The sequence below is a fragment of the Chiloscyllium plagiosum genome, unplaced genomic scaffold, assembly GCF_037043375.1.
Source record: "Chiloscyllium plagiosum isolate Xiang-an unplaced genomic scaffold, Cpla_swu_hap1 HiC_scaffold_42, whole genome shotgun sequence".
In the NCBI taxonomy this organism is placed as follows: Eukaryota; Metazoa; Chordata; class Chondrichthyes; order Orectolobiformes; family Hemiscylliidae; genus Chiloscyllium; species Chiloscyllium plagiosum.
Window position 1 is genome coordinate 64027192 of NW_028270180.1, and position 72089 is coordinate 64099280.

Here is a 72089-nt window from a genome sequence, read left to right on the forward strand (position 1 = left end):
GAAATTGTCCCATTGGACGGACACAGCATGGGTTCATGAAGGGCAGGTCATGTTTGACAAATATTTCAGAATTCTGTGAAGACATTACGAGCAAGGTGGACAACAGGGACCCAATGGATGTGGAGTACCTGGATTTCCAAAAGATCTTCAACAAGGTGCTATGCAAGAGGCTGTTGCATGATATAAGGGTGCATGGTGTTAGGGGTAGAGTATTAGCATGGATAGAAGATTGGTTGAATAAAAGAAAGCAAAGTGTGGGGATAAATGAGTATTATTCTGGCTGGCAATCAGTGACTAGTTGTGTGCTTCTGCGATCAGTGTTGGGACTGCAAATATTTACAATTGATACAGATAATTTGGAGTTGAGGACCACATGTAGGGTGTCAAATTTTGCATATGAGACTAAGATGAGTAGCAGAACAAAGTGTGCGGAGGACTGTGAAACTTTGTAGAGGAACATAGATACATTGAGTGAGTGGGCAATGGTCTGGCAAATGGAATACAATGTTCATAAATGTAAAGTCATACTGTTTGTTTGGAGTAACATTACAAAGGAGATTATTACTTGACTTTTAAATAGTTGCACCATTTGCTATGCAGAGGCACCAGGGTATCCTTCTGCATGAGGGTTGGTCACCAGGTACAACGATCCATTCAGAATGCAAATGGAATTTTGTCCTTCATTGCTGTAGGGATTGTGTTTAAATGTAAAGATTATGTTCCAGCTGTGTTGGGTGAGGTCACACCTGGAGTACTGCATGCAGTTTTTATCTCCTTACGTGAGGGAGGACGTACTGGCTCTAGAGGGTGTGCAGAGGAGGTAAACTAGGTTGATTCTGGAGTTGAGAGGGTTGGCTTAACAGAGACTGAGTAGATTGGGATTGTGAGAAATAAAACTCACAGTATAATAAATTTCAGTCCTAGTCAAAATCTGAACCAGCGAATTTTATTGGAACCTTCTTGCAAGAAGGGGTGACCAGTGGGCACAAACATTCAGGGATTGCCTTACAATGTATACAGTTTTGATTTTCGGTATTCCCCATTTACCTCATAGGTCTTCATACCTATCAATCTCCCTTATTGCGTTCTGCCACTACCCAGGTGCGCTCTGCCATTATTACTTGCCCCTTATCCAAGCTGGCGACCCTCCCCTCTGTAAGTGCTGACATAAGGGAAATTTTGCTAAACCTCGATCTTGATGTTCTTTTCACTTTATCTGTTTGCTTGTAACATCTTCTATTGTTCATAGCTACATTCCTTTCCTTAAAATACATTTTAACAATATGTCTTTTCTTGCCTAGTTTATGCGCTTCAGCTATCTCAGCTCTTTTGCTGAAATTGTAAATTATTTAAACTATCATGATGGAAGAAATTATTTGCAAGAATAATTATGCACTAAAGTTACTCAATTATCCACAATTATATACTAAAGTTAGTAATTATTTACCTATATCCCACAATTATACACTGAAGTTAGTACTCAATTTCGCTGTTCAATGTTCGCAGGAGGACAGTAAAACACTGTTTCACCTATATCCCACAGGATTATATTCATTGTAATTCAAAAGAATGGAAACATATAAAATAATGTATGGAATGGATAAAACAAAAGTAGTGAGAATGTTTCCACTGGCAGGTGAAGCGAGGACAACATGGCATCATCTCAAGATTAGAGGCAGTAAATTTAGCACTGAATTGAGAAGGAACTTCTTAACCATTATGGAATTAACTGCACAGGAAAGTAGTTGATGCTAGTTCAATAAACGTTTTTAAAGCTAAGGTAGATTTTTATTAAAAATGAAATAATCAATTAAGGGATGTGGTGAGAACGCGGGTAAATGGTTCTGCGTCCACGAAATGATCTTGTTGAATAGCAGAGAAGGCTCGAAGGGCAGGACGGCCTTCTCCTGTTCCTAGTTCTTTTGTTCTTATATTATGCATTCCTCCCTCACTCGTGACTTGAAGGTGCTGGTTTTGGATTAGGATGGACAAAATTATAATTTAGTGAACACCACTTTAGAGTCCAACAGGTTTATTTGGAAGCACTAACTTTGCTGCTTTTTCATCAGGTGGTTGTGTGATTTTTAACATTGTCCCCTCTCGTAAGTTATGAACAGCAGCAGAAGCCACAAAGCAGTGCGCATGCTCCAACCAACAATGGGCCCCGGGTGATTGATGTCAGCAGCGGACCAATGGAAAGACAGGGGCAGAGGTGGAAGACCTGGTCCTCCAACCAATCAGAGTAAATGATTGTGGGACTAGACTATACCACGTGATTATCCTCGCCATCGGCGCGCATGTTCAGGACGTGTGGCTGGAGGGCTGTCGGTAAGGAAAGAAATAAACAGCAGGAAGCGGGAGGGTAATGGTGTTGGTATGGGCTGAGAGGTTTTACATACATTTGGTGCACATCGGAAAACACAAATTTGAAACTTACAGTCCCATTTTTGCAGCAAAGGGGAAAATGCCTCATCAAGTTATCCCGCCCGACTGAGCACCGCCATCTTTATTCGGGGCAACGACTCACTGGACACGCGCGCAGCCGCCAGCTTTGTCGGGGGCAACGTTCAGAGGGGTGTATGTGCAGCTCTCCCTGAGAGAGAGTCATGGGGCAGGATTTACACAGAGCACATTCAAACTCAGGGAAATGGGTGCTTTTTATTCTGGATATGTCTCGTCATTCATTTAAAAAATTTTGATGTGAAGAGAGGCGGTACAGATAGTAAGTTTGCAGATGACACCAAAATTGGAGGTATTGTGGACAGTGAAGAAGGATATCTCGGAGTACAATGGGATATTGATCAGATTGGTCAATGGAGTGGCAGATAGGGTTAAATTTAGATTAATGTGAGGTGATGCATCTTAGAAAAGCAAATCAGAGCAAGACACATACTGAATTGTAAGGTCTTGGAGATTCTTGCTGAACAAATAGACCTTGGAGTGCAGGTTCATAGATCCTTGAAAGTAGATAGAATAGTGAAGAAGTTGTTTAGTATGCTTTCCTTTATTGGTCACAGCATTGAGTAACGGAGCTGAACAGGACATTGGTTAGGCCACTTTTGAAATATTGTTTACAATTCTAGTCTCCCTCCTATCAGAAGGAGGAACTGAAACATGGAAGGTTTGAGAATAGATTTTCAAGGATGTTGCGAGTTGGAGGATTTGAGTCGCAGGGAGAGGCATAATAGGCTGGGTCCATTTTCCCTGGAGTGTCATAGGCTGAGGTGTGATGTTATGGAGCTTTATAAAATCATGAGGGGCATGGATAGCATAAATAGACGAGGTGTTTACCTTGGGTTCGTGGAGCCCAGAACTAGAGGATATAGGTTTAGGTTAAGAGAGGAAAATTCAAAAGGAACCTAAAGGGCAACTAAAATTGGAACACTTAAAAAGCATTTGAATAGAAGGGTTCAGAGGGATATTGGCCAAATGCTGGCAACTGGGAATAGATTAGGTTAGAATATCTGGTTGGCATAGATGGTTGGACCAAAGAGTCTGTTTCAGTGCTAGTCATCTCTGACTGTGATATCATAAAAGTGAACACTGTTCTGATTCTCCTCTGGTCTCCTTGATGTCCACTTGTTCATTATCTTGCTTCCTCAGTGTCTCGTGTGTATTTTTGCTCTGTTTAGTATTTTACTATTATGTTCACAGTCCCTTTTGTAAATGAATTGTCTACTGCTGCCCAACTCATGACCATATGCTTCTCATTATCAGGTTTTTTTTCTCACAATATCTTTGATAGTCAAGAATTCTTTTTTCCAATAAGCGAGTAAATTTTCCTTCTATTTCTAACAGCCAAATTCTGCACCATTTTCGTTCTGTATAATTCATATTGCACTCCCTGAAAAATCGTGTGTATTTCTCCTTCCACAGATACCAGTGATCAATGCCAAAGCCCTGGTGCCTGTGGAGAGGGTAATATTTGACTTCTTGTACCGCTGCAGTTTGTATGGTAAAGGTGCTCCCACAACGTGGTTGGGTAAGAGACAGAACAGATTATTCACTCAGCGATAGTGAAGAGTAGAAGATACCGGTAAAAATCAATATGTTTTTAATTTCACAAAAACATTGTTGAGAACTTTTGACAAAAGGCCAAAGATGGAGAATATTATGCCAGTGCTAGAGCAGCACTTGTCTTGGTGGGCAGCAAGTTCTGGAGCACAGCCATCAGTCTTATTGCGACAATGCTGGCAGGGCCCAGAGCCTTTACACTATTTGTCCATTTCTTGATCTGATTTGAAGTGAGTTTTCAACTAATCCAATTCACATCTGTGCCAGGGACCAATGGGGAAGCTCATTCACTTGGCACTGCTGGCTGAAGATTGCTGCAAATGCTGTTGTCGTATCTGTTACATGGATGATTGAGACCCTTCTGTCTGTAGGGATGGGGATATCTGTGATGCTTCCTGCAGTGAGTTGTTTAATTGTCCATCACCAAACCTGTGGCAGAAATGCAGAGCTCAGATCTGATCCAGTGGTTGTGGGATCACATAGTTCTATTTGGTGTTGCTTGCACTGTTTGGCGTGCAGGTTTGGTAGCTGCACCAGGTTGGCACCTCAATTTTATGTACTGGTACTGCTGCTGGCATGTCGTCCTGTGTTCTCCATTGAACCAGGGCTGATCCCCCTGGCTTGATGTTATTGGTTGAGTGGGGGATATACCAGGCGATGAGATTTCAGATTGGGCTGGAGTACAGTTCTGCTGCTGTTTTTGGCCCACAGTGAGGCAGAAGTTGCAGAGTCAAGAGGACTGACTTTGTGGTTGTACTTTCCAGTGCATTGTTAGATGTAATATGGTCCATCTAGTTTCCTTCCTTTGTTGAGACTGTGCAGTGATTAATACAGTGAGTGATTGGGTGGACCACTGTCAGGAATGCAACTTTTAAACACAGGTTTTGTGATGTTTTTTATGCATAATTTCAGTTGCATCACAATGTAAATTTTTGCTATGAATTCTGTGCCTTAGAATTGTGCCCTCCACAATCACCTGATGAAGGAGCGGCGCTCCGAAAGCTAGTGTGCTTCCAATTAAACCTGATGGACTATAACCTGGTGTTGTGTGATTCTTAACTTAGAATATGACAGCTCTACTAACAGGACTGCATGTAAACAGGCTCAATCCAGTTAATCAATACATTCGGAAGGATTTCCTCCAAGTTTGATGACTCAATACTAGTCAAAACCGTCAACTTCAACCTGCAATGTTGCTCTTAACAAAAACTTCAGGCTGACACAAAGCTCTCCACCCCACTGCAATGTGGTAACCGGGCCTGGCCCAGGAACTGGGACATTTGTGGACTGTGATCTCAAAGGAAGTTAGCAAACACCATTCTGACAGATTAGTCCTCAAAGGTGAGTAGCAAGTTTGAGACAAGGCCGGTGGTATGCCACCGTGCACTTAGCTTAATTGCATTTCTTATTTACAGTTGTGTTTTGCAAAGTATAAAGAACTGTGTTTTCCATGGTTGGGGAGTTTTATCCTAGTTGATCACAGTTGCTGCCTCTTGCTCCCCAAGTCAAATCATAGGATCTATATAAAAAAATAAACTGCAGGTGCTGGAGATCTGAACCACAGAAACAAAGTGCTGGAGAAACTCAGCAGTTCTGAGGGCATCAGTGAAGTGAAAAAAATGTTACATTTCAAGTTCACTAACTCTTCGTCTGAACGGACAAATGGTCATGAGACTTTGAACTTACAATGTTTTTTTCCCCCCTCAGAGGGGCTGCTGGACCTGCGGTTCTCCAGCACTGTGCTTTCTATAGTGAACTTTATTTACAAAACAGATCGGAAAATACTAATCTCCAAAAGTGAAAGGTTCATTGCAAACACGAGCATAGTTTCCACACTTGAGTTACACAAGCACGCCTCAGTTTTAAAAACAAGATTTAACTCAAAGTGACATTCCATCTCAAAATTAGCCGAGTTACACCAGTAATAAAGCTCATCCACCCAATGAGGCACTTCAGCACAACATCCTGCAGTGTTGCACACAGCCACCTTTACCAAAGAATGATCACATGTCACAAAATTGAAGGCCAAGAACATGTCTCTTTAAAGGAGCTGAAGTCAAACTCAATTTTTGGAAGGATTTTTATTAAACCTGATTGAACATTTAAACCTCAGAGCATAATCTTTGCTTTTTTAAACAAAATGTGTGGGAAACATCCCACATCTTGCTAAAGGCTCAGTTCAGTCTGATACATAGAGCCAAAGGTCAAACAAACATCTCACTTTCCATTCACTTCTATAAAGGGCTGACATCACATTTCTTCAGGATTTAAAGTATTTTATAAATTGTTTGTAAAATCATTTGTCACATTAAAGAACTGGACAATAAATGTCATTGTATACAATAAGAGTGAAGCCTGTGACAGCAGATTTAGCTTTGGAGGGCAGTTATGCGTTTTCTAAATTCTGGGAGCCCTTTGGGAGACTGCTCCCAGATGGTGATAGTGAGCGTATCTGGAATGCACTGTTTAGATTTGGGAATCCATGGGAAACAATCTGTGGTTTCACTAATACTTGGCTTGCGTTGTTGGTGTACAGTAAGCAATTCATAAAGTTACTTATGTATTGTTGTTGACTACCTGAATGGTATTCAAATCTTCCAGGTTGCCTTCAATAGTGTAAGTGTATCTATTGTAAATATTTGGAATATTCCAGAACTGCCCAGTGCTTGGCAAATTCAGGGGGGACAAAAAAATCACATTGAGTAATTTGAAATTAAGAATCCAAGAGGACTTAACCACTGAAGTATTCAATTCAAATAGTTAAATGGAGTGCTCACATTTAAAATACCTCTTATCCATAAGAATGGATGGACTGACAGAATTGGGACCAAATTCCTAGCTGGGGCATGTGAAATGTGCTTTGATAAAGTCACCTGCATTTACCAACAATAATTTGGCAAGCTCGGAAATTTAAAAAAACAATACGAGCTTCATTGCTGCTCCGGTCAGGTCCCAAGCCCTGTGGAAAAAATAACAATGTTCAGGTTTATTGCATACACTCTGAAACACGTGTTCCTTCTACAGATCCTGCAAGTTTCCCCAATGAGCATAGTCCATCCAAATGATGTTGCTAACTTTGGCCAACTCATTTCTTTCCTAGCCTCTGTAACCTGAAGAGTGACCAGAAGCAATTACTCCCCATATGTGGGAACATTACCAACGAGGATTATTTCCTTCAGAATTGACTTCCATATATTCAGTGCCCAGAAAAAATAAAAAGCTTGTTATCTTTTATAGAGCAATGATTCAGTGGGAGTAAAACGCTAAACTTTTCTTGCTGAACAATCAAGCTGCCTAAATTTTAAAAATGAACACTTCTTAATAGTTCTTAATAGATCTATTAAGAATGAACACTTGTAATAGATCCTAACGAAATATATTGTGCAAAACAAATCACATGATACATAGTTATTCAGATAATAAAACAAGTTTGTTCATTGAAGAACCCAGAGGAAAAGGTCATGAAATAATGTGAGTTTGATCTACCTCAATCATCATTGCAAGTGTATTCTCTGCATAAATTCTCCCTTTCCTCCTCGAAGTATTCAACTTCTTGAATAATTGAGAGAATGAAGTCACAGTTGTACAACACAAACTTAGACCCTTCAGTCCAACTTGCCCATGCTGACCAGATATCAAAACTCTAATCCCATTTGCCAGCATTTGTTCCATATCCATCTTAAACCCTTTCTACTGATTATCGGTTTATTTTACTTTATCAGCACTTGAAATACTGACTTTTTTTTCTCCCAACATTGGTTAAAGAAATCATAAGTTCATTCATCTAAGTTAATTTTGTAATCTTTCACAAAGAAACAAGTGAGAACAACATATAGCTGAGTGCAAAACAAAATACTGCAGCTGCGCGATATCTGGGAACACTCTAAAGCTGAGGCACTGATACTGCACAAGTTTGTCAGCACGGTTTCAATTACTGACAATAATTTAGTAATGTCTTAGCCTTCACATAGTTAAGGTAAATGTGAGATATCTGAATTTCATGAATTGGTTCCTATTGCACTTTGATCAACAAAAATTATTCTTGGTTTAATCTACTCAAAGGAGAAAGTGACAACCAAAGAAGCTGGACATCAGAATCGAAAAGTGTAATGCTGGAAAAGCACAGCAAGTCAGGCAGCATACGAGAAGCAGGAGAGTTGATGGTTCGAGCATAAGCCCTTTATCAGGAATCACAGGCTTCAGAAAAATAACTGGCATAAACTTATGCCAATACATACGTAGAAGGGTCAAAGCACGTTACTATCAGATTAGAGACTAATTTCAAATTTGGTACCATTCAGTGCAACATTTCAGGATGATATTTACATATGTACCTAAAAGAGAAGTTGTCTAAAATTACAAGCTCTAGAATGACTATAGAATTAAACCTGGAAATAAAGCTGGTGAACAAGAATGGCAAAGTGAAGTCCCATCAGTATCACCTTGGGCAGTGTCAAGTAAGAATTTGAGAGCAGAATTGCCACTTTGGTGTAACCTGCAGTCTGGCTAAATTGCAGCAAACATCTGTTCAATTTTATCTGCAAACTATTGAATGTAAAATCCTCCTTGCACAATAATGAGGCAGAATTTTGGGATGTCATTTTTCAATTATATTATTTTCAAAGTTACTCACAATTAAGAGTGTTCACTTGGTGCTGTCTGCATAACACAGTACGAAAAGGAATTAACAGAAAAAACATTATAACCCAAATTCAGAGTCACTAATTTATTGATATTGCATGGGTCCAGCATTGATAAGTAATCTATTTATAAAAATAAATACAGATACATTTACTAATTACATTGGAGTACAGTCAAGTTTCTTACTGAACAGTGACAAGATTGTACAGAGTCCGCATGGATTTAAGAGAGGGGAATTATCCTTAGCAAATCTACTGAAAGAATCTACAGAGTCGAATATTAAAGTAAGAAATTGCAGGACATTTAGGAAAGCTTATCATTAAACATGATAGACTGGGTTTTGTGAAAGAGAAACTATATTTGACAAATTTGCAACAGTTCATTGAGGAGATAACAAGAAGGGCTGATAAAGGGCAATCCAATGATGTTCTGTATTTGGTTTTTAAAAATGTAAATGATCAGGTGCTACATAAAAGTTAATTGCACAATTTAGGAGCTCATGGTATTGGGGTAATGTATTAGCATGGACTGAGGATTGGTTAACCACACTGGCTGTTGCTGAGTCCTCACTTGGAGTGCTGTATACAATGTTAGCTCCCATATTTAATGAAGGATAAACCAACATCGGAGACCATTCAAAAAAAGATTCACTGAGGTGCTTCAAGGATGAAAGGGTTGACCTATCAAGAATAGATAAGCAGGGGTGATCTTATGGAAACAAGATTATGATGAGCTTGACAGAGTAGATGTTGACTAGATCTTCTAGCACCAGTGAAGTCTCAAACCAGGGGACATTACTAAGGGAACATTCATTTTAAAAAACGTAAAGAATTTTTTACTCTCAGTGAATGGCTAGAATTTTCTCACCTAAACAATTGTGAAAGTTAAATGTGGGAGGGGAATGGTTGGGTTACTCTTCAGAGGGTTGTTCTGGCTTGTTGGGCTGAAGGGCCTGTTTCCACATAGTAGGGAATCTGCTGTTCTATCTCAAATTATTTTAAAAGAGGGCAGATAGATTTTTGAAATATTGAGCAGTTGAGGGCTATGCGGATCAAGCATAAAAGAGGTGTTGAGGTCTGTGTTGGCCAAGCCATGATCTGATAGAATGGGGGAACAAGCTGAAGGTGATGAATGCATTACTCCTGCTCCGATTCATTGAGTCTCCGTTTCATGTTTTTTTTGTTTCCAAAGAAGAGCGTGATACAATGTGGTGAAGATCTCAGATGTTGTGAAAATGGGGTGTTTATGTACTGATTCAGATGGCATTGAATCATCAATCACAGCTATAGAGTCATGAGTAGGAAGACAATTCCCTCCATGAATAAAGGAAATCTACTGCAGAGCTCACACAAAGGGAATTCTTACCCTCAGCAAACTCTCCCATCACATGACCCAACATAGCAGCTAAAGCAGGACACACTGCGCATGTTCTCGCCAACAAAGGGACTCCGGGTGATTGATGTCAGCACCGGACCAATGAAAGGATGGTGGGCGGGGCTGGATGACCCAGCGGGATGTTGGTCCTCCAACCAATCAACGTGAATGAAGGGCGGAGCTAAACTAAACGATGTGATCACCCTCACGCGCGGCGCGGAGTTGCTGTGATGAATGTTCGGGAAATTATGGAGAGAAAGGATACGGTAAGGAAAGAAATAAACAGGGAAACGGGAGAAAAACTGTGTTGCTATGAGCGGAGAGGTTTTACAAACAAATTGTGCACGTCGGAAAACACAAATTTGAACGTCCCAGTCCCGTGTTTGCAGTAAATGGGGAATTGCCTCAGTGCGGCTGCAGGTCTGAGTGAGAGCCGCCATCTTTATTCGGGACAACGATTCACTGGAAACCTGCGCGGCCGCCATCTTTGTAGGGGGCAAGGTGCAGCCAGGCGCATGTGCAGCCTTTCTCTGGTATAGAGTCATTGGGCTCATAGCAGCCCATACTGCTCTGATTCACCTCTGGGCTCCCTCATGACCACTTTGTCAATATCTAGCTTCCTCAGTCTCGAACCATGGGTGTATTTTTGGTCTGTTTACTACTGTATTATTATTTTTATAGACCCTTTGTAAATGAGTTTTTGACTGAGGCCCAGCCCCTGACTATGTGCTGCTCTATTATCAGATTACTTTTTTCTTTTTCATTCCCTGGAATCCATTTTGCACTCCCTGAAACATCAACTGTGTTTTTCCTTCCACAGATACCAGTGATTAATGCCAAAGCCCTGTTTCCTGTGGAGAGGGTGATGTTTGACTTTCTTGTACAGCTGCAGTTTGTGTGGTGAAGGTGCTCCCACAGTGTGGTTGGGTAAGAGACATTACAGAGTATTCATTACAGCAACAGTAAAGATCTGAAGATAATGTCCAAATCAACAACAGTTTGTAGTTTTATTATCATACTTATAATTTCATAAAAATACTATTGAGAACTTTAGATATAAGGCCAGAGATGGAGATATTAGGTCAGGTGACCAAAAGCATTGCCAAAAAGCAGGTTTTGAGGGATGTCTTAAAGGTAGAAAGCAGACCTGTGAGGTTTTTTCTGCAAATTCCAGACCATGTTGCTTTAGTAACTGTAGAATCAGCCACACAGTTGAAGTAATGAATTAACAAATCGTTGGGAGTCTCAAAGAAAATGGGTTGAGACCTCGACAAAGAATGTGTGGTGCAGGGAGCTAGGGATGATTACAGCCAGGAATCAAATCAAGAATGAGAATTTTAAATTGTTGTTGCTTATGAATAGGAGCATTTTGACTGATGAACATGTTTGGGGAGAAGTGAGCACGTGCGCGATAGACCTTTCATTTTTTTTCTTGAGATTACAGGGTGGCCAGGAGTGTGTTTGGATAATTAAGTCTGGAAATAACACATGATGGATGAGAGTTTCAGTATATGAGCTGAGATGAGGGTGGAACCAGCTAGAATGAGTGATCTTGGAGTGGGACTGGGCTGTCACTCTCACCTCACCTCTAGGATTCAGCTGGATGTCAGGTTGTGAATCAGGCGGTAACACAATCGGGAGCTGAGTGGCCCTGGTGGAGCCTAAAATGAGTGTCACTCAGCTGACTGTTGCTGAGCAGCTGCTGCTTGATAGCCCTGTTGATGACTACTTCCATCACTTTACTGCTGATCGAGTGTGGACTGACAGAGGGAAATTGCCTGGGTTGGATTGCCCTGTGTTTTTGTGTTGAACATCCCTGGGCAATGTTCCACATTGTCGGTCGATGACAGTGCTGGAGCGGTACGTAGCTTGGTGAGTGGCAAGTTCTGGAGCACAAGCTATCAGTACAAACCCATGAGATTACAGATTGTGCTGGAGTACAGTTCTGCTGTTGTTACCCCACAGTGCCTGAGAGAGATCCAGTTTGAGTTCCTACATCTGTCCCATTTAGCACGGTGATAGTACCACTCAGCACAATGGAGGTTTTTCTCAACTTTAAGGTGAGGCTTTGTCTCCAAAAAGACTGTGGGATGGTCGCTCTTACCGATACTGTCATGGACAGATGCATTTGCAGCTGGCAGATTCATACTGATAAGATCTTTTATGTTTTTCCCTCTTGCTGGTTCCGTTATCACCTGCTGCAAACCCAGTTGAGCAGCTATGTCCTTGAGGACCCGACCAGCTCAGTCAGTAATCCTGCTGCTGAGCTACTCTTGGTAGAGGACATTGAAATCCCGTACCCAGAGTAGGCTTCTCACCATTTTATTGCCTCCGTGCTTCCTCCAAGTGTTACTCAACATGGAGGAGCACTGATTCATCAGCTGTGGGAGCACGGTACGTGGTAATCAGCAGGAGCCATGAGACTTCCTGGTGTCCATGAGTACTCCCAGGCAAATGGTTCCTGTGTGTACACTACTGTGCCATCACCTCTGCCTGGTCTGTCCTGCTGGTGGGACAGGACATATCCAGAGATTTCAGGAGAAAGTGAAGACTGCAGATGCTGGAGATCAGAGTCAAGAGTCTGGTGCTCGAAAACCACAGCAGGTCAGGCTGATGAAGGGCTTAGGCTCGAAACGTCAATTCTCCTGCTCCTCGGATGCTGCCTGACCTGTTGTGCTTTTCCAACATCACACTGTCTATCGAGGGATGGTGATGGTGGTGTCTGGCCATTATCTGTAAGGGATTACTCTGTGAGTATGAGTATGTCAGGCTGTTCCTTGACGAGTCTGTGAGACAGCTCGCCACGTTTTGGCACAAAAGAAAACAGATGTTAGTGAGCAGGATGTTGCAGAGTCGAGAGGGCTGATTCTGTGGTTGTATTTCCTAATGCCTTGTTAGATGCCAAGTGGTCCATCCAGTTTCATTCCTGTGTTGAGACTTTGCAGTGATTAATACAGTGAGTAGCTTGTTGGGCGACTGTCAGGTTGTCAGGATTTTTTTCACCATTGACAATGGTTCCATGGAGATTAGGAGATTCCTAATTCCAGTTATTTTTTTCTTGAATTCAGATTCCACCATCTGCCGAGCTGGGATGCGAGCAAGGACTTCAGTTGTACATTTTAATATTCTGGATAAAAGTTAAATATATTAGGTTTGTTCACTCATTTTAAATATTACTAACCCTGGTTTTGTTTCTTTGTAAAGCCCTGTCCATCATCCTGTCTCCTTCATCCTTCCCTCCAACGACAAGAGCAAGGAGCACATTGAGTTTCTCTGTCACTAAGACTGAGACAATCCGATCAGCTGCATCTGCTGCTTCCCTCCCTCCCACTAGCCCACCGAGACAAACTGCCTCACATGGTGTTCCTGATTTTTGTCCCAAACTTACACCTTTCTCCAGTCTCTTGTCAAGCATTATCAGAGCTCACCTTGATCTTTTACTAGTCTCGCTAAACTACAGACATTCCAATTCTGTTTCCTCCTCATCACTCCCCCTCGCCAATTCACAGGTATTGTTCCTTGTTCTGTCTGTCTGTCTTTTCTGGTTATGTTCTTCTCATCCATTCTGCAAAAAAAAACTAACATTTGACCTCACCATCATTTGTAAATCCTGCTCCATCTCCACTCTCCCTTTCCTTTCTGAATTCTTGTATTTGGTGTCCCTCAAGGATCTATCCTTGGTCCCTCCTGTTTCTCACCTACGCACTGCCAGGAGGTGACATTGTCCAAAAGCACAGTGTGAGGTTTCACATGTACACTGACAATGCCCAGCTCTCCCTCCCTACCATCCCTCTCCATTGCTCCACTGTTACTCAGTTACCAAACTGCTTATCACGTTCCCACTACTCGATTGACTGCAATTTCCTCCAAAGAGACATTGTTACGGTTAAATCCATTACCCTCAGTTGCTATTACAAATTCCTTTCCCTTACTGCTGAGCCCCTCCCTCTCACTGGGTGCAGTCTGAGATAGAACTAGACTTCACAACTTTGCTGTCATATCTGTAACCCCAAGGTGACCTTCTGATCAGACATCTACGCAATCACAAACACCAGGAATTCCAAACTCTCAAATGTTGTTTGTCTCCACCTCACCCCAGCTCCATTGCTACTGAAACCCCTTACCCGTGTCGGTGTTACCTTAAACTTGATGAATCTGAAATGAACCCTTGATTTCGTGACTGACCCAGAATCTGCTAGCTTTCAGTGTTTCCTGCACAATTACCCTGGTCCCTTTGTGGTGCAGCTTTCTACAGTTTCCACCATTTAAATAGCACTCTGTTCTTTTATTATCCCCTCCAAAATGACCAACTTCCCATTTTCCCAAATTATACTCCATCTGGCAACTTGTTGCCCCCTTCTCCTGTGCATCTCTCTCTCTTCACAATCCTCTTAGAACTTTACAGTTATGCCTTTTCCAGGAGTTCCCCTCCCCCCTTCTAAACATTTACTGGGAGTACTGGGCTGTGTGAAGCATGCAGAGTTGCTCTGTATTTAGAGATACTCTATGGGAGGAGCTTGCTGCCCATTGGTCAGAGTGGAGGCAACGTGCCCACCCCCCATGTCTTATTGATGAGGCACAGCGGCAGCACAGAAGGAAAAAAAAAGAAGCAAATCCTGCTCTCCACATCTCACTGACTCTTGGAATATTCTGCCCTGTTCAATCACATGAAATTCCAAGGTGGAAACTCCCAGAAACCCACATAGATTTCAACCTGAACTGACTGCTGACCTCCACAAGGGGTAATGTGTCCAGTCATCCTGGGCCAGGAGGAGGGGATGGTGCGAGTTTCTAACCTGAACTGACAGTGATGGATTTTATAAACTTGTATTACAGGATACTACAGGTGGGTATTCAGATGGTAATCTCAGTCATTGTAACACCTAACTCTGATTGAATTAGTCAATTCATCAGGACCTGGATATTCGCATTGTGTGTGAGTATTGTATTCCATCCGAATCCCATTTGCTGCATAAAAGTTCTCCTTTGAATCTTCCCAAACCTTTAATGTGTGTCCTGTAATCCTTGTATAATGAGCTGTTGGGTATAAGGTTTATTATTATAACGTGTAACTTTTCTAAACCCCTCTGTCACAGCTCCTCTCAATTGCCTTTGCTCCAAGGAGAACACCTCAGTTTCCACAAACCCCTGATTCCCCAATATCTGTTTTCTGTCTATAAGGTACACATCAGGATTGTGTTGGAACATTCGCCACTTGCCTGCATCAGTGCACCCCCCCAACACTATTAAAGAAAGTGAACATCCTCCAGGACAAAGCACTGTGCCTGAGTGGTGTCCCATCCACCACCTTCAGCATTCCCTCTCCCCATCCCAGAGACACAGTGGCATCACTGTGTAAAAGGTAAAGGCAGCATTGCCCTACCCGACCATAGGGCTGCTCTCTCATTAGGGAGGAAACTGGAGCCCCTGGAAGAAACCCATGCAGACACTGGGAGAATGTGCAAGTCCCACAGAGACAGTTGTCCAAAGCTGGAATCGAACCTGGGGTCCTGGCAGCAGTGCTAATCACTGACCCACTGTGCCACCCTAAAATTGTAATTTGATTCACAACTACCACTTCCTCTGATAGTTCATTCCACACACAAACCATTATCTGAACAAAAATTAAAAAAAAATTCCCGAACGCCTTTTTAAAGCCGTTCTGCTGTCACCTTAAAAGGTATGTACCCAGTCTTGAATCGTGTCCCTTCCTGTAAAGGACAGCTGCTGTTCACATTACTGATACCACCCCTCCATGATTTGAGAAACGTCTAATAAGGTCACTCCTCAGCCCCCTGCGCGCCAGTGAAAGAAGTCGCAGCCTATCCAGCCTCTGCTTATAATTCAAACTATCCATTCCCATCAAATCCTGGTAAATCTCTTCTGAATCCGCTCCAACTACATAATGTCCTCCAGATATCAGCATGACCAGAACTGGACACAGAATTCCAGAAAAGGCGTCCCCAACATCCAAAATAACGTCCCAACTCTTGTACTCAAAGGTCTGAGCAATGAAGGCAAGTGTGCCAAGCACCTTCTTAACCACCCTGTCTACATGTGACAGACTTGAAAGACCCGAACCCCTCGGCCTCTTTGTTCCATGTCACTATCGAGGCCCTGTTTTTAATTAGTGTCAGTCTGCCCTCGTTTGTTTTATCAAGATGTAATATTTTGCATTTATTCCAATCCAAAAATCCCCAAAAACCCTGAGCATTAAAGACAGTAGGAGTATACTTAAGAGGGAAATCAGGAGGGCAAAAAGGGGACATGAGATAGCTTTGGCAAATAGGGATATGAATAATCCCAAGGGTGTTTATAAATACATTAAGAACAAAAGGGTAACTCGAGAGAGAATAGGGCTCCTCAAAGATCTTAAAGGTAGTCTATGCATGGAGCCGCAGGAGATGGGAGAGATACTAACTGAATGTTTTGCATCAGTGTGTACTGTGGAGAAGGACATGGGCAATATAGAATGTGGGGAAATAGATGTCGACATGTTGAATATGTCCACCTTACAGAGGAGGACGTGCTGGGTGTCTTGTAACCCGTAAAGCTTGGTTAATCCCCAGCACCTGATCAGGTGAACCCTAGAACCCTGGGAAGCTGGGAATGTGATTGCTGGGCCTCTTGTGGAGATATTTGTATCAACGATTATCACAGGTGAAATGCCGAAAGACTAGAGGTTGGTTAACGTGGTGCCGCTATTTAAGAAAGGTGGTAAGGACAAGCCAGGGAACTATCGACCGGTCAGCCTGACATTGATGCTGGGCAAGTTGTTGGAGGGAATCCTGAGGAACACGATGCGCGTGTATTCTGAAAAGCAAGGACTGATTAGTGATAGTCAGCATGACTATGTGCGTGGGAAATCATGTCTCACAAACTTGATTAAGTTATTTGAAGATGTATCAAAGAGGATTGATGAGGGCTGAGAGGTGGACATGATCTATGGAATTCAGTAAGGCGCTCGACAAGCTTCCCCATGGTAGACTGGTTAGCAAGGTTAGATCTCATGGAATGCAGGGAGAACAAGCCGTTTGGGTACAGAACTGGCTCAAATGTAGAAGGCAGGGTGGTGGTGGAGGGTTGTTTTTTCGGATTGGAGGCATGTGACCAGTGGAGTCTCACAAGGATCAGTGCTGGGTCCACCACTTTTCGTCGTTTATATATGATTTAAATATGAGCATAGGAGGTATAGTTAGTAAGTTTGCAGATGACACCAAAATTGGAGGTGTAGTGGACAGCAAAGAGGGTTACCTCAGATTACAATAAGGAGGTTGTTCAGATGGGTGAGAAGTGGCAGATGGAATTTAATTCAGATAAATGTGACGTGCTGCATTTTGGAAAAGCAAATCTTAACAGGACTGATACACTTAGTGGCAAATTCCTAGATAGTGTTGATGAACAAAGATATCTTGCAGTGCAGGTTCATATTTCCTTGAACGTAGAGTTGCAGGTAGATAGGATATTGAAGAAAGTGTTTGGAATACATTCCTTTATTGATCAGAGCATTGAGTATAGACGTTGGAAGGTCATGTACAGGACATTGGTGAGGCCACTTTTGGAATATTGTGTGCAAATATTCTCCGTCAATCTGAAGGATGTTGTGAAACTTGAAAGGGTTCAAAAAAGATTTACAAGGATATTGCCAGGGTTTGAGCTGCAGGAAGAGAGCAAAAAGGCTGTGGCTTTCTTTCCCTGGAGCATCAGAGACTGAGGAGTGACCTCCGTCGAGGTTTATAAAATCAGTAGTAGCATGGATAGGGTAAACAGACAAGGTCTTTTCCCTGAGTAGGAGAGTCCAGAAATAGAGAGCATAGGTTGAGGGTGGGAGGGGAAAGATATAAAAGGGAACTAAGGAGCAACTTTTTCAAGCAGAGAGTGGTGCGTGTATGGAATAAGCTTCCAGAAGAAGTGGTGGAGGCTGACAGTTATAGCATTTTAAAGGCATTTGGATACTTGACATGAATAGGAAAGATTTAGAGGGATATGGCTCAGGTGCTGGCAAGAGGGATAAGATTAGGTTCGGATATCTGGTCGACATGGATAAATTTGAGCGAAGGTTCTGTTTAGTGCTGTTCATCTGTGACTCACAGCTCAGTGGGTTTCGGTCTCTTCAAAGATAAATATTAGTCTGTTTTATTTTAGTAAAGTTACAACATTCAGTAGGGTGATGGTTTATTTCTTTAAATCCACATCTTATGATACTTTGATTAAGTTTTTTAATATTATTGGTACTAATTTATTCTAGAGTAGTGTTTTGTAAAGCTATAAGACTGTGTGCCTTTTTCTGGGTCTGTGGTCTGTTAAGGTGCAGAGATGGCCATTCGTACAGTGATGTGCTCTTCCTGTTGGATATAGGAGATTAAGGAATGTTTCAGTGATCCTGATTGTCTGCAGGAAGTGAGGATGCAAATCCTGTAGGATTTCATGGATCAGATGGAGCGATGGTTAAAGGTAATGAAGAACTTACTGGAGCCGGGGGGTGTGATAGGTGGCAGTTTCAGAAAGGTAGGAAAACTGCCGATCCAGTCAGGTAGATGGGTTTCCTCTCGGAAAGGGAGAAGTGGAGGGCAAGTAGTGCAGGAGTCTCCTGTGGTTATTTCCATCTCAAACAAGTATATTGTTTTGGAAAGCGTCGGGGGGTCACAGACTCTCAGGGGACTATCGCATTGACAGCCAAGTTCCTAGTGTAATAGATCTAGTGTAATGTGAGGTATATCCAGTTCCACGCGATCGATGGTGATAGGGGGCTCTCTCGTCTGCAGCACAGACTGCAGTTTCCATAGCTAACAGTGAGACATCAGAATGGGGTGGTGTCTCCCTACTGTCTGGGTGAAGGATGGCTCTGAGGGTGCAGAGTATTCTGAAAGGGGAGAATGATCAGTGGGAGGTCGCTGTACATTGGTACTAATGACATAAGAGAGAAGGATGAAGTCCTGAAGAGAGAATATAGCAAAGTGTGGGCGGCACGGTGGCAGAGTGGTTAGCACTGCTGCCTCACAGCGCCTGAGACCCGGGTTCAATTCCGGGTGTGGAGTTTGCGCATTCTCCCCGTGTCTGCGTGGGTTTCCTCCGGGTGCTCCAGTTTCCTCCCACAATCCAAAGATGTGCAGGTCAGGTGAATTGGCCATGCTAAATTACACCGTAGTGTTAGGTAAGGGGTAAATGTAGGGGTATGGGTGGGTTGCGCTTCGGCGGGTCGGTGTGGATTTATTGGGCCGAAGGGCCTGTTTCCACACTGTAATGTAATCTAATCTAATCAAATTAGCCTGTAGGATAATAAGCAGGTCCTTGTCGGTAGTAATATCTGGATTACTCCCGGTACCACATGCTAGTGAGAATAGGACTAGCAGGGTACGGCAGATGAATGCGTGGCCAAGGATCTGATACAGGGGAGAACGATTCACATTTTTGGATCATTGGAATCTCTGCATAAGAAAGATGGATTAGACCTGAATTGGAAGGTGTCTAATATCCAAGCAGGAAGATTTGCTAGTGCTACACGGGAGGAACTAAACCAGTGAGAGAGTGGGGGGTAAACCTAAAGAGGTAGTGAGAAAGGAGGTAAGTCTGAGACTGGTACAGTTGAGAAGTTAGACAGGCAAGGCAGGCAAGGGCAAGGCACAGAATGAGGTAGGACTGACAAGGTACAATAGACAATAGGTGCGGGAATCGGCCATGCTGCCCTTTGAGTCAGCACCACCATTCATTATGATCATGGCTGATCATCCACAATCCGTATCCTGTTCCTGTCTTATTTCTGTAACACTTGATTCCATTATCTTTAACAGCTCTATCCATCTCTTTCTTGAAAGTATCCAGAGACTTGGCCTCCACTGCCTTCTGGATCAGAGCATTCCATGTGGCCACTACTCTCTGGGTGAAGACGTTTCTCCTCAACTCTGTTCTAAATGGCCTCTCCCTTATTTTTAAACTGTGTCCTCTGGTTCTGGAAACATGCTTCCTGTCCCCAGAGTGTCCAACCCTTTAATAATCTTGGAGGTCTCAATCAGATCCCCTCTCATTCTCCTAAACTCAAGTGTATACAAGCTCAGTCGCTCCAATCTTTCAACATGTGATCATTCCGCCATTCCGGGAATTGACCTCATGAACCTACCCAACACTCCCTCAATAGCCACAATGCTCTTCCTCAAATGTGGAGACTAAAACTGCACACAATACTCCAGGTGCGGTCTTACCAGGGCCCTGTACAGCTGCAGAAGGACCTCGTTGCTCCTATACTCAATTCCTCTTGTTATGAGGGCCAGCATGCAGTGAGCTTTCTTCACTACCTGCTGTACCTGCATGCTTGCTTTCATTGACTGATGTACAAGGATACCTAGATCACGTTGTACTTCCCCTTTACCAAACTTGACTCCTTTTCGATAGTAATCTGCCTTCCTGTTCTTACCTCCAAAGTGGATAACCACACAGTTATCCACATTAAACTGCATCTGCTATGCATCCGTCCACTCACCTAGCCTGTCCAAGTTAACCTGTATTCTCATAACATCCTCCTCACATTTTACCCTGCCACCCAGCTTTGTGTCATCAGCAAATTTGCTAATATTACTTTTAATATGTTCATTTATATTATTAATGTATATTGTAAACAGCACCGAACCTTGTGGTACCCCACTAGTCACTGCCTGCCATTCCAAAAGGAAGCGTTTATCACTACTGTTTGCTTCCTGTCAGCCAGCCAATTTTCAATCCAAGTCAGTAAATTCCCCTTTGTAAATCCATGCTGACTCTGACGAATCCTATTACTGCTTTCCAAATGAGCTGTAACTTCATCTTTTATAATTGACTCCAGCATCTTTCTCACCACTGACATCAGGCTAACCGGTCTATAATTCCTTGTTTTCTCTCTCCCACCTTTCTTGAAAAGTGGGACAACATTAGGGCGGCACAGTGGTTAGCACTGCTGCCTCACAGCGCCAGAGATCCGGGTTCAAATCCCGCCTCAGGCAACTGATTGTGTGGAGTTTGCACATTCTCCCTGTATCTGCGTGGGTTTTCTCCGGATGCTCCGGTTTCCTCCCACAGTCCAAAAAAATGTGCAGGTCAGTCGAATTGGCCATGCTAAATTGCCCGTAGTGTTAGGTCTGGGTGGGTGCGCTTCGGCGGGTCGGTGTGGACTTGTTGGCCCGAAGGGCCTGTTTCCACACTGTAAGTAATCTAATCTAATCATTAGCCACCCTCCAATCTGACTCTACATCTCCTGATTCTGTGTCTTCCCCTTCGCAAGGGACTGAACGTCATCCCTCACCAACAGGGCCATCTTATCCACTCTGCCCATCAGTCTGTCCTTTTGATAGCACTGCACTGCATTTATTTCAATGCAAGAGGTTTGACAGGGAAAGCAGATAAGTTTAAGATATGGTTTTGAACATGGGACTGGGATATAGTGGGTATTACAGAAACGTGGCTTAGATTGGACAGGACAGGTCGCTTAATGTTCCAGGGAATAGATGTAAGAGGAAGGATAGAAAGGGGGAATAAGAGAGAAGGTGGAATGGTGTTTTTGATTAGGGATAACATTATTGTTGTGCTTAGGGAGGATATTCATGGGAGTTCGCCCGGTGAACTTACTTGGGTGGAACTGGGAAATAGGAACAGGATGATCACCTTATTGAGGTTGTCTGTGTGGGTTTCGTCCGGGTGCTCTGATTTCCTCCTACAGTCCAAAGATGTGCACGTTGTGTGGATAATCCAGGCTGAATTGCCCATATTGTTCAGGGATGTGCAGGGTTGGGGGGATTGGCCATGGGAAATGCAGCGTTACAGGGGTAAGATAGGAGGCTCAGAGGGTCAGTCTGGATGTGATGGGCCGAATGGCCTGCTTCCACACTTGGGATTCTCTGACGATAATTCTACTACTTTTAAAATAGTTGCAGAAAATAATAGACCAGATCTAAAAGTTGGTGTTCGAAGTTGGACAAAGGTGAATTTTGACGGTACAAGGCGAGAACTTTCAATATTTCTTTGCAACCCCCAGGTAAAGGGACGGCTGGAAAGTGGGAACATAAGAACAGAAGGAATAGGAGCAGGAGTAGGCCATCTGGTCCCTCACGCCTGCACTGCCATTCAATAAGGTCAGGGCTGAGCTTATCATGGCCTCAGCTCCACTTTCCTGCTCCCTCACCATTACCCTTAATTCATTTCCTGTTGGCAAATCTACATTTTGCCTTAAAGGCATTCGAGTTGATAATGTCAACTACTGCACTCAGCAGGGAATTCCACAGATTCATAACCCTTTAGCTGAAGAAGTTCCTCCTCAACTCTGTCCTAAATCAGATACCCCCTTATTTTGACGCTATGCTCTCTCGGCTGACCCCCCCACCCCTCCAGTGGAAATAACCTCCCTGCTTCTGTCTTATCTATTCACTTCTTAATTTTATTTTTTTCCAATACAACCTCCCATTCTTCTAAATCCCAACAAGTATAGTCCCAGTCTATACAATCTTTCCACATACACCAACCTTCTCAAATCCTGACTCAAACTAGTGACCCTCCTCTGTATCCCCTCCAGTGTCAGTACATCCTTGCTGAAGTAAGGAGATCAAACCTGTACATAGTACTCCAGGTGTGGCCTCACCAGCACCCTGTACAGCTGCAGCATAACCATCCCTCTAGCAAGGAAGGTCAATAGACCCTTCACCATCTCTTTTAGTCCCCTGGGATGCATTCCATCATGGCCAGGAGAGCCATGTACTTTTGGGCTGTTATCTTTCACAACACTACCTCTTTACTGAGAATGACTCTTTCCATGTCCTCATCTGCCATTGCCTCCATAGGCCTGTGAAAATGAGACAACAAGAGAACATAGACAGTATGTTCCTGTTATTGCCAAGTCTGGTAGGTGTAGAGAATGCTGTGTGTCTAGAGAAATTGAGGGTCTGGTCAAAAAGATGAAGGAGGGATATGGCAGGTACAGACAGCTGGGTTTGAGTGAATCCCTCGGAGTTTTGGGGCAGTAGGAGTACACTTGAGGGAAAACAGGAGGGCAAAAAACATGCATGAGATAGCTTTGGGGGGAAAGAGGTTTAAGGACAATCCAAAGAGATTCTACAAAACACGAAGGACAAAAGAGTAACCAGGCAGAGAATATGGACCCTCAAAGATCAACAAGGCTGTCTGTGGAACCACAGAAGGTGGGAGATATACTATCTGAGGATTTCATGTCAGCTTTTACTGGAAGAGGATATGGAAGCTAGAGACTTTGGAGAAATAAATAGTGATAACTTGACAACTGTCCATATTACAGAGGAGGTTGTACTGGATGTCTTACACATAAAGCTGAGTAAATCTGTGGGACCTGATCAGGTGTATCCCAAATCTTTGTGGGAAGTTAGGGAAGTGATTGCCAGGCCCTCACTGAGATATTTCTATCACTGATAGCCACAGGTGAGGTGTTGCGAGAAAGGTGATGAGGAAAGGCCAGGGAACAATAAACTGGGGAGTCTGAAGTTAGTGGCAGACAAGGTGTTGGAAGGAATTCTGAAGGACAGGTTTATATGTAATTGGAAAGGCAAGAAGTGATTAGGGATAGTCAGCATGCCTTTGTACATAAATCACTAACTTGGACTTCAGAAAGACATTCAAAAAGGTTCCACATGACAGACTGGTTAGCGAGTTAGCCACTTTGGGATACGGAGAGAACCAGCTATTTGGATACAAATTGGCTGCAAGGTTGGAGACGGAGGGTAGTGTTTTTCGGACTGGAGGCCTGTGATGAGCAATATGGTGTAAGGATCGGTGCTGGGTCCACTGCTTTTCATCATTTATATCAGTGATTTCTATGTGAATAAATGAGGTATAGTTAGTGGGTTTACAGTAAACATCAAAATTGGAGGTGCACTGGACAGCGAAGAAGGTTACCTCAGAGTACAATGGGACTTCAATCAAATGGGCTGAGGATTGTCAGATCGAGTTTATTTCAGATAAATGTGAGATACTCCATTTTGGAAAAGCCAATGAGGGCAGGAATTATACACTTAATGGGAAGGTCCTGGGGAATGTTGCTGAATAAAGAGACCTTGGAGTGCAGGTTCATAGTTCCTTGAAAGTGGAATTATAGGCAGGGTAGTGAAGAAGGTGTTTGGTGTACTTGCCTTTACTGGTCAGTGCATTGAGTAGTGGAGTTGGGACGCCATTTTGCGGCTGCACAGCACATTGATTCAGCCACTTCTGGAATTCTGCTTTCAGTCCTGGTCTCTCTGCTATCGGAATGATATTGTGAAACTTGAAAGGGTTCGGAAAAGATCCGCAAAGATGTTGCCAGGGTTGAGGGTTGAGCTATGTAGGTAGAGGGTGAATAGGCTGGGGCTGTTTTCCCTGGAGCATCGGATACAATTGTGAGGGGCATGGATAGGGTGAAATCCCAGGGTCTTATTCCCAGGATATGTGAGTCCAAAGCTTGGGGGCACAGGCTTCACAGGAAAAGATTTAAAAGGGATCTAAGGAGTAATGTTTCTAGCTGAACATGGTACGTTTAAGGAATGAGCTGCCAGAGGAAGTGTGTAGGCTGGTACAATTACCCAATTATGCCTTTGAGATGTTGTATGTGATTAGCAAAAGTTTAGAAGGATATAGGCCAAGTGCTGGCATATGGGATGAGATTAATTTAGGATATCTGGTCGGCAAGGACAAGTTGGATGGAAGAGTCTGTTTCTCTGCTGTACATCTTTATGGCACTAATAAAATTAAGATGGGTTTCTCTTTTATGGAGAGTTAACAGAAGATCAGATAATTCTCCTTGGAGCTGAGAAGGTTAGGCAGTGATTTCGACCAGGAGCAGATTTGTTTCCAGGATATTTAATTTACAGAGAGACAGAGGGAGAAATTATTAACGTCACAATTTTTAGTAACTACCTTCAGGTAACTGGCAAATAATGCAGGTTAAAAATGTGAAGATTATTTTACTCACTAAGTTCTGATCATCTGGAACAGTTTGACCGAGAGCTGGATGCAGATTCAGTAGTTATTGTCAAAACAAATTTGGAATTTTAACTTTTTTAAGGAAGGATTTGGAGGGCTACAGACAAATGGGAGGTGAGTTGGGATAGACTGGCACCATCTCCAGAGGGAGAGAGTACAGCCCCAATGGGCTGAATAGCCCCAAACCCCTATGCTCTGTGTTACTGCCCCATTCACTGTGAATGATGAAGCTCATCCCAGGGCAGAGTCATAGAGACCTATAGCATGGAATTAGACCCTTTGGTCGAACTGGTCCATGCCGACCAGATATCCCAAACTAATCTAGTCACATTTGCCAACACTTGGCACGTATCCCTCTACACCCTTCCTATTCACATACCCATCCAGATGCCAAGTGGTGTAATTGTACCAGCCTCCACCATTTCCCTGAACAGAAGATTCCATACTTGCACCAATCTCGGTGTGAAAAAAGGTGCCTTTAGGGTCCCTTTTAAATCTTTCCCCTCTCACCTTAAACCCACACCCTCTCGTTCTAGACTCCCCCACCCCAGGGAAAAGACCTTGTCTATTTTTCCCATCCACACTCCTCAGGATTTTATAAAACTCTATGAGGTCACCCCTCAGCATCCGATGCCCTTGGGAGGAGCCCACTCATGTCACAATGGGGCCCGGGTGATTGACAGCAGCTTCAGACCAATAGAAGAATTGGCGTCATCCTCCAGCCAATGGGAGTGAATTTGGGTGAGTCCAGCAGGGCAACACGTGGCCATAAGCTGTGCAGGCGCAGTGTCACGGTGAGGGGGGACCTAGTGAGTGTGAAGGGAATGGGAGAGACTGCAAAGTCTGGGGAAGAAATGGAGCTATTGTGGACTGGGAGGGTTTATAAATGCACGGTTTTAGGCTGCTAGACCTGAATAAGAAATTCCTTGTAAATTATAACCAAAAGAACTGCAGATGCTGTAAATCTCTCTCAATAACCAAAAGGTACTGGAAAAGCTCAGCAGGTCTGGCAGCATCTGTGAAGAGAAATCAGAGTTAACATTTTGGATCTGCTGACCCTTCCTCAGAACTGATGTTACTGAAAAGAAATGTCGGTTTATATGCAGAAAGTAGGCGTTAAGGAGTAAATGATAGGTGGTGATAGAGTCCAAAGAGATGGGAGCAGTTGGACAAAGGAGTGGATAAAGATCTGGCTGGGGGAGGGTGAATAACTGTTTATGGGGACAGTTAGTGGCTAACCATAGATAATGTGTAATGGTAGGCTATGCGATAACAAGGCCTGGTATGTGGGTTAAAAGGCTAGGGTGTGAGGAAATTGGAGAGTTCAGGACCTAAAATTATTGGATTTGATACTGGGGCTAGAGGGGTGCAGGGTCCCCAAGTAGAATATGAGGTGTTGTTCTTCCAGCTTGCATTAACGTATGGCGCTGGAAAAGCACAGCAGGTCAGGCAGCATCTCAGGAGCAAGAGAATTGACATTTTGGGCATATTCTTTTCATCAGGAATACCGGGATTGGTGGGGGAGGGGGAGTAGTAAGAGGGCTGAGAGATAAATAAGAGGGATGTGTGTGGTTGGTGGGAAGGGAGCTAGGAAGGCAATAGGTAGATGTAGGTGGAGGGTATTGGAGAGAGGGTGGAGTGGATAATTGGAAAGGAAGATGGACAGGTGGGACAGTTCAAGAGGGTGGTGTCGAGTTGGAGGGTTGGATCTGGGATAAGGCAGGGGAGGGGAGATGAGGAAACCTTGATTCTGTGGTTAAAGTGTCCCAATGTGGAAGATGAGGTTTTCTTCCTCCAGGCGTCGGGTGGCTGGGATTTGGTGGTGGAGGTGGCCCAGGACTTGCATGTCCTTGGTGGAGTGGGTGGGGATGTTGAAGTGGTCGGCCACAGGATGGTGGGGTTTGTTGGTGCATGCATCGCAGAAATGTTCCCTGAAACATTCCGCAAGTTGGTGTCCTGACTCCCCAGTGGAGAGGAGACCACATCGAAAGCAAAGGCCATAATAGGTGAGTTGTTTGGATGTGCAGGAAAATCTCTGCTGGATGTGGAAGGGTCCTTTGGAAGTGAGGGAGGAGGTGTGGGCACAGGTTTTACACCTCTTGCATTGGCAAGTGAAGGGGCTGGGAGTAGGGTTGTTGGGAGGCATGGATCTGACTTGGAGTTCACAGGGAATGGTCTCTGTGGAATGCTGAAAGGAATGGAGAGGGAAATATATCTCTGGTGGGATCTGATTGTAGGTGGTGGAAATGGCGGAGGATGATACATTGTATCTGGGTGGAAGGTGAGAACTGGGGGGGTTCTATACTTGCTGCAGTTGGAGAGGTTTGGTTCAATGGCAGAGGTGTGGGAAGTGGTGGAGATACACTGGAGAGTATTGTTGACCACATGGGAGGGGAAATTGCAGTCCTTGAAATACGGGGTGTTTTGGTATGTTTTGGAGTGTTCTGCCAGCTTGCATCAAGCTTCACTGGAACACAGCAGTAAGCATGAGACAGAGATGTTGGCCAGGGAACAGACTCGTGTGTTAAAGTGACAGGCAACTGGAAGCTCGGGGTCTGTTTTGCAGCAGAACGTAGATCATCAGCTGCCATTTCCAGCACCTCCACTGAGATGCTGCCAGACACAGGTTCCTGTCCCCTCCATTAACAGCTATGCACCCTCCCAGGCAGATTGTTATCCACTCCTTTGTCTTTCCAAATGTTACTGACTCTTTTGGGCTCCATCCCCACCTATTATTTACTCTTTATATCCCTATCTCCAAAGATATGCAGGTTAGGTGCATTGGCCCAGCTAAATTTCCCGTAGTGTTCAGGGATGTATAGGTCAGGTGCATTAGTCAGGAGAAATGTAGAATAAGAGGGTCAGGGAATGGGTTTGGTTGAGAAACGCTTCAGAGGGTGGGTGTGGACTTGTTGGGCCGAATGGCCTGTTATCACACTGTAGGGATTCTAATTTTCCCAGCTGCCGTCAGTTCTGAGGAAGGGTCACTGGATCTAGAATGACCCTTGGTGTGTGCAGGAGGAGGAAACGGGAAAGGGGAGTTGGATCCGGTTTAGACTGGGAGGGTTTAATTACACTCTGTACAGGTAGTTAGGCCTGAATTAGAAACTCTTGGTCCCACGTTTACAGCAAATGGGAAAATGGCTGTGGCCCTCAGGCGGTGATAGGTCCTGGGTTATGGCTGCCATCTTTATTGGGGGCAAGGTACAGAGAGGCGCATAGACATGTCCTCTTCCTGGGTGGGGGCGGGGTGATTTCAAGAGGAGCATTTACACATCAAACACATACCAAGAGAAATATTTGTCTTTACTGTTCAGCCTGCACTGACTGTGAGTTTTGTTTTGTCAATTCATTTTATAGGATATTAATTGAGAATAATTGAGACAGGGATCCCAAAAGCAATATTCTACCGTCAGCAGGGTCATCAGGATCTGAATACCATTGGCATTTGACTGTGGAAGGTGAAAGGTGTGTCTGTTCTGTCTGTGGGAAAGTATCTGGTTTTTATTTCAAGCAAAAAGCAGAAAGATGTTCAAATTAGTGGTTGGATCACCCTTGGGGTTTGTGTTCAATTCTGGGCCCTGCAGCTGTGGAAGGAGGTATTGGCCTGAGAGGGAGCACAGATTTATCCAAATTACACCTCGTCTCTTTATAGGAACTGTCAGATTTAGACCCAATCACCCACTTCATGATGTTAATCTGTAAACTCCTTATTTTCAATTCCTGCAAACTTCTCATTAAAATTCCTTATGGACTCAAATTCCAGCACCATTTCAGGTGGAATGTTCCAGGTTCTGACAACTGTCTGTTCATTCAGAAACTGCTGAAGTCCTTGTTGACTCTGGGATTACAAAGGGCTGAACTGAGAGATGAGATGCTGTTCCTGAGCTCCCATTGAGATGAATTAGAACAGTACAGGAGGCTGGGGCAATGTAGGTATGAGCAGACAATGAAAATGATAGGGCTGCACTGTGGGTGCTGATTGGCTAAAGAGAGTGTTTTGGAGTTGGTTGTAAACAGAGCGAGGGGAGACAGGGAGAATGTGAACTACAGCTTCAGTTTTAGTGCAGGCCATTCAGAAATTCACATGGTCCCAATGGGAACAGCCAAGTTGTAAGCGATACCTGCTGAGTTTTTTTTTAAAACAGTTTTTAAAGTATAAAATATCAGCTTAAGTAAACATCGGGACTTTTGATTATAATGGAAATGTTTGAAGAGAAGGAAGGTTACTAGCTCATTTAAATTCTCCTAATGGGAGTAACTAACTGAAACGAGAGAGACATTGTGATCGGAGACCTCAGACCAGTGGTGTGCTCCTCTTGCACAATGTGGGAAATAAGGGGCACTTCCTGTGTCCGTGACGGCTATGTGTGCAGTAAGACTGCCCATCTGCAACTACCGGGAAACTGCTTTTCAGACCTGGAGCTGAGAGTGGACTCACTGTGGAGCAATACTGAGAATGTTATGGACAGCACGTTTAGTGAGTTCATCATACTGCAGGTGAGGGTTGCACAGGCAGAAAGGGAATGGGTGACCATCAGATCAAGTAAGAGGCTCAGGAAGGAAGTGCAGGACTCTCCACTGATCGCTCCGCTTCTCAAACAGATATTGTGCACCGCTTGGGATTCTATAACGGGGGTGGACTCTCAGGGGAAATCAGCAACAGATGATGACATGACACCACAGGTAGCTCCGCTGCACAGAACTGCAGGAAGGAGAATGGCAGAGCTGTAGTGACAGGGGATCCACTAGTCAGGGTCAGTGACAGGCGCGTCTGTGGCCACAGACATGAATCCAGGACAGTGGAACTGAACCCAGGTCCATTTATTGATAAGTGCACAGACCAATAAAGGTCAGCGTCCCAAATGCAACCTTCAGCACTTGATCACCCTGAAACTCTACTTTCCAGGGACTGTGCACTTGTTCTGAGCCCTTCAGAGGGATTGAAGTGGATGCGGAGAAAACAGGAACAGGGTTGTGTTGTAGATCTACAAAATAACGGTCACCCTCCCCTCTCGGTCTCCCCCCCTCTGTCTCCCACCTCCCATTGTGCCTCCTCCCCACCGCAGGGAAAAGACCTTGTGTATTTACCCTATCCATGCCCCTACTGATTTTATAAACCTCTATAAGGTCACCCATCAGCATCTGACACTCCAGGGAAAACAATGTATTTATCCTCTCCCTGTAGCTCAAATCCTCCAACCCTGACAACGTGCTTGTAATACTATTCTGGCCACTTTCAACTTTCACAATATTGTTTTGATAGGAAGGAGACCAGAATTGCACGCAATATTCCAAGCATGACCTAACCAATGTCCCTGTACAGCCGCAATATGACCTCCCAACTCCTATACTCAGTGCTCTGACTAATAAAGGAAAGCATACTAAACACCTTCTTCACTATCCTATCCTGCAATTCTGCTTTCAAGGAGCTATGAACCTGCATTCCAAGGTCTCTTTGTTCAGCAGCACTCCCGAGGACCTTACCAGTAAGTGTATACATCCCGCTAATATTTGCTTTCCCAAAATGCAGCACCTCACATTTATCTAAATTAAACTCCATCTGCCAGTCCTCAGCACATTCGACCCTCTGATCAAGATCCCGTTGTAATCTGAGGTAATCCTCTTCACTGTCCACTACACCTCCAATTTTGGTGTCATCTTACTAACAATACTTCCTATATTCACATCCAAATCATTGATATAAATTATGAAAATTAGTGGATCCAACACCGATCCTTTGTGACACCCCACTGGTCACAGGTCTCCAATCTGAAAAGCAACCTTCCACCACCACCATCTGTCTTCTACCTTTGAGCCAGTTTTATATCCAAATGGCTAGTTCTCTCTGTATTCCATGAGATCAACCTTGATAACCAGTCTCCCATGTTGAACGTCTTACTGAAGTCCATGTAGATCATTTCCACTGCTTTGCCCTCATTAATCCTCTTTGTTACTTCAAAAAAATTGACTCAAGTTCATGAGACGTGATTTCTCATACACAAAGCCGTTATTAATATCCAGGACTTAACTCTGTACATTGGGATCTGTGTCACCCAGTTATGGGTGTTAATATTCTGTATAAAGTTCACATACACCAGGTTTGTGTTGGTGACTGTGTATTGAGTCATGTTAATATAACCGACACAGGTAAGTTCCATTTGAAAGGCAGTCCCTATATCCCGAACCCCGCTCCCATCTGCTCTGTTTCCATCCCCACCATAGACAGTAAGTGGGAGGAGCTCATGGAGTTTCCATGTGAGAGAGATTGAGAAAATCTTCCCTTCTTTCCACTAGCCCACCAGGAAATGGTGGTAGTGTCCTTACCTCTGAACCAGGAGGATCGGGCTCAGAGTTGAATAACAGCATCTTTGAAAAGGCTGATTGGAAAACGTGCCCAAGCCGCCAGGCCATACTGTCTCCCAGCTGTCCCTGCCTGAGCCTCCAAACAGAACCTTCCTGTAGTTTCTCTCCTGTCAGATTCTCCCATTGCTAACTTTGTCCAGGGTCCCCTCCTACTGCTGCACTGATCCTGTCCCTCACTGACCTGTCCACCCCCCAGTGTCATCCACATTCATTCATTGTTTACAATCTCCAGCCCCGCCCCCTCCACCCTATTGGGCAGCAGCTGCTGTCAATCACCCAGCTTCGTGTGTGATCTGGAGCATGTGCTGTCGGAGGGGAGACCAGTGCACGGGCGCAGTTCTGGCCAATTGTTGGTGTATGTGCAGGGCTGGTCAGGGCCAGGAGGGAGGCTGTGCGTGTGTGGGATTAATCTGTCATTCGCAGTTTCCTCCCTCTGGGAACAGGACCCAGGGAAATGGCCCCTGCCCCTGATATCGTGACAAGTGGTCGGCTATCAGTGGGGGGAGCATTTTGCAGAAAGTTATCAGAACTCGTGTGAAGATTCAGGAATGTTATGGAAAGGAACACAGATGGGCCTGCAATTAAAGTTCTAATTTGGTTCATCTTAGTTCAATCAGATATGACTTGGCCAGTGTGTGCAGGATGGTTCTCATCAGAGGGTCCGTGTGGGGGGAAATAAATAAAATGTTCCAGATTGGGCCAAAAAAATCAGTTTGGTTCTGACCAGGAAGGAAACCTGGGAGGTGGGGGAAGGATTCACCAACATCCAGGAGGCTCCGAGTCAGACTCATTGATTTGATTAGATTAGATTTCCTACAGTGTGGAAACAGGCCCTTCGGCCCAACCAGTCCACACCAACCTTCAGAAGAGTAACCCACCCAGACCCATTTCCCTCTGACTAATGCACCTAACGCTATGGGCAATTTAGCATGGCCAATTCACCTGACCTGCGCATATTTGGATTGTGGGAGGAGACCTTTTTTTGGTTCTTAGTCTGCAGGCAGGAGCGAGGAAGCTGATTTCAAAGAGAAGAGAGTGTGTGTGAGAACTGGGTGTGGAGGAAAAGCGTGAGGAGATTGGTTTGGATTTCAGTTCACATAAGAGAGCAATTGTGAGACTGAGATTTAAAGCTTTGGGGGAACAAAGAACCTTCAATTTAATACTCTCACTGTCTTATGAATTTCCATCCTGTGTTAACGGTGGTGACCTGTTTTCTCTGTTGTAGGGTTCTGAAAGGGCGGATTTGTGGATGAGAAATTCAAATTGAACTTCACGTTCCGTTTTGAGAGTTACTTGATCTGTGCCGATCTGAATATCATTTGGCCTTTTCATGTGGAAGGAAAGGTGTGTATTCTGTCCATGGGTGAATATTTCAAATGTCAGTGTGTCTGGAAAAATTACTGAGACACAGCCAAGTCCATGTTAGTGTGGTGACTGTGGAGAGAGAGTTCATTTGTTGTTAAAAGTCTGAAGAAACATGGCACATTTCCCAGGAACAATTAAGCTACAGATTTGTTTTGTATGAGGACAAATTTTGAATTAACCATGCAACCAGAAAGACACAAGGATACCTGCAGCATGAAAAATGCTATGAAAACAGGATTGTTGTAAAGGAGTTAATTATCGATCATGGCTTGTATTCCATTGGCGTTGTCACGTCGGTTCCAGTGCCATGGGGAAACACTGGAAATGTGATGAGTGCAGTGTACGTTTCAGTTATTAAACTGGAAAAAGTGCATAAGAAATTTACAAGAATTTTTGCCAGGACTCAGGGGTCTGAATTATAGGGAGAGGTTGGACAAGCGAGGATTTTTTTTTTGTTTACAGCAGTGGAAATAGAGGGTGATCTTTTCTGGAAGTATATAAGACCATAAGAGGCTTGGGTAAGGTGAATGCACTCTGTCTCTTTCCCAGGGAATCAAGGAGTGGAGGACATCAGTTTAAGGTCGGAGGAGAAATTATGAAAGGGAACCTGAGGGTCAACAGTCCTACACAGAGGGTGGTATGTATATGGAATAAGGGACCAGTGGAAGTGGTTGAGGTGGGTACATTAACAACATGTAAAAGACATTTGGACAAATACATGGATCGGAAAGGGTCAGAAGCAGATGGGCCAAGTGCAGGGAAATGGGGTTAGCGTGGATGGACATTCTGGTCGGCATGGGCCAGTTTGGGCCAAAGGGCCTGTCTCTGCTGTAGGACTCTGACTCCAAGTATATTTACTATTTCTCCTGCTATCTCTGCTAGCACCCTGGGATGTATTCCATCAGGGCAAAGAGACTTGTCTACCTTTAGCTCCATTAGATTGCCCAGTTCTAACACTTTCGTGATAATGATTGTTTCTTGGTTCTCACCTTCCTCAGTTTCCTTATCAATTACTGGCATGTTCTTCGTATCCTCCACTGTGAAGACTGACTGCTGTGTACTCATATTCCTGAACCTTGCTGGATAGGAATAACTAGGCACAGAACTCTGAGAGGTCTTCTTTGAGTCTTTATTGGTGAGACATAGCAGTTACCTGGATAGTGTACATGCAGAACACCTCCAGGCAGCATCAGGTAACTCCCCACCTGTCCGATGTGCCGCTCCCATTCTTATACCTTTGTGGTTTGTGGTTTTGAATGGACGCTGTCTCTCAGTATTATCTCCATGGCAATGGCAGTTAAAAGTCGAGTTCAGCTCAACACTTTGTGGTTAAACCACATGCCCCTCCCCCACGGCCCTGTGGCTCAGTCAGGTAAATGATAGGCACTTCAGTTTCAGTGGGGTTATCTGTCAGGATTATGAAGTGGAAGAGCCGGTGTTGGAGCGGGGTGGGCAAAGTTAAAAACCACACAACATCAGGTTATAGTCCAACAGGTTTATTTGGAAGTACAGGCTTTAGGAGTGTGCTGGGATTTGTAACTTGATCAGGATTATCTCTATGGTAACAGTTAAGTGCTTCAACAATTACAGAGGCCATATGTTCCCCACACAATAGGTTCCCCTCTAGCAGTGTAAACTGCTATTCTGGCCCTGGGGATAGCTGCTCATCACTTTTCTCCCCCAATCCCATCTAGCTTTCTGTTGATCTTTAAAGTTTTTCTCATCTCCTAGTTTCTCCTTGGTCTTTGCCAATTTGTATGCTTTCTATTTCAATTTGATAGACTCCCTTATTTCCTTAGCCATCAATGGCAGATTACTCCTTTTCCTACAGTCCTTCCTTTTCACTGATATATACTTTTGCTGAGCAGAATGAAAAATTCTTTGATATTCCTCCACTGTCTGTCAACTGTCCCACCGTAAAGTCTTTGCTTCCAGTCTACATTAGCCAACTCCTGCCTCATCCTAGTGTAGTCTCCTTTGTTTAAGCACAGGATCTGGATTGGATTTATTCTTCCCGCTTTCCAACTGTATTCTAAATTTGACCATACTTATCACAAGTCTTTTATCAGATTACGAGGTGAGACGATGTTACCTGGGTGTTTTGGTTTTCATTGTCAGAGACCTTGGCTTTGTGATAAAGTACAGGATAGATATTCACAACAGAGTATTCTGGATGGTGTGAATTTACTACACAATCTAAAACCATAAATCACTGTCTCCCCTCAGTTTAAAATTGCAAAATCATTATCTCCCACACGCTTCCTCATCTTCTAAGTTTGAAATGCTAATCCCCCTGACTATCCTACTTTTCCCGAAAATCTCCTTTGGCGAAGGTGGTCAGTTTTGGATTCACCTTTTCAGTTATTACCGTAAGAAGGTAAGCACTGGGCACAGGAGAGGCAATGCAGCCCTTCGAACCAGCCCCACCATTTAATACGGTGATCATTGAGCTCACCTCGGTCTCAGCTGCTCTCTCTCACCCTTCAACTCATTGCAAATTTAAAATCTGTATTTCTTCATTAAATTTGCTCATTGCCCTGGCATCCACCTCATTTTGAATAGGGAATTCCACAGATTCACAACACATTGAGATAAGTACATTCTTCTTCATGAGAATAGAATAGAGTCCCTACAGTGCAGAGTCCACACCAACCCTATGATGAGCATCCCAGTCAGACCCACCAATTCCCTGTAACCCTGCATTTCCTGTGGCTAATTGCCTAAACAGCACATGCATGGAAACTGGACAATTTCCTTCTGAGTCTCCTTCTGAGAAGTGAGTCTCACTTCTGTTGTGGGCAAAATCTTAGAGAGAATTGTAAGGGATAGGATTTATGAACATCTGGATAGGAATAATGTGATCAAGGATAGTCAGCATGGTTTTGTGAAGGGCAGGTCGTGCCTCACAAACCTTATTGAATTATTTGAGAAGGTGACTAAGGAGGTGGACGAGGGGAAAGCAGTAGATGTGGTATATATGGATTTTAGTAAAGCGTTTGATAAGGTTCCCCATGGTGGACTACTGCAAAAAATACGGAGGTATAGCATTGAGGGTGAGTTGGAGGTTTGGATTAGGAGTTGGCTGGCTAGAAGAAGACAGAGGGTAGTAGTTGATGGCAAAGGTTCATCTTGGAGTGCCGTCACTCGCGGTGTTCCGCAAGGATCTGTTTTGGGACCATTGCTGTTTGTCATTTTTATAAATGACCTGGAGGAGGGGTTAGAAGGTTGGGTGAGCAAGTTTGCGGATGATACGAAAGTCAGAGGAGTTGTCGACAGTGAGGAAGGATGTGGCCGGTTACAACGGGATATAGATAAGCTGCAGAACTGGGCAGAAAGGTGGCAAATGGAGTTCAATGTAGTTAAGTGTGAGGTGATTCACTTTGGTAAGAGTAATAAAAAGATGGGGTACTGGGCTAACGGTCGGATACTTGGTAGTGTGGATGAGCAGAGGGATCTTGGTGTCCATGTACACAAATCTTTGAAAGTTGCCACCCAGGTAAATAGTGCGGTGAAGAATGCATAAGGCGTACTGGCTTTTATTGGTAGAGGAATTGAGTTCCGGAGTACTGAGGTCATGTTGCAGTTGTATAAGACTCTGGTGCGGCCGCATCTGGAGTATTGTGTGCAGTTTTGGTCGCCATACTATAGGAAGGATATGGAGGCACTGGAACGGGTGCAGAGGAGGTTTACCAGGATGTTGCCTGGTATGGTAGAAAGATCGTATGAGGAAAGGCTGAGGCACTTGGGGTTGTTTTCATTGGAGAAAAGAAGGTTTAGGGGTGACCTGATAGAGGTGTACAAGATGATTAGAGGTTTAGATAGGGTCGACAGTGAGAATCTTTTTCCACGTATGAAGTCAGCTATTACGAGGGGGCATAGCTTTAAATTATGGGTGGGTAGGTAGAGGACAGATGTTAGGGGTAGGTTCTTTACTCGGGGAGAAAGTGAGGTCTGCAGATGCTGGAGATCAAAGTTGAAACTTTATTGCTGGAACAGCACAGCAGGTCAGGCAGCATCCAGGGAACAGGAGATTCGACGTTTCGGGCACAGGCCCTTCTTCAGGAAGGTTCTTTACTCAGTGAGTCGTGAGTTCATGGAATGCCCTGCCAGTAGCAGTGGTGGACTCTCCCTCATTATGGGCATTTAAGCGGGCATTGGATAGGCATATGGAGGATAGTGGGCTAGTGTAGGTTAGGTGGGCTTGGATTGGCGCAACATCGAGGGCCGAAGGGCCTGTACTGCGCTGTATTCTTCTATGTTCTATGTTCTAATTTAGCATGGGCAATGCACCTAATCTGCACATATTTGGACTGTGGGAGGAAACTGGAGCACGGCTGGAAACTCGTACAGACATGGGGGGGAATGTGTAAACTCCACACAGTCGCCTAAGGCTGGAATCAAACTCAGGTCACTGACGCTGTGAGGCAGCAGTGCTGACCACTCAGCTACCTCTGCTTAAAATCTGCTCCTCCTTATTAACCTCTCTATCACCCAATTTGCTGAATCTATATTCCTCACGTCAGAAATCAGGTTGTGGAAACGTATGTCTCCATGAAACCCAATGACAGCCCATATGTCCTGTGTGTCTGAATGGGGATTTGATAGACAACACCCTCCAGCCCACACTTTCATTCACTTTCCAGAGACAGGGCTCAAGTAGCTTCCTGGGGACTACAACTCCCACAGTCCCTGAGGCAGGGACCACACGTGTGTGGGGAAACCCGGCACTGTACATGTACAGAATGTGGGCGGATTTTGGAGCATGTGCTTTGGGGTACCGAGCGGAAAGTATTTCACACTGTGATTGGCTGGAGGAGTAACATATCAGCTTTTAGTGTTGATCTGCCGGGGAGTTAAGGTGTCACCACACCCACGTGGGACCAAGTTCCATCCCCAATGCGTCATAATGCTTGGGAATCGACCAATGGGAAACCAAGGATGATCTAACCCATTCTCCCAGACTGAAGGTTCCTGTTCTGTCCAGGATCTGCCACCTCCCTGTCTGTTTCCTTTTGTTTCATTCTGCTGTTACATTATTGACTTGCAGCAACTGAAGGGAAAGGAAGTGAACCCAGAAAGGGTGCAGAGTCTAACCAGGGGCAGGAAGTGGTGGCATGGATCTGTTTATCAGCAACTCCATGAGAATGTGGAGGGTGTACATTAGGGGGTAGCAGAGTCAGAATGGAGGGAGAGAGTAAGTGGGCTGCAGGGTTAAGGTTTAGGGAAAGACAAGGAAAAATATGTTCCAGAGAAACGAGAATTGTCTGTTCTGAATTTCTAATCTGTACATATTCCTTTATACAGGGTGCTAGATGGTAAAGATTCACAGACTGAAATCTCAAAATCATGTGCAGATTGTGATTAAGTTAACCAGCATTTGACGAACCAAAGACTGAGAGTCAATCGGCCAAAGTCCTGCAACACTCTCCCTCAGAGCATTGTCAGTCTATCAGCACCAAATGGACTGTGATTGGTTCGAGACAGCAGCTCGCTACCATCTTCTCTAGGCAACTAGAGATGGGGAATAAATGCTGGTTGAGCCAGTGATGCCCATATGCTGGAAATGGTTTCTATCTCTCTTTACTGAAACCTGATTGTTACTGCAGGATGATGAGGGATGCTGAGTGCATGCTTCAGGAGGCAGAACCATCACATTACCCCTGCCTATACCCACACAGTAACTCAGCAACGGCACTGGAACAAAAGGCAATGAAGCTAAAGGAGGACTTAGATATAGTTCTTAAAGGTAAAGGCATCAAAGGGGATTGGAACACAGCAGGAACAGGAGACTGAGCTGGATGGTCAGCTGTTTCCCATTGAATGGTAGCGCAGGATTGAAAAGCCGAAAGACCCCTCCTGCCCCTATCTCCCAGCTCTGTATATAACCATGGAGCCTGGGTAGGAAGGAGTAGGCAGGACAGGGACTCTCCAGGAGATTGCACTTCCACATCAGTTTTCAGTGAGGGATGGTTTGATGGACTTTGTTTAACATTTGTCTTTAATGCAAAGTTTGTAAATTTGGTTTTAAAACATGTAAGAGTTTATTCCACGATAAATGAAACGAAAAGAAAAGAAACAAAACGATCTGAATATAACAGTTTTAAAATTTCAACGCCGTATAAAACAAAATCCCGACGACTCCCGGACACCATCACTTTCCAGTTACTCAAATTCCAGGGAGATATTCCCCCCCTGACTGAACCTTTGGTTTGATTTAACTGCTTTTCTGTTCTCGTTCTGTGAGCTGTGGAGTTTTCTTTTTTCCCCATTTCTCCGACCCAGAAGTGTTATAACAGCAACCTCCCACCATCAAAATCATCATTACGCCATTATAGCAGTAAACCACCTGAATAACAAATTGAATATTTATAAACAAAGCCCATTATGGGCAAAGCAAACCATTACGAGTGGCAGAGTGGGAAAGGACGAAATCAAAGTAGAGTTGGGGGTGAGGGGGCAGGGCTGGAGATAAAGGGGTGCCCACCTCTATCTAAAGGCATTGAGAACATTGATACACACCACATGCTCCTTCTCCAAGGACACCCTGCTGTGTAGCCTTTATCCTCAATCATAGAATAGAATCCCGACAGTGTGGAAGGAGAGCATTGGCCCATCAAATCCCACCAACAATCGGAAGAGCATCCCACCCAGACCAATCCAGAGTAACCCTGCATTTCCCATGGCTGATCCACTAGTCTACACAATCCTCGACACTGTGGGCAATTTAGCACGACCGATCCACCTAACCTGTACATCTTTAGTCTGTGGAAGGAAACCGGAGCACTGGAGGGGACCCACACTATCATGGGGAGAATGTGGGAACTCCACACAGGCCGTTGACCAAGGCTGGACTCCAACCTTGCGCCTGATGCTGTGAAGCAGCAGTGCTACAATCACAATTTAAATCAAAATAGATGATCCCTGCTCACTGTCACATTGCTGTTTGTGGAGACTTACTGCCCAAAGAGACATCCCAAAATTCAGAAAGTGGCAATATAAATTCAGTCAACTCCAGCCCAGTTAATGTGATTAACAACCACAACATCAATACTCCAACAGTGTCATCATGTACAAGGTCCACTTCTGACGCTGATGAACAGTAACTCCAGAATCAGAGTCCTGCAGTGATGTGTGAACTCTACCCCACACGGAGCAGGTGGATGACCACTTTCCTGTGTCCACTCACTGGGCTCTCAGTCGTGTTGAAGACTCAGCAAATCCCTTGTCACGCAGAGACGATCCTACCCAGTGTGAACGCGCTGGGGTCTCAGGGGACAGGATGTATAACTGAATCCTCTCTCCCACACTGAGCATCTGAATGGCCTCTCCCCTGTGTGGGCTGACTGGGGTCTCAGGGGCAGGATGAATCACTGAATTCCCTCTCACACTGAGTATCTGAATGGCCTCTCTCCTGTGTGGGCTCAGTGGGGTCTCGGGGGATGATGCATTTGAGTGAATCTCTCCCCACACACTGTGAGAAAGTGAATGGCCTTTCCCCAGAGTGAGCTCGGTGTTTCAGCATTTCAGTGGACCTAGTGGATCCTTTCCCACACATTGAGCAGGTGAATGGCCTCTCCCCAGTGAATGCACTGATGTCTCTGCAGGTGAGAGATTTGAATGAATTATTTCTCACACATGGAGCAGGTGAAGGGTCTATATCCTCTGTGCTACCTCTGGTGCTTCAGCAGATTGTAAGATTTAGTAAATCCCTTCCCATCCATGGGGCAGGTGAATGGCCTCTCCCCAGTGTGACTGTCGGTGTGTGTCCTGCCGGGAGGGGTAGGCGAATTCCTTCCCACAGTCCCCACGTTTACATACCCTAGCCCTGGTCCCGTCACATTGGTGTCTTCGCAAATCACATGACCGGTTAAACATTCAACTGCATGCAGAGCATAGGAATGATTTCTCTGTTCTAGGCATGCTGCTTCCCTTTCCATATTACCGATAAGGATCAGGACCTGCGGAATTGGACGACCCTGTAGTTGATGTGATGTTAAAGCTGAGTTTCCCATGTGGAGCTTTCTCTTTGTAAAACTAAAAATTTCTCCATATCATTACTACAACTCCCAACACCAGCTCTCACTTCAGTCCTCCTGAATTTCTAATTTTGGACTAATGCATTGACCTCAGTAATGTGCCTTTCTCTCACTCGTTTCTGAAAGTAAATTAGGACCATTTTGAATAACTTTACAAGAAGGACCCACACCTATTCTATCATGTACGAGTTCTAACCCAGGGGAAGTTTATTGCCATAATGCTCTGACCACTTTGCCGGAGCCATTGCAAGTCAATTCTAACAATTATCAATAGATTTTATCTAAACAGGATGCCCACACAATGGACACTCAATGCCCGTAAGTTAAGATTTATTTTCTTGAAGCCCCTCATGTGTCTGGCAATCTGGCTATACAATTGAAGATATTTTATACAGTGACCTTACAGTCTCAATTGCCAGTTCCAGTCCATGAAGCAGCCAGTAACAAACCGCAGTGAATTGAATTCTAACAGCAGCATTGCCCTGGCAGGAGAGATTGCAGAGCATGAAACTGTCTTCTCTGGAGTATCTAAAAGGAAACACTTGAAATGAACAAACTTCTTCAAGAGCTCGATGGGATAAAGACAGCAAGGATGTGCTCCCTGGCTGGTGTGTCTAGAATGAAATAAGCGTTAACTGTGGTATCTTTACCCAGCATCCCCTTCAGCTGCATAAATGTTTGAGAATTAGTTGCTGCTCTTATTCCACTCTCTTGATCACTCCTATTTGTAACTGCTGTAATGTTGGTGGCTGTGCAAATTGATAACATTTGATTCAATCTATCCCAAAACCTTTCTGTATCTGTGTCTCACTTTTGTTCACCAAGACCCTCATTCAATCTGACCTCTTTGCAAACCCTGCCCTGATATTTCCTTCGAGGGCGCAGAATTAATTGTTCACAGAATTATTACAGTGCAAAAGGAGGCTGATTGGCTCATCAGTTCTCCAAAGGATCACCTCACTGAATGTGATTCTTCTGCCTTTACCCCATAAACCTTCCCATTCATCCTCTTCCAATGACTGTTCAATTCTATCCTCTTCATTGTACCTTACTCCACCACACTCTTTGGCAGTGCATTTCTGACCATAAGCTTTCTCTGCATGAAAACATTTTGTCTCATGTCCCATGTGCTTCTTTTGTCAATCCCTTTACATCGGTGCCTCCTCATTATTGATTCTTTCATGCATGTGAACAATTTGTCCTGATCTACTCTCACTAGATCCCTTTTGCAGATATCTTTACGCACCATACCCTGGGATAGTGACTACATCTCTCCCGGTCACAGGAGAGCAGTGCGAGACCATTCAGGTGCTCTCATTCTGGGATTGGGTTCAGGACATTATTCAGCCTCACTGTACTCCAGTGAATACGCAACAGGGAGAGCTCATTCACCTGCTCTCAGTGTGGGATGAAATTCACTCAGATATCCAGCTTGATGAAACACCGGCGAGTTCACAGGTAACCACAGTGATCGGATTTATTTTGTTTGTTCGTGGGATCATAGCATCACTTCCTGGGGCAGCATTTGTCATCCATTCTAACTGCCCAGAAGATGGTTCAGAGGCATCCCCATTATTCAGGGTCTGGATTCACATGCCGGCTGGACCAGGTCAGAAGTAACAGTTTCCTAGACCCAGTGACATTAAGAGTTGATTTATGGTCTATTATCCTATTTTGGAAATGATAAAGAATAATATTTGCAGTTGAATTAAAAGTGCAAGACCAAAATGGGTTTTTAGGGCTGAAAATGTGTTGCTGGAAAACTGCAGCAGGTCAGACAGCATCCAAGGAGCAGGAGAATCGACGTTTCGGGCATGAGCCCTTCTTCAGGAATGAAGAACGGCTCATGCCCGAAACGTCGATTCTCCTGCTCCTTGGATGCTGCCTGACCTGCTGTGCTTTTCCAGCAACACATTTTCAGCTCTGATCTCCAGCATCTGCAGTCCTCACTTTTTTCAAAATGGGTTTTATTCTAATTGAGCATGCCCTCCTGTTTGTTCAGTTGTTATTGACAATCTCATCCCCCTCTCACAGACAACCTGTTCCAGATAGTGTTACAGAAAAGGCAGAATGGTCAGCTGCAGCTGGTCACCTGACCCCAACGGTTCACTCTCCACAGATGCTACCAAATCTGCTGAATTTTTCCAGCAATTTCTGTTTTTGTGTCTGATTTACCAGCATTTGCAGATCGTTAGTTTTTCAATATTGATCTTGTCTGTTGCAGAAAAGGCAGAAAGATCAGCTGCAGGTGGTCACCTGACCGGTCACTGGACCCAAAGGTTCACTCTCCACAGATGCTGCCAGATCTGCTGATTTTTTCCAGCAATTTCTGTTTTTGTTCCTGATTTCCCAGAATTTGCAGATGTTTCGTTTTTATATGTTGATCTTGTCTGTTGCAGAGGAGTTTATTGATGAGTTTGGAGAGTTTTGAAAATTGCAAGTTATGCCAGAAATTAGCCATGATCTATTGATTGGCAGAGCAGGGTTGCAGGGTTGAATAGCCTCCTCCTGTTCCAATGAAATTTGCCCATCTGCAGCTTTCGGCAACATTTCCCCTCACTGCTCAATTCACTTCCATGTCTAACACACTTACTGACTGAACAAAACTTCTGTGTTTGAGCTAAACCTGCTAATGTTCAGTGGCTCCCTCTCCTGCCATCCGGGTTTAACTTTCATCATGGAATGTTGTCTCGTATTACTGCGGGAATGCCCACAAAGGACCCAGCCTGGAGTCTGTATCCCCTGGGATCCACAAACCCGGTTTATTTCCTTCTTCCTCTTTCAGTCTGGCTATTGAACTCTCGGTTTAATCCATTTTCCTGTCATGCTCTTTAACATGCCCATGTGGGTGGGCTAGAGGCAGCTGGGAGTTAATGAAGGGAAGTGGGGATTAAGCGGAAGCACGAGGAGAGGCGACAGCAAAGACAGTTCTCATTGTAACGGCAGAGTTTCTCCGTGACCCAGTGAGTGGTGAGGCACCTGAGATTGTGGGGGAGGAAGATTCAATCAGGGATTTGGGAAAACACTCAGATACTGACCTGTCCACCTGATTGTTAACTCAGACAGATAGACAGAAAGAAAAATGCACATTTAGGTAGCAAATTTGATGACCTGGGGCATTGAACCATGCTCCAGACCCAATGATTCCCACATCAAATCTCTGAACACAAAAACACAAAGCTTCCTACTTGTAAAAGGCTGTCTCTCAGCCTCCTCTTTTCTTGAGAAAAGAGTTTTGAGCTGTTCAGCATTTCCTGGTGTTTATAATCTCTATGCTCCTGTAAGTTTCGTGACTGAACTTTTATTTTCCTGTTCCTTGTGAGTGACGGCAGCAGCAGAAACAGGTCCTGACTGTGAGTGGTTTTGGTTGGAATATTTGTATTTACAAATTCATTCTCAGCCTCACCTAAAGTGAGAAATTGATGTAAACAGAAGGAAAGGAGTGAGTGAGCACCCACAGAAACACAAAGGCAGCATGTGTACCTGAGCTGAATGAACCGGGCATCAGGAAAATGTGATGACAATCACAACTCGTTCGAACCTCTGAGGTGCAGAAAGAGGCTACTCAGCTTATCGAGTCTGCAATGACCTGCTCTCCCACCCTATCCCCATAACCCCACATTTACCATGGCTAACCCAACCCACCTAACCTGCACACTACAGACCATGTTAGCACAGCCAATAGAGCAACCCTGCACATCTGTGGGAGAGCACACAGATTACATAAAAATGCTTGGAATTGTTGATGAATTCTCACATATACCTGACTGACGCAAATGCTGTGTTTTTGAAAATAAAATCTGGGGGAAACTGCAGCCAGAAAGATTTCCGATTATCTCTGGAGGAAGAGAATTCAAAACTCGTGCCATTGTCCCGGGGGGCGCAGTGAAAGTTACAGAGGCCTGCGAACCATCAGAAATGTAACAGGTTGTGAGGAAGGTGGGGGTGAGACAAAGACAAAATGACAGTCTGTCACACGGGGGAAGGCAGGAGAGATTAAATAGCAGAAATGGTAGTGCCTCAAAGCCACGGGGAATGGAGTTAGGGCTGGGAAACAAATAAGGAAGCATGGTATGCAGCTGTCAATGAAAAAACAGGTTATAACACGAAAGGCCGAATTCAGAGTCTGAAATTATTGCTCTCATTGGTGAATACAGAATGCTGTAAAGCCTGGGTAGTTCTATTACAGCCAACACAGGCAAGGACTGATTCAGGATAGTCAACATGGCGTTGTGCATGGGAAATCATGTCTCACAAACTTGATTGAGTTTTTTGAAGAAGTAACAAAGAGGATTGATGAGAGCAGAGCAATAGATGTGATCTATATGGACTTCAGTAAGGCATTCAATAAGGTTGCCCATGGGAGACTAATTAGCAAGGTTCGATCTCATGGAATACAGGGAGAACTAACCATTTGGATATAGAACTGGCTCAAAGGGTGGTGGTGGAGGGTTGATTATCAGACTGGAGGCCTCTGACCAGTGGAGTGCCACAGGAATCGATGCTGAGTCCTCTACTTTTTGTTATTTACATAAATGATTTGGGTGCGAGCATAAGAGGTACAATTACTAAGTTTGCAGATAAGAGCAACATTGGAGGTGTAATGGAGAGCGAAGAAGGTTACCTCAGATTACAGCAGGATATGGGCCAATGGGCTGAGAAGTGGTGATGGAGTTTAATTCAGATAAATGCGAGGTGCTGCATTTTGGGAAAGCAATTCTGAGCAGGACTTATTCACTTAATGATAAGGTCCTAGGGAGAGTTGCTGCACAAAGAGACGTTGGTGTGCAGGTTCATAGCTCCTTGAAAGTGGAGTTGCAGGTAGATAGGATAGTGAAGAAGGCTTTTGGTACGCTTTCCTTTCTTGGTCAGAGTATTGATTACAGGGGTTGGGAGGTCATGATGCGGTTGTACAGGACAATGGTTAGGCCACTGTTGGAATATTGCGTGCAATTCTGGTCTCCTTCCTATCGGAAAAATGTTGTGAAACTTGAAAGGGTTCAGAAAAGATTTACAAGGATGTTGCACGGTTGGAGGATTTGAGCTATAGGGAGAGGCTGAACAGGCTGGGGCTGTGTTTCCTGGAGTGTCGGAGGCTGAGGGTTGACCTTATAGAGGTTTACAAAATTTTGAGGGGCATGGATAGGATAAATAGGCAAAGTCTTTTCCCTGGGGTTGGGGAGTCCAGAACTATAGGGCATAGGTTTAGGGTGAGAGGGGAAAGATATAAAAGAGACCTAAGGGGCTACTTTTTCATGCAGAGGGTGGTATGTGTATGGAATGAGCTGCCAGAGGAAGTGGTGGAAGCTGATACAATTGCAACATTTAAAATGCATTTGGATGGGTATATGAATAGGAAAGGTTTGGTGGGACTTGATTGGGTAGGGATATCTGGTCGGCAGAGACGAGTTGGACCCAAGGGTCTGTTTCCATGCTGGACATCTCTATGTCTCTATGACTCTATGTATAGAGAGAGGGCTGGCATTGGGTAGGATGACTCACCGCCCTGTAAAGTCCAGAAGGCCGTGTCTATGGCACCACCTGGCATCAAAACTCAAACTTGGACAGACAGGAGGGGGCAACAAAGGGAACTGACAGAAACTAAACCTGAACTGTTTACCTGGCTGAATGACAGATGTTGGTGAATGAACACCCAGCCTGATAGAGAAATTGTTATCATGGGTCTTATTGGGAGAATATGGATGAATTAATTGAAGTACGCAATCTCACTGATGAGGATGTCAGGCCAAAACCTTGCAGGCCAAGCTGCCCTGACGTGTACAGCAGAATCTGTCCCTGCAATGAGAGGGTGGGGGTGGGAGCCGGTTCCCCCCAGTGCACAGCCGATCAGTGGCTCCCAGCATTTACAGATATTACAGGGACACACTGGGGAGGGGACAGGCTGAATGGGCTAAAATAACCTTAGTGACTCAGGGCCCAGGGGTAATATCGAGGATCATGCAGAGAGGAAGCTTGAGGTGTATAAGGATCACGGGGGAATACCAAACGTCAACCTGTGATGATGAAGTTTGTTTGATGTATTTAAAAGATGACATGGGACCCCATGTAACTGTAATTATAAACATGGGACTCCCAGTGGGAGATAATTCTAAACAAATTCTGAATTGGGCCATGAGAGCTGAGGCAAACTCAGAAACACAAGGGAATAGCTGCAGTACAGGGAGAGGAACCAGACTCGCAATGTTGCAAGGGAAGCAGAAAAGGGCATATAGACAAGGAACGTAGGCAGAGAGAGGGAGATAGGTGTTCACATTGTGTGTGGCCTGTGTTCACGTGTGCACATGCATAGCCCATGAATATTTATTGACACGCTGTTAGGGCTCCAGCAACACATGATGTTAACACAGGAGCATCTATATCAGTTACCGATATGGATTTACCCCTCACCCTCTCAATTACTAAAATGAGAGCAGTCGGAGTGGGAACTGAGGAAGCTGGATGAAGCTGGAGGAACCTGTCCCGATGTGAATCAGGAATATGACAAAATACATTCAGATATGGGAGTGTGAAACTGAGGAAAGGACCATTCTGGGAGTTGCCATTTTGGAACAATTCGGAGCAACTATTGATGTAGAGACCTGGACTATAACATAGGGACGCTCCAGCCAGTAATGGGACAGGAAGAAAATAAGAGGCGACATCGCCAAAGTAGCTGAATTGCAGGGAGAGTGGGACAGTCAGGGAATCTTGGGAGTTACAGCTAGGACCACTCAGCGGTGTGGGTAACCCAAACAGGAATGTGGGTTATTATCTGTAGATCCTGTAAAGATCGAGGACCCTCTCACTCCCCACACAAACAGGATCCCATTAAAGCTGGGGCTGAGGAGGTTATAATTGTGACAGTGACAGATTGAGAGCAGCAGAGAATCGTCGGACTGACAGTATCCCTTACTAATTGACAGAAGCCGGATAGCTGTCTGAGGAAACAGAACACCCTGATCCAGTTACCTCAGGGATCCCACAATATTCCAGTATATCCCACCGGTAAATGGCTGATGGAGTTAGTCAAATTGATCTTACCAACACCTTATCACCTCAGTCGGTGAGATAGAACATCTCTGGATATTAAACAGAGTATGGGTCAGGTCATCCAGGCCGGGCTTAAAATTAACTCACAGAGAGTGCAACTGGGAAGGTAGGGATATCATACTGGGGAGATCAAATCATGAAGCGTGAGCGGACAGTCCCAGCAGAACCAAAAACTATGATATTAAAACTGTCCACCCGCACACCGTGAAGGGCGTAAGGCAAACCTTAGGATTGTTTAACTACTGTGGGAATTTTGTACGTAATATTCAGAATTGGCAGAGCCATCGAAAGCCCTGAAAGAAGCACTGGCATTAGCCAGAGGACAGGGAGGAAACATGTACACAGCATGCCTTTGACATTGTTCATGACCATGTGTTGGCCTGGGCTCGGTGAGGGTGCATCATCCTCTGGGGGCCACATTGAACATGAGGAACAGGTCAGAGAGTTAGTGGAAACAGCTAAATTTCCCAGTGAAGCAACAATGATGAAGATTAGAGCTCACAAAAGTAGAAACTCCACACCAACAGGGCAGTGAGTATGTGGATAAGGCAGGTAAAATACTGACTGAAACCGTGCAGACATTTGGGGAAGTGGCAGTCACACTAGCTACAGAAGCAAGAAAGGAAAGTTTAAAGACACTCTTAGAAACAGTCACACAACTGGAGAAACAGGAACAGGAAAAGGGTGGGGCAATAATAGGACACGACAGAGTCTGGATGATCCAGCAGCGCCACTACACTGTATAAGACAAACATTATTAAAAATATATCATGGGCTGAAACATATTGGGCAGGATACCATGCAATATCAGATGACCCACTACCGGGGTGGCCTGGAACAGGGAGAGGTTTTGTCGAAGGTGTGTAGTCTGTACACTGTGTGAGCCAGAGAAATCAATCAGGATAAAGTGGATCGAGCAGCTGAGACCCAGAAGCACATGGGAATAATTACAGATGGATTTTACATACACCTCCATCCCAAGCCCGGGGAAGGAAATCCTGCTGGATCTTAATAAATAGGTTTACGCAGTGGGTGAAAGCATTCCCCTGCAGATTCTGACCAAGGGACACGTAGTTAAACACATATGTGCCCTGTTTGATACTGAACAGAAATCCCATCTCCCACACCACCCCCAGAGCTCAGGTACAGCAGAAGGAATGAAGCAGACATTGACAGCTAGTCTGACTAAGGCCCTGACAGAGACAGACAGGGATGGGTTAGAGTACTCCCCATCATCCCAATGAAACTGAAGCCAACCCCAGCAAAGGGAACGGGGCTGTTCAAATTTGAATTAGTGACTGTATAGACTATGCAGCTGCCAGAGGATGTGGCAGTGGGAGGGCACGAGATGTGCAATGGTAAGGATAGGGTTAAACAATTTGTGAAAGAACTGGCTAAGCAACTGCATGAACTGAGAGGTGAAGTTGCAGAACGGTAGAGAATCAGAAACTGGAAAAGGGAGCAGAGAAACCTCCAAGCTGACATCCCAAACCCAGGAGATTTGGTCAGGGGGGATATATTACTGGAACGTATGAAGGAAATGCAGCAAAACGCTGGACTTGGCTGGGGGAGCCAGAGATGGACCTCTCCCATCATGCATTAGTAAGGAGCTCTGAATAAACGTCGGTCGTGCTGCACAGCACAGAACTGAAGGCTCCTCTTTGATATTTCTCCCAGCAACAGTTGTGCTGGGGCAAGTTGCTGGCTGGAGGTCTGTGGCTAGTGCTGTTCCACAAGGATCAGAACTGGGACATCTGTTGTTTGTAATATATAAATGATTAGTTTGAAAATGTAAACGATTTAATTAGCAAGTTTGTAGATTGTACAAACTCACGAAGTTGTGAATCATGAAGAATGTTGTGAAAGGATACAGCAAGGAAGAGGTCAGTTGGAAGGTTATGTGGAGAAATTGCAGATAGATTTTAATTCAGATAAGTGTGAGGTGATACATTTTGGGAGGCTCATTGTAAGAGGAATGTATACACTAAACGGAAGGGCCCTGATCAGCATTGGGATACAGAGGGATCTTCAGGTGCAGGTTCACAGCTCCCTAAATGTGGTGAAGGAGCTGGATGGCAGGCTTGCCTTCTCCTGGATTAGTGGTGCTGGAAGAGCACAGCAGTTCAGGCAGCATCCGAGGAGCTGGAAAATCAACGTTTCGGGCAAGAGCCCTTCATCAGGAATAAAGCTTTCTTCTGTCATGGGAGTGAACATAAAACTGTCATTAGGCCACCTTTGGAGGATTTTGTGCTGTTTGGATCACCACGTTATAAGGAGGATGTGGAGGCTTTGGAGAGGGTGGAAACAGGTTTACCAGGATGTTGCCTGGATTGGGAGAGATTGGAAAATCTTGAATTGCTGCCTTTGGAAAGTCAGTGGCTGCGGAATAATCCGAGAGGCACAGACAGAGTGAATAATCTGAATCTTTTTCCATGGTGGAAATGATAAATTCTAGAGGCCATAGATTTAAGGGGAGAGGGGGAAGTTCAAAGGAAATGAAAACCGAAAGAACAGCAGATGCTGTAAACCAGAAGTTTCTGGAAAAACCTCAGCAGTTCTATCAGCACCTGTGAAGAGAAATCAGAGTTAATGTTTCTGTTGAAGGGTGACCAGAACCGAAACATTAACTGAGTTTTCTTCACAGATGCTGCATGACCTGGTGAGCATTTCCAACAACATCTTTGCAAGTTTAAAGGAAGCTGTGTCAGGCAAGTTTCTTGAGCAGAAGGTGGTCAGTGACTAGAATGTACTTGCCTGAGAGATGGTAAAAGCAGAAACAATCACAACGTTCAAGAGGCATTTGGACAGACACATAAGCGGGCATGGGTTGTCAGGGATATGGATCATATACAGGGAGATTGAATTAGTTTGGAATAGCATCATGATCTGCACAGACATGGTGGGCCGATTATTCCTGTGCTGTGCTGTTCTGTTTTCCAGGGGGTAGAATGTGTGGAGCGAGAGAATATTTTGAATGGAATATGTTTCTTCTTTAGAACATACAGTAAGTTGTTGCATTTTGAGAGAAGCAATGTAGAAAGGGAATATATAATTTGAATGGCACAGATACAGAGAGCAGGACAGCAGGAATGGGGAACAAAGTGTACAAATCATTAACGGAAAGAGAACATAAATTGTTTTGAGGAAAACATATGGGATGCTCGGCTTCATTAATACGGGGAATGATAACAAACTCACGGAAAAGTTGTGATTTGGAGATGCCTGTGTTGGACTGGGATGTACAAATTTAAAAATCACACACCACCAGGTTATAGTCCAAAATGTTTAATTGGAAGCACACGAGCTTTCAGAGTGACGGTCCTTCATCAGGAGCCCTCCACAATCACCTGATGAAGGAGCATCGCTCCGAAAACTATTATGCTTCCAATTAAACCTGTTGGACTATAACCTGATGTTGTGTGATTTTTAACTTTATACACGGAAAAGATGCTAACCCTTAACAAAGCTCCAGTTAGGTCACAGTCAATCATTGCATCCAATTCTGGTCAACAGATTCCTGATCAGAATGAGGAAGTTAAAATACCACAGAGGGGCCAGTTCCATAATTTGCTTCTCTTTCAGGACATATGGATTCCACCATATCCCCAGACAGACGAATTTGCCCTTGCCAGACAAGACTGAGAGTCCTGGGTACAAGCCTGTTAAACTGCCTCCCGGTCCATTATCTTACCTCCCCTCCATATGAGCATAGGTAAGTGAATCCCCCATTAACTGAAGGAAGAACCCTTCTGCCTTAATCTCTTCCCATCAACACATAAACATGAACAATACGATAATCAGTTTCTGTAATCCATCACACGTTATCACAGGACATCGCCATTCATCAAGCTTTGTAAGGTCATAATTACCTACTTTAAACTATCTATTGACAATCGCCCATGTGACTGATATGCCTTTGTCTAATTCCTATTAAATATACTGTCTCTGTGGGTAAGGCAGAGATTCAGGAAGAACAGCCTCTGCAAGTATACACTCAGCTACTTTAGAGATGCTTTGAAGCTCTCGCCGGCTGTCCAATAATAAAGCTACTGCTGTTGTGCAGAAAACTTGCGTCGTCTGGGTTTGTGGAACAAAATAGACATCAACAATGAAGGATATAAGTGATCTTCAGAGTGTGGAGTACAGACTCACTGGAGTGGTTCACTGATGAAGAAAATGCTGTCACTGGATTGATTTGAAGAAATTGCTATTTTCTTTGAAGTGAAGATGTAGAATATATTTTTGACAGAGCTGTATAAGATTACAACAGACCTAGATATAGCAGACAAGAATATCTGTATTCAATACGTGATGGCATAAGAATTAAGATCAGATGTAAGGTTTTGAGACAGCGGGAGTTGAAAAATGTGGTGCTGGAAAAACACAGCAGGCCAGGCAGCATCTTAGGAGCAGGAGAATCTACGTTTTGGGCATAAGCCCTTCTGCAGGAATGATACTAGTGCGCCAGGCGGGCTGAGATAAAAGGTAGCGGGGAGGGAATTTGGGGGAGGGGTGCTGGGAATACGATAGGTGGAAGGAGGTGAAGGTGACGGTGATAGGCCGGAGAGGGGGTGGGGGCGGAGAGGTCGGGAAGAAGATTGCAGGTCAAGAAGGCGGTGCTGAATAAGTGGAGGGAGGGGAAATGAGGAAGCTGGAGAAATCTACATTCATCCCTCGTGGTTGGAGGATGCCTAGGTGGAAGATGAGGTGCTCTTCCTCCAGGCGTCGTGTGGCCAGGGTGTGATGATGGAGGAGGCCAAGGAGCTGCATGTCATTGGCGGAGTGGAAGGGGAGTTAAAGTGTTCCGCCACAGGGCGGTTGGGTTGGTTGGTGTGGGTGTCCCAGAGGTGTTCCCTGAAACGTTCCGCAAGTAGGCGGCCTGTCTCCCCAATGTAGAGGATACCACATCGGGTGCAGCGGATACAGTAAATGATGTGTGTGGCGGTGCAGGTGAATTTGCGAAAGATATAGAAGGATCCATTGGGGCCTTGGAGGGAGGTGAGGGGGGAGGTGTGGGCGCATGTTTTGCACTTCTTGTGGTTGCAGGGGAAGGTGCCGGGAGTGGAGGTTGGGTTGATGGGGGGTGTGGATCTGACGAGGGAGTCACAGAGGGAGTGGTCTCTCCTGAATGCTGATAGGGTTGGAGAGGGAAATATATCCCTGGTGGTGGGGTCTGTCTGGAAGTGGCAGAAATGACGAAGAATGATACGATGTATCCGAAGGTTGGTGGGATGGAAGGTGAGGACCAGTGTGGTTCTGTCCTGGTGACGATTGGAGGGGTGGGGTTCAAGGGCGGAGGAGCGGGAAGTGGAGGAGATGCAGTGGAGAGCATCGTCGACCACGTCAGAGGGGAAATTGTGGTCTTTGAAGAAGGAGGCAATTTGAGTTGTTCGGTATTCGAATTAGTCCTCCTGGGAGCAGATGCAGCGGAGACGAAGGAATTGGAAATATGTGATGGCGTTTTTACAGGGGGCAGGGTGGGAGGGGGTGTAATCTAGGTAGCTGTGGGTGTCGGTCGGTTTATAGCAAATGTCTGTGTTGAGTCAGTCGCCCAAGATAGAAATGGAGAGGTTGAGGAAGGGGAGGGAGGAGTCTGAGACAGTGCAGGTGAATTTGAGGTTGGGGTGGAAGGTGTTGGTAAAGTGGATGAACTGTTCAACCTCCTCGTGGGAGCACGAGGTAGCACCGATACAATCATCGATGTAGCGGAGGAAAAGGTGGGGAGTGGTGCCAGTGTAGCTGCAGAAGATGGACTGTTCCACATATCTGATGAAGAGGCAGGTATAGCTGGGGCCCATGCAGGTGCCCATGGCTACTCCTTTGATTTGGAGGAAGTGGGAGGATTGGAAGGAGAAGTTGTTAAGAGTGAGGACCAGTTCAGTCAGTCGAAGGAGGGTATCAGCGGGAGGGTACTGGTTGGGTTGGTGGGAAAGGGAGAAGTGGAGGGCTTGGAGGCCTTCGTGATGGGGGATGGAGGGGTATAGCAACTGGATGTCCATGGTGAAGATAAGGCGTTGGGGGCCGGAGAAGCGAAAATCATGTAGGAGGTGGAGGGCTTGGGTGGTGTCACAAATGTAAGTGGGGAGTTCTTGGACTAAGGGGGACAGGACCGTGTCGAGGTATGCAGAGATGAGTTCAGTGGGGCAGGAGCAGGCTGAGACAATGGGTCGGCCGGGGCAGTCACGTTTGTGGATTTTGGGCAGGAGGTAGAAACGGGCGGTGTGGGGTTATGGGACTATGAGGTTGGAGGCGGTGGATGGGAGATCTCCTGAGGTGATGAGGTTATGGATGGTCTAGGAGATGATGGTTTGGTGGTGGGAAGTGGTGGGGTCATGGTGAAGGGGGCAGGAGGAGGAGGCGTCTGTGAGCTGGCGTTTAGCCTCAGCAGTGTAAAGATCAGTGCGCCAAACTACCACTGCGCCTCCCCAAACTCACCATCAAACCGGCAAAAACGCCACCCCCACTTTGAGACAGTGGGAGATGAGCCATTGTTTCTGCTGTCTGTATTGGCTGGAAATGTGCAGAACATACTGCCTATTATGGTGGTGCAGGCAGAGGAGAAGATGAATAATTGATAAAAACAATTAGATCAGTTCTGAGGGAAATAAACTTGCAGAGTTTGGGGTACGTATGAGGAATGAGAATGTGAGATTCTGCTGCAAAGAGCCAGCTTGGATTTGATGGGCCTCTCTCTGTGCTGTCATGCATTTTAGTTGGACCTACTTAACTTGCTCTGGTCACCGATTAAATTGTCATTGAGGTAAATCTGCTCAGTGTTCCTACTCAGACCAACACAGGCTGTCCCTCCACAGCAGGAGATAATGTTTACTGTTTTATACTGGGTTCGGGGGTGGGGGAGGGGAGGGGGGTGAAACGGTGTGTATAACAGTCTGCCAGCATTTATCTGAAATGGCAAAACAGCAGTGCAGCCACACTAGGGACAGATTCTGGAAATGTGGGGAATGCCAGAAGGGAATTGTTTACCCATCACACCTGGAAACTGGCCAAACCAGTCAGACTGGGGAGAAGCTGTTCACCTGCTCTGTGTGTGTGTGTGTGTGTGGTGGGGGGTGGGAAGCGATTCACTCAGGCATCCATCCTGCTGAGACACCAGTCAATTTACTCATAACTACAAGTTGAAGGATTTTTTTTATCTTGTTCACACCAAGTAATGAACAATGGTTTTGGCAGTTCATAAAGTTTTGCATATAGAGAACTTAGTTTTGGAAATGTTCACAACATCGTTGAACATGCAGATTCACACTGGGTAGAGACTTTTATTTTCCTTTATTCATTGCAAGAGTTGGATGTTGATGGGCTATTGACATCCATCTCGGATTTGTTTCTGATGCCTTGTTATCTATTGGGGATAAAAACAGTTTCAATTAGCTTTCTGTTAAATGCATGGCAATCAAGTCAATCCCATAACTCTCAGGCAGATTAGTTTCTTTTGAAGGGCTCTCCATCTCCCCAACCTCCTCCATCCTCACCCCCAACAGTACAATAATCTCACAGAGTCTCTTTGTGACTCTGAATGAGACAATCTGATCAGCTGCTTCTTTCCATACTCCTATGTCTGGTTGGATCTTAAACTCCCCTTGCTGCAGTTGTGATCCTACATCATTGTACAGAGTTGCTCGTATTTCATGTCTTGGCCTTTCAGTGTTCATGATACCGCATGTAGCTTCTTGGGTATGGGGCCGACAGTGTAAGATTTTAGCTCTTTCCTTCCACCAACAGCAGTAAAATTATACTCCAACAAAACAGTAAAAGCAGCATGAATACCTAAAAATGAAGTGTCAACCTGATGAAGTTCCCAAAGAGGACTACTTGTGTTCCAAACAGCATAAGCAGCAAGTGATAGGCAGAGTGAAGCAATCTGGGAAACAACAGAATAGATCGAAGATCTGCAGTCCAGCCATGGACTGTTGTCAATGAAGTCAGAGCACAGCTGGAGTTCTGAGGACAGTTCTCTTCAAGATATTAACCAACAAGAATGTCAGACTGGATTAATCATCATAAAACTCACGTCCTTTAGATATTCATATATTTACAATCAGTGTTCAATTGACCAAATGTAGCTGAAGGTAAAGATAATCTTCAAGTGATTGTAACAGTGGAGACATCTGAATACTTGATCAGCAAATTAAAGCCTGTTGTGTTTAGATAGTAATAATTTTAAAGAAATTTTTAACAAGTAAGGTGACTTGAGTATAATGGAAGAAGTTGATTGGTGGGTAGCTGATAATCTTGTTTTAATCTGAAGTTAATTTAGGATTAGTTAACAAATAAACACATGGTAGGGAATCCCAGCCTCATGGAGTGCACATCCAGTTCTATGTGGGAAAACCAGGACACTTCTTGTCTGAGCGACAACCACAACAACATGGAGGTGACACGGGAAATGTCAGGAACACTCGTTTGACCACAGCTAAAGTACTGCACACATTTCTGATCCCCACATTCCAGGGTTGATGTGATCACACCAGAGAGGAGATTGATCAGAATGTTTCTCCGATTGGAAATTTCTGCTCTGAGGAAAAGTTGGATAGACTGGGGATGATTTCTGAGGAGAATGAGCTGAGATTTAATTGAAGTGATAAAATGCTGAAGAATCTAGATCGAGTGGATAGGGAGGAACTATTCATTAACAGAGAGGTCAGAAACTGAAGGTTTTAGATTGAAACTAATTCTCAGAAAGAAGGGGAGGGGAGACTTCATTTAACTCGGAGATGGTGAGGAGCAGGAACTCACTGATGGGGTGGCAGAGGCAGTAACCAGCATCACATTAGGACAAAAGGTTATGGATGTAACTGAGATGCTGGAACATGCAGGGCTGCGGACTAAAGTCTGCAGAATGGGATCAATGTGATTTATTTGACATTTCTCCAGCATATTAAACTCAAGTTGAATTTGAGAATTTATGAGCATCATCAGACTTGATATCCAAATGTCGGAATAAATTTATCAGAAAGTTACAGCACAGATCGCGGCCACTTGGCCCATCCTGTATGTGTTGGTTGGAATAGAACTATCCAGGCTTTACAGCATTCTGTACTCACCATTGACAGCAACAATTTCAGACTGTGAACTCTGCCCTCTATGTTCCTATTATCTGTTTTTCAATGTATTTCTTTGACAGCTGCACACCTTGTTTCCTAGTTTCAATCTCAGCCTGAACTCTGTTCCCTGTGGCCTTGAGGGACTACCATTTCTGCTGTTTAATCTCTCCTGCCTTCCCCTGTGTGACAGACTGTCTGTTTGTCCTTGTCTCACCCCCACCTTGCTCACAATCTGTTAAATGTCTGATGGTTCCCAGACCTCTGTGACTTCACTGTGTTCCCTGGGTCAATGGCACGAGTTTTGAATTCTCTTCCTCCAGAGATAATTGGAAATCTTTCTGGTTGCAGTTTGCCCCAGATTTTATTTTTTAAAACAGAGCATTTGTATCAGAGTCAAATATTCGTGAGAATTCATCCACAATTCTGAGCATTTGGATGTAATCTGTGACCCTCCCACAGATGTGCAGGTTTGCTCTATTGGCTGTGCTAACATGGCCTGTAGTGTGCAGGTTTAGCGGGTTGGGTTAGCCATGGTAAATGTGGGGTTATGGAGGTAGGGTGGGAGAGCAGTTCATTGCAGGCTTGATGGACCGAATAACCTCTTTCTGCACCTACGAGATTCTGTGATTCTAACTAGTTGTGATTGTCGTCACGTTTTCCTCATGCCAGGTTCATTCAGTTCAGGTACACACGCTGCCTTTGTGTTTCTGTGGGTTCTCACTCAATCCTTTCCTTCTGTTTTACAGCAGTTTCACACTATACATGAGGGTGAGAATGCATTTTTAAATACAAATACTCCAACCGAAACCCGCACAGGTCAAGAACTGTTTCTGCTGCTGGCATCACTCACTAGGAACAGGAAAATAAAGGTTCAGTCACAAATCTTATAGGAACACAGAGGTTATAATCACCAGGAAAGTCTAAACAGCTTAAAACTTAAGAGGAGGCTGAGAGACAACCTGGTACAAGTCGGAAGCTTTGTGCCTGTGTTTTCAGAGATTTGTGGTTGAAATCATTGGGATGGAAGCATGTTTTATTGCCCCAGGTCATCAAAGGTGCTATCTAAATGTGCATCTTTCTTTCTGTCTTTCTGTCTGAGTTAACAATCAGATGGGTTGGTCAGTGTCTGAGTGTTTTCCCTCTTCATGTCACTGGGTCTCGGAAACTGTGTTAATTCTGACCTTGACCAGCCTACATGTGAATCCAGACCCTGAATAATGGGGTTGACCCTGGACCATCTCCTGGGCAGTCAGAATGGATGACAAATGCTGCCCCAGGAAGTGATGCCATGATCCCATGAACAAACAAAATAAATCCAATCGCTGTGGTTACTTGTGAACTCGCCGATGTTTCATCAAGCTGGATATCTGAGTGAATTGCTTCCCACACTCAGAGCAGGTGAATGGTCTCTCCCCAGTGTGTATTTGCTGGAGTGCAGTGAGGCTGGATGGTGTCCTGAACCCAGCCCCACAGTGAAAGCAACTGAATGGTCTCGCACTGGTCTCCTGTGATCGGAGAGATGATATTCACCATCCCGAGGGATACTGGGTAAAGATACCTCCAAAAGGGATCTATTGAGAGTAGACCAGGAGAAACTGCTCTCTTTCATGAAAGAATCAATAATGAGGAGGCACCGATGTCAAGGGATTGACAAAATAAGCACATGTAACATGATACAAAGTGTTTTCATGCAGAGACAGTTTATGGTCAGGAATGCACTGCCAAAGAGTACAATGGGAGCCAGGTATAATGAAGAGAATAGAATTGAACAGAACAGTTATTGGAAGAGGACGAATGGGAAGGTTTATGGGGTAAAGGTAGAAGAATAGCATTCGGTGAGGTGATCCTTTGGAGAGCTGATGAGCCAATCAGCCTCCTTTTGTGCAGTAACAATTCTGTGGACATTTAATTCTGAGCCCTCTCGGGAAATATCAGGGCAGGGTTTGTAAAGAGGTCAGATTGAATGAGGGTCTTGGTGAACAAAAGCGAGACACAGATACAGAGAGGTTTCAGGATAGATTGAATCAAATGTTACCAATTTGCACGGCAACCAACATTACAGCAGTTATAAATGGGATTCAATAAGAGAGTGGAATTAGAGCAGCAAATAAATCTTGAACATTTATGCAGCTAAAGGGATGCTGTGTAAAGACACCGCAGTTAGTGCTTATTTCATTCTAGACATATCAGCCAGGTGCACATCGTCCTATATCTATCCTATTGAGCTCTTGAAGAATTTTGTTCATTTCAAGTGTTTCATATTTCAGTCCTCCAGAGAAGACAGCTTCATGATCCTCAATCTCTCCTGACAGGACAAAGCTGCTAATAGAATTCAATTCACTGGGGAATGTTACTGACTGCTTCATGGATTGGAATTGGCAACTAAGACTGTAAGGTTACTGTATAAACTATCTTCAATTGTATTGCCAGATTGCCAGACACATGTGGGGCTTTAAGAAAAATAACAACTTACAGGCATTGAGTGTCAGAGCGCCCACTGTTGTGTGGGCATCCTGTTTAGATACAATTTATTGATAATTGTTAGAATCAACTTATACCGACTCCATAGAAGTGGTCAGAACATTATAACGGTCATCGAAGCTGGTAACACATTTCCCATGGGTTAAAGGTCGTATATGATAGAGTAGGAACGAGTTTGGCTAGTAAAGTCCAGTTATTCAAAATCATCCTAATTTACTTTCAGAAACAAGTGAGAGAAAGCCACATTATTGCATTAGTCCAAATTTAGAATTTCAGGAGAACTAAAGGGAGAGTTGGTGTTGGGAGCTGTAGTAATGAAGGAGATAAATTTGTTTTACAGAGAGAGTTCACAGATGGGAAACTCAGCTTTAACATCACATTTAACGCACCCAATTCCGCAGGTCCCGAACATTATACATAATACGGAAGGGGAAAGCAGTATTCCCAGCGCAGAGAAACCATTTGTGTTGTACATGTGGTTGAGGATTTAACTGGTCATGTGATCTGGGAAGACACCATTCTGACGGGACCAGGGTGAAGTTGTGTAAATGTGGGGATTGTGGGAAGGAATTCACTTACCCCTCCCAGCGGGACACTCACTGACACAGTCACACTGGGAAGAGGCTGGTCACCTGCCCCATGTATGGGAAGGAATTTACTCACTCTTGCAATCTGCTGAGGCACCAGAGAGGGCACAGAGGATTTAGACTCTTCACCTGCTCCATGTGTTAGAAAGGATTCATTCAATTCTCTCTCCTGGAGAGACATCAGTGCGTTCCCACCGGGGAGAGGCCATTCACCTGCTCCATGTGTGGGAAAGGATTCACCCAGTCTTCTGATCTGCTGAGACCCCAGTGAGCCCACTCTGGGGAAAGGCCATTCAGATGCTCAGTGTGTGAAAAGGGTTTCAGTGATTCATCCCTCCTGCTGATACACCAGAGGATTCACACTGGGTAGGAGTTGTTTAACTCTCAGTGTGACAAGGGATTTGCTGCATCTTCAATATGACTGAGAGCCCAGTGAGTGCACACAGGGAAGTGGTCATCCCCCTGCTCCGTGTGGGGTAGAGTTCACACATCACTGCAAGACTCTGATTCTGCAGTTACTGTTAATCAGAATCAGGAGTGGACCTTGTACATGATGACACTGTTGGAATATTGATGTTGTTGTTGGTGTTAACCACATAACTGGGCTGGAGTTGACTGAATTTATATTGCCACTTTCTGAACCTCAGGATGTCTCTCTGAGCACAAGGCAACACAAACAGCAATGTGACAATGAGCAGGGATCATCTGTTTTGATTTAAATTGGGATTGAAGCACCTCTGCTTCAAAGCACCAAGTACAAGGTCGGAGGCCAGCCTTGGTCAACGGCCTGTGTGGAGTTTCCACATTCTCCCCACGATTGGGAGGAAACCAAAGGACCCACACTCAGTCAATAGATGTGCAGGTTAGGTGGATCAGTCGTGCTACATTGCCCATGGTGTCCAGGAATGTGCAGACTAGGTGGATCAGCCATGGGAAATGCAGTGTTACAGGGATGGAGTGCAGTGGGTGGGATGCTCTTCGGATGGTCGGTGGGATTTGATGGGCCAATGCTCTCCTTCCACACTGTAGGGATTTTATTCTATGATTGAGGATAAATGCTACACAGTAGGGTGTCCCTGGAGAAGAAGCATGTGGTGTGTATCAATGCTCTCAATGCCTTTAGATAGAGGTGGGCACTGCCGGGGATATTTGCTTTATCTCTGTCGCTGCCACCTCCCTACAGCTCTACCTTGATTTAGTCCCTTCTCACTTTGTCATTTGTAATGGTTTGCTTTGCCTGTAAGGGGTCTTGTTTGGAAATATTCAATTGGTTACACGGGTGGCTTACTGCTGGTAACAAAAAGCAAAATGGCGAAATGATGATGTTGATGGTGGGAAGGTTGCACAGCTGTGTGAGATAACATTTCTGGGTCAGAGAAATGGGGGGAAAAAGAACGCTTCACAGCTCACAGAACGAGAACTGAAAAGCAGTTAAATCTAACCAATGGTTCAGTCAGGGAGGGAATATTTCCCTGGAATTTGAGTAACTGGGAAGTGATGGTGTCCGGGAATAGACAGGATTTTGTTTTACAGGGCGTTGGAAATTTTAACAACTGTTATATTCAGATCGTTTTGATTCTTTTACTTTTATTCTGGCATAAACTTGAACACAAGGTTTGCAAATTTATTTATTTTTAATTTAAAAGACAAATGTTAAATAAAATCCATCAAACCATCCCTCACTGAAAACTGATGTGGAAGTGCAATCTCCTGGAGAATCCCTGCCCTGCCTACTCCTTCCTACCCGGGCTCCATGACTATATACATATCTGGAGATAGCAGCAGGAGGAGGCCATTCAGCCTTTCAATCCTGCTCCACCAACCAATGGTAACCAGCTGACCATCCAGCTCAGTCTCCTGTTCCTGCTGTGTCCCAATCCCCTTCGATATAGTTCTTCGAGGTAAACTCATTGAAGTCCTCCTTTGGTTTCACTGCCTTTTGTTCCAGTGGCGTTGCTGTGTTACTGTGTGGGTGTAGGTAGGGGTAATGTGATGGTGCTGCCTCCTGGAGGATGCACTCAGCGTCCCTCATCATCCTGCAGTAACATCAACTGGGTTTCAGCAACTCGAGAGAGAACCCATTTCCAGGATATGGGCATCACTAGCTCAGCCAGCATTTATTCCCCATCTCTAGTTACCCTTGAGAAGATGGTAGTGAGCTGCTGTCTTGAACCATTCACAGTCCATTTGGTGCAGATAGACCGACAATGCTGGGAGGGAGAGTGTTGCAGGATTTTGGCCGAGTGATTCTCTATCTTTGGTTCTTCAAATGCTGGTTAACTTAATCCCCATCTGCACATGATGTTGAGATTTCAGTCTGCAAATCTTCACCATCTAGCACCCTGTATAAAGGAATATGTACAGGTTAGAAATTCAGAACAGACAATTCTAGTTTCTCTGGAATATTTTTCCCCTTTCTTCCCCAAAAGCTGTAACCCTCCAGCCCACTTACTCTCTCCCTCCATTCTGACTCTGCTACCCCCTAATTTACACCCTCCCCATTCTCATGGAGTTGCTGATAAACAGATCCATGCCACCACTTCCCGTCCCTGGTTAGACTCTGCACCCTTTCTGGGTTCACCTCCTTTCCCTCAGTTGCTGCAAGTCAGTAATGTAACAGCAGAATGAAACAAAAGGGAACAGAAAGGGAGGTGGCAGATCCTGGACAGAACAGGAACCTTCAGTCTGGGAGAAGGTGTCAGATTCTTCCTTGTTTCCCATTGGTCAATTCCCAGCATTACAATGAATTGGGGATGGAAGTTGGTTCCACGTGGGTGTGATGGCACATTGATTCCCCCCCCCCTCCAACTGATCAATACTATAAGTAGATGCGTCCCTTCTCCAGCCAATCAGTGTGAAATGCTTTCCGCTAGTTACCCAAAACACATGCTCCAAAACTCGCCCACATTCCATACATGTACAGTGCCGGGTTTCCCCACACATGTGTGGTCCCTGCCTCAGGGATTGTGGGAGTTGTTGTCCCCATGAAGCCTCTGGAAAGTGAATGAAAATTGTGGGCTGGAGGGTGTTGGATTCCCATTCAGACACACAGGACATGTGGGCTGTCACTGGGTTTTACTGAGACATCTGCTTAGACAACCCGAGTTCTGACGGAAGGAATATACATTCAGCCAATTGCGGGGTGGGGACGTTAATAAGGGGCAGCACTGCTGCCTCACAGCGTCAGAGAGCCGGGTTTGATTCCAGCCTTAGGCGACTGTGTCGAGTTTACGCATTCTCCCTCTGTCTGCGTGGGTTTCCTCTGGGTGCTCTGGTTTATTTCCACAGTCCAAAGATGTGCAGGTTTGATGGATTGGCTATGCTAAATTGCCCACAGGGTCCACGCATGTGCCAGTTAGACAATTAACAACAGGAAATGCAGGGTTACAGGGAATGGATGGGTCTGAATGGGATGCTCACTATAGGGTTGGTGTGGACTCGATGGGTGAACATCCTGTTTCTGCACTATAGGGATTCTATTCTATTCTCATGAAGAAGAATGTACCTATCTCCATCTGTTCTGAATCTGTGGAATTCCCTATTCAAAATGCAGTGCATGCCAGGGCAATGAGCAAACTTAATGAAAAGATACAGATGTTTCATTTGCAATGAGTTGAAGGGTGAGAGAGCGCAGGTGGGAAAATCCAGCTGAGACAGAGGTGAGCTCAATCATCATGGTAATAAATGGTGGAGCTGGTTCGCAGGGCTGCATTGCCTCTCCTGTGCCCAGTGCTCATCTTCTTACAGTAATAACAGGAAAGCTGAATCCAAAACTCACCAACTTCAGAAAATACAGGATAGTCAGGTGGATTAACATTCCAAACTTAGATAGTGAGGAAGCGAGTAGGAGATAATCATTTTGCAATTTTAAACTGAGGGGAGACAGTGATTTATGGTGTTCGACTGTGAAGGACATTCACAGCGTCCAGAATAGTCTATCCTATACTGTACTACAAAGCCAAGGTCTTTGACAATGAAACCCAAAACATCGCCTCCCCACGCAATCTGATAAAAGACTTGAGAAGTCTGGTTGAATTTAGAACACAAATGGAAAGCAGGAAGATTAAATCCAATCCCAAGATCCTGTGCTTAAACAAAGGAGACTACAATAGGATGAGGCAGGAGTTGGCTAATGCAGACTGGAAGCAAAGACTTTACAGTGGGACAGTTGAGAGACAGTGGAAGAATATCAAAGCAATTTTTTGAAGTGCTCAGCAAAAGTATATGTCAGTGAAAAGGAAGGACTGTCGGAAAAGGAGTAATCTGCCGTGGGTGTCTAATGAAATAAGGGAGTCTATCAAATTGAAATTGAAGGCACACAAATTGGTAAAGACCAAGGAGAAACCAGGAGATTAGAAAAACTTCAAAGATTAACAGAAAGCTTGATGGGATTCGGGATAAAATGTAATGAGTAGCTATCTCCAGGGCCGGAATAGCAGTTTACACTGCTGGAGGGGAACCTATTGTGTGGGGAACATATGGCCTCTGTAATTGTTGAAGCACTTCACTGTTACCATAGAGATAATCCTGATCAAGTTACAAATCACAGCACACTCCAAAAACTTGTACTGCCAAATAAACCTGTTGGATTATAACCTGTTGTGTGATTTATAAATTTGTCCACCCCACCCCAACACCAGCTCCTCCATATCAGAATCCCGATAGACAGCCCCACTGAAACTGAACTGCCTGTCAGATACCTGAGGGAGCCAAAGGGGCGTGGGGGGAGGGGTGCGTGGTTTAACCACAAAGTGCTGAACTGAACTAGACTTTTTAAACTGCTGTTGCCGTGGAGATAATCCTGAGAGATAGTCTCTATTCAAAGTCACAAACCACAAAGGTATAAGAATGGGAGCCATACACCGGACAGGCAGGGAGTTACCTGATGCTGCCTGGAGGCATTTTGCACGTAAAATATCCAGGTAACTGCCATGTCTCATCAATAAAGACTCAAAGAAGACCTCTCAGAGTTCTGTGCCGAGTTATTGCTATCCAGCAGGGTTCAGGAATATGAGGACACAGCAGTCAGTCTTCACAGTGGAGGATATGAAGAACATGCCAGTAATTGATAAGGAGGCTGAGGAAGGTGAGGACCTAGAAAGACCATTATCATGAAAGAGTTAGAGCTGGGCAAGATAATGGAGCTAAAGGTAGACAAGCCTCATTACCCTGATGGAATACATCCCAAGATACCAACAGAGTTAGTGGGAGAAATAGCAGATGCACTTAGAGTTATAAAATCCTACAGCAGAGACAGGACCTTTGGCCCAAACTGGCCCATGCCGACCGGAATGTCCATCCATGCTAACCCCATTTCCATGCACTTGGCTCATCTGCTTCTGAAACTTTCCTATCCATGTATTTGTCCAAATGCCGTTTACATGTTGTTAACAGACCCGCCTCAACCACTTCCACTGGCAGCTCATTCCATATACATACCACCTTTGTGTAGAACAGTTGCCCCTCAGGTTCCCTTTTAGTCTTTCTCCTCTAACCTTAAACTGATGCCCTCCAGTCCTTAGTTCCCTGGGAAAAAGACTGAGTGCATTCACCTTACCCAGGCCTCTCATGGTCTTATACACTTCTTTAATATATTCCCCCTCGGTTTCCTCTGCTCTAAACAAAAAAGTCCTCGCTTGTCCAACCTCTCCCTGTAACTCAGACCCCTGAGACCTAGCATCATCCTTGTAAATTTCTTCTGCGCCTTTTCCAGTTTAATAACTGAAACCTACACTGCACTCATCACATTTCCCGTGTTTCCCCACGGTGCTGGAACCAACGTGACAACGCCAATGGATTACAATCCATGATCGATAATTCACTCCGTTACAACAATCCCATTTTCATAGCTTTTTCCATGATGCAGGAATCCTTTTGTCTTTCTGGTTTCATGGTAAATTGCCCTCATACAAAACCAATCTGTGGCTTAACTGTTCCTGGGAAACGTGCCATGATTTTTTAGACTTTCAAAAACCAATGAAATCTCTCTCTACAGTCATCACACTAACATGGACTTTGCTGTCTCAGTACTTTTCCAGTCACACTGACATTTGAGATATTCGTCCACGGGCAGAATGCACACCTTTCGTTCCAGATGAAAAGGCCAATGATATCCAGATCGGCACGGATCCAGTAACTATCAAAACTGAACATGAAATTCAATTTGAATTTCTCAACTGCAAATCCCCCCTTTCAGTACTCTACAACGGAGAAAACAGAAAGTGCTGGAGATCCTCAGCAGGTCTGGCAGCATCTGAAATGGTGACAGATGTAGGAAACATTGCAGCCTTGAAGAAGTGTTTAGATGATCACACCAGGCACGTGTGCTTGATGACCAATATGGAGAAGATGGGGCCATTGAGTTCAACAGTTTTATACCAGAGACTCTGACCCCATTTTATTCCGTGTTTCTCTAAGATTCCCTCTTGTGGGAAGCAGTGGGGAATGTAAATGATGTGTGACCTTCCTAGTGAGAGGATTCGAGTACCGGAGCAGGGATTCCTTTCTGGAAGGGCCTTGGTGAGACCACACCTGGGGTACTCCGTGTACCTTTGTTCCCCTTTCCCAAGGAGACCTATCCTGGTTATTGAGAGAGAGTAAAGGAGGGTCACCAGTCTGAGTCCTGGGATGTGGAGGGCTGCAGATGCTGGAAGTCAGAGTTTATACAATGTTGATCTGGGGAAATGCAGCAGGTCAGGCAGCATCAGAGGAGCAGGAAAGTTGATGTTTTGGGTCAGGACAGTTTGTCCGTCCGGATGAATAGTCCTGACCCAAAACATCAACTTTCCAGCCCCATCGTATTCATGCTGGTCATCAAGCGCCTATTTATTCTAGTCCCACGTTCTGGCACTCAGTGTGTAACCGATATTGTAGTGCTTGGTGTGATCATCTTAACACTTCTTCAAGGCTGCAATGTTTCCAGCATCTGTCACCATTTCAGATGCTGACAGACTTGCTGAGGACGTCCAGCAATTTATGTTCTTATTGCAGATTTCCACCATTTTGCTGAAGCACATAGAGTCATAGATATGTATACAGCTCCATATTTTGTTGACTCACATTTCTGAGATGGCAGGACTGATGGCTGAAGAGGGACTCAATCCTCGTTTAATCCTCCTTCTCTTTGGCTTTCTGAGCTGCTGACTACATCACTAATATTCTACCTCCCATTCCCTGACCTGAATCTGACCCATCTAAGCCAACACTTTAGTTCCCAACCCCCTGCCAGACTAGTTAAAACCTCACCAATGGAACTGCAAAAGCCCCCATCAGATTTGTCTCAGCTCTGCCCAGGGGTAACTGGTCAGGCTGGTATAGGTCCCACCTAATCCGAAACAGTCCCAGTGCCTGAAGAATCTAAACCTTTCTCTGGTACACCATTTCCCCAGCCACACATCCAGCTGATCTACCCTCTTATTCCTGCTCTCAGTAGCACATGGCACTGAGAGTAAGTCTGACCTTATTACATTTCAGGAGCTACATTTTAATGCATCTCTGCTCTCCCTATATCTAGCTTTCAGGTCCTCATCCCTCTGTTTAGTGATGTTGTTGGTATCTGTGTGTTCCACCACCATGGGCTGTTTAATCTCCAGCTCCAGAAAGTCCTGCAGCCACTCCATGATATCGCGGATCCTAGCTTTATGGAGGTAACATACCATCCTGGATTCACGTCTATGGTTACAGCAGTGCCCGCCCTAACCCTGAGCATTGAATCCCCTGTCACTATAGCCGCGTTTCCTCTCTTTCCTCCCGCTCTTTGCAGCGGAGCTCTCTGTGGTGGCATGACCCTAGCTGGTGCTGATTTCCCGAGAAGCTACTCCACCCATTCCCGCCCTTACAGAATCCCAAGCAGGATACAGTATCTGTATGAGAAGGGGATGACCACTGGGGACCCCTGCACTCCTTTCCTGAGCCTTTTACTTGATCTGATGGTCACCCATTCCCTTTCTGCCTGTGTAGCCCTCACCTGCAGTGTGACTAACTCACTAAACGTGCTGTCCATAACATTCTCAGTATTGCTCCACAGTGAGTCCACTCACAGCTCCAGGTCTGAAAAGCAGTTTCCCAGTAACTGCAGATAGACACACTTGCAGCACACAGAGCCGTCAGGCACACTGGAAGCGTCCCTTATTTCCCACATTGTACAAGAGGACCACACCACAGGTCTGAGGTCTCCTATCACAACATCTCTCTACATTCATCTCGTTACTCCCATTAAGAAAATTTAAACGCGTGAGCAACCTTCCTTCACTTCAAACATGTACATTATAATAAAAAAACTCTTTACTTCAACGGATATGTCATACTTTAAAAACTTAAATACTCCGCAGGTATCACTGACAAATTGGCTGTTCCCATTGGGACCACGTGAATTACTGAATGGCCTGAACTAAACCTGAGTTTCAGCTTCACCTTCGCCCAGTCTCACCTCCCTCTGTTTACATCCAACTCCAAAACACTCTCATTGAGCCAAGCAGCACTCTCAGTACAGCCTTGTCATCTTCATTGCCTTCTCACATCTACACTGCCCTCAGCCTCCTGTACTGTTCCAATGCATCTCAATGGGAGCTCAGGAACAGCATCTCATCTTTCAATTCAGCCCTTTGTAACCCCAGAGTCAAAATGGACTTCAGCAGTTTCTGGATGAACAGACAGTTGTCAGAATCTGGAACGTTCCACCTGAAATGGTGCTGGAATTTGAGTCCACAAGGAATTTCAATGAGAAGCTTGCAGGAAATTGGAAGTAGGGAGTTTACAGGTTAACATCATGAAGTGGGTGACTGGGACTAAATCTGGCATTTGGATAAATCTGTGCTCTCTCTCAGGCCAATACCTCCTTCCACAGCTGCAGGGCCCAGAATTGAACACATATCCAAAGGGTGATCTGACCATGAACTTGAACATCTTTCTGATTTTTGCTTGACAAAACTATTGGTGATATTTTCCCAGACTGAACAAACCTTTCTCGTTCCACAGTTAAATGCCAATGATATTCAGATCCTGATGACTCCGCTGACTGTAGAAACTTGTTTTTGAGATCCCAGTCTCAATTATTCTCAATTAATATGAATTCGCAAAACAAAGCTCACAGTCAGTGCAAGATGAATAGTGAAGGCGAATACTTCTCTTGGTATGTGTTTGATATGTAAACGCTCATTTTCAAATCGCCCCCCTAAAAGAGGATACGTGCATGCGCCTTGCTGTACCTTGCCCCAAATATAGATGGCGGCCATAACCCAGGTCCTCTCACTGCCTGAGGCCCACAGCTGTTTTCCCCTTTGCTGCAAACGTGGGACCAAGATTTTCTAATTCAGATTAACGACCTGCACAGAGTATGACTAAACCCTCCCAGTCCACACTGATACATTTCATCCGGTTTCTGCTGCCACTGTCTCCTTTCCGGCTCCTGCACACACCAAGGGTCATCACGGGTTCCGTGACCCTTCCTCGGAACCAGTGACAGCTGGGAAAAGTAGAATCCCTACAGCGTGGAAACGGGCTCTTCAGCCCAACAATTCCACACCCACCCTCCGAAGTTCATCCCACCCAGACCCATTCCCCTCCCTATTACTCTCTATTTCCCCGGACTAATGCACATCCCTGAACACTACGGGAAATTTAGCTGGGCCAATTCACTAAACCTGCCCATCTTTAGACTATCGGAGATAGGGGTTAAAGAGTAAATAATAGGTGGGGACAGAGCGCAAAGAGAGATAGGAACATTTGGAAAGACAAAGGAGTGAATAACGATCTGGTGGGAGGGTGGAAAGCTGTTAGTGGAGGAGACAGGAACCTGGTAGCATCTGAGTGGCAGTGGTGGAAATGGTGATTGATGAGTTACATTGTGGCTGCAAAAAGGTCCCGGAGCTTCCAGTTGCCTGTCACTTTAACACACAAGACTGTTCCCTGTCCAACATCTCTGTCTTATGCTTACTGCGGTGTTCCATGCCCAATATGTCAATTCTCCTGCTCCTTGGATGCTGCCTGACCTGCTGTGCTTTTCCAGCGCCACACTTTAACACAAGCTGGAAGAACAACACCTCATCTCCCAGTCGGGGACCCTACAATCCTCTGGCTTCAACATCAAATTCAATAATTTTAGGTCCTGAACTCTCCCACGTCCTAGTGTCTTTGCCCCTTACCCCACACACCAGGCCTTTTTATTACATAGCCTGGCATTACACATTACCTATGGTTAGCCACTAACAGTCCCCATAAACAGCTATTCACCCTCCCGCTGTCAGATCGTTATCCACTTCTTTGTCCAACTGCTCCTATCTCTCTCTTTGGACTCTATTCCCCCCTATCATTTACTCCTTAACCCCTACCTTCTGCATAAAAACCAACATTTTTTTCTCAGTAACATCAGTTCCTGAGGATGTCACCGAATACAAAATGCGAACCGATTTCACTTCACAGATGCTGCCAGATCTGCTGAGCTTTTCCAGTACTTTCAGTTGTTGTGTGTGATTTACAGCATCCACAGTTCTTTCAATTTACCCGGAGTATCTAATTCAGCTCTAGCAGACTGAAACAGTGTTTTTCAACCCTCCCAGTCCACACTAACTCCATCTCTTTCCCAGTCTCTGCTGTCTCTCCCACTCCCTTCACACTCACTGAGTCTCCCCTCACAGTGACACTGTGCCTGCAAAGCTGATGGTCATGTGTTGGCCTGCTGGACCCACCCCTCATTCACTCCCATTGGCTGGAGGATCATGCCAACTCTCCGATTGGTCTGAAGCTGTGTCAATCAGCCAGGCCCCATTGTGACCTGAGTGGTGGGATCCTCCCAGGTGCATCAGAGGCTGAGGGGTGACCTCATAGAGGTTTATAAAATCAGGAGGGGCATGGGTAGGATAAATAGACAAGGTCGTTTCCCTGGGGTGGGGGAGTCCAGAATGAGAGAGCATAGGTTTAACATGAGACGGGAAGAATTTAAAATGGATCAGAGGGGCAATTTATTTCCCACCGAGGTTGGTGCGTGTATGGAATCTTCTGTCGGGAAGTGGAGGATGTTGGTACAATTATACCATTTGGCATCTTGATGGGTATATGAATAGGAAGGGTGCAGAGTGATATGTGCCAAGTGTTGGCAAATGGGTCTAGATTAGGTTGGGATATCTGGTCAGCATGGACTAGTTTAACCAAAGGGTGTATTTTCATGCTGTACATCTCTACAGCTCTGCCCTGTGATGAGCTTCATCATTCACAGTGAATGAGGCAGTATCACAGAGCACAGGGGCTGGGAGCTATTCAGCCCATTGGGGCTGTACTCTCTCCCTCTGGAGATGGTGCCAGTCAGTCCCAACTCACCTCCCATTTGGACATAGTCCTCCAAATCCTTCCTTAAAAAAGTTAAATTTCAAATTTGTTTTGACAATAGCTACTGAATCTGCATTCAGCTGTCTTTCAAACTGTTCCAGATGCTCAGAACTTAGTGAGTAAAATAATCTTCACATTTTTAACCTGCATAATTTGCCAGTTACCTGAAAGTAGTTACTAAAAATTGTCACGTTAAATATTTCTCACTCTGTCTCTCTATTAATGAAATATCCTGGAAACAAATCAACTACTGGTCGAAATCACTGCTTATCCTTCTCAGCTCCAAGGAGAATTGTCTGACCTTCTGCTAACTCTCCATAAAAGAGAAACCTATCTTAATTTTAATTTATTAGTGTCGTAGAGATGTACAACACAGAAACAAACCCTTTTGTCCAAATTGTCCATGCCGACCAGATATCCTAAATTAATCTCGTCCCATATGCCAGCACTTGGCCCATAGCCTTCTAAACCTTTCCCAATCACATATCCAATGAGATGCGTTTTAAATGTTGTAACTATACCAGCGTCCACACTTTCTCTGGCAGCTTATTCCATACACGTATCATGTTCAGCTTGAAACTTTTCCCCTAATATCCCTTTTCAATCTTTTCCCTCACGCCTGTGCTTTCTAGTTTTGGACTCACCTAAACAGGAATAAGACCCTAGCTGTTTACTCTATCCATGCCCCTCACGATTTTATCAACCTCTATGGTCACCCCTCAGCATCCGATTCTCCAGTGAAAACAGCTTCAGCCTATTCAGCCTCTCCCTTTAGCTCAATCCCTCAACCCTGGAAACATCTTTGCACATCTTTTCTGAATCCTTTCAAGTTTCACAATATCATTCCG

General features: G+C 44.8%; 1 long non-coding RNA gene across 4 annotated transcripts; it reads left to right on the forward strand.

Moving 5' to 3' along the window:
* Positions 1-10246: 10246 nt before the first annotated feature.
* LOC148137853 (uncharacterized) lies at positions 10247-38413 on the forward strand. Of its 4 annotated transcripts, XR_015754190.1 has the most exons (6): positions 10247-10295; positions 10850-10956; positions 13098-13180; positions 14866-14965; positions 32564-32682; positions 38008-38413. It is a non-coding gene; the product is annotated as an uncharacterized LOC148137853 (long non-coding RNA). The 4 variants fall into 4 exon arrangements; XR_015754188.1 differs by lacking the exon at positions 14866-14965; XR_015754189.1 differs by lacking the exons at positions 10247-10295; positions 14866-14965 and adding an exon at positions 10598-10678.
* Positions 38414-72089: the final 33676 nt, after the last annotated feature.